Source organism: Triturus cristatus, chromosome 4_1 (genome assembly GCF_964204655.1).
Source record: "Triturus cristatus chromosome 4_1, aTriCri1.1, whole genome shotgun sequence".
Classification (NCBI taxonomy): Eukaryota; Metazoa; Chordata; class Amphibia; order Caudata; family Salamandridae; genus Triturus; species Triturus cristatus.
The window spans coordinates 497,837,331-497,909,419 of record NC_140585.1 but is presented as its reverse complement, the minus strand read 5'-3'; the positions used below and the strand labels follow the sequence as shown (position 1 = coordinate 497,909,419).

General features: G+C 43.6%; 1 protein-coding gene across 1 annotated transcript; it reads left to right on the top strand.

Moving 5' to 3' along the window:
* Positions 1 to 15,744: 15,744 nt before the first annotated feature.
* Positions 15,745 to 69,254, top strand: KCNJ8 (potassium inwardly rectifying channel subfamily J member 8). Its single transcript, XM_085652726.1, has 3 exons — positions 15,745 to 16,034; positions 18,530 to 18,966; positions 67,711 to 69,254. The coding sequence occupies exons 2-3, from the start codon at positions 18,611 to 18,613 to the stop codon at positions 68,609 to 68,611; spliced, it is 1,257 nt and encodes a 418-aa protein (XP_085508852.1). The 5' UTR covers positions 15,745 to 16,034; positions 18,530 to 18,610; the 3' UTR covers positions 68,612 to 69,254.
* Positions 69,255 to 72,089: the final 2,835 nt, after the last annotated feature.

Below are 72,089 nucleotides of genomic sequence, written 5' to 3'. Positions count from 1 at the left end.
AATGAAGTAGCACCTTCTGAGTAATTGTCACCAAGAGAAACTACATACAATCTGATACACCCAGTTCCACTTTCTTCTCAAGAATTGGGGAAGAAGGCAGACCACTGAGTCAAGACAAGGGTGGTGGGGGAGAACAAAAGAAAGATGCTAAAAAGCCCCCCCAAGGGAAAGAGGGTAACCCTAAAAATAACAGAGAGTCTTCTATAGGCCCCCAAAAGCCTGCTCAGGATGGTGGGCTGAGATTTGCTAATTGACAGTTTAGGGGCAATCTAATATCTAAGTACCTTTGATCTCACATCAGGGTACTGGCAGATAGGTCTGACCCCAGGAGCAGAAGAAAATTCTGTGTTCTTTAATCCAAATGGGCACTTCCTGCTCACTTTGATGCCCTAAGAATTGAAGAATGCCCGTGCTGGGCTGGAATCATATAGCGCAGTGTGGTAATGTGTTTCCTTCATGCTTCTGTAATGGAAGGCAATGAGCTCATGGAGCTAGTGTTCCGACTGTTGTGTTATGGTTCTGAACATATCAGTTGCTCCTGAGCCCCTTCTTGGATGGATGTCAACCTGCAATAAACTACATGTTTCCAGTAGCCCAGGCGTGATTCATCATTACAAGATTGGCGACGAGGATGGGATTGTTTAACCTAAAGAAGAACAAGAAGGGGCCAATTGTCGAAGCGGTATAATTTTCTAATCTAGATGATATTGCTGTCTATAGCTCCACCTGGCAGGATCACCTAATCCACCTTGGAAATGTCCCTTAGGTTCTGATAAATGCAGGTTTCACTATCAAGGCAAGCAAGTGTCAGATAAGGCAGGGAAAGGATGTGTACTTGGGCCACCTGGTAGGTGCAGGTCAAGTTCAGCCAATCCAACCCAAGATCCAGACAATTCTGGACTGGTAACCTCCAAAAACCCAGACCCAAGTCTGGACATTTCTTGGCATTAACTGAGAATTACATAAGGTTTGTGAAGGATTATGGGTCCATGGTGACCCCTCGCACAGAACTTACCTCCATCCAACAAGATGCTGAAAGTAGTGAACTGGACTGTTTTTTGACACTCTGAACGATGTAATGTGCTCTGCCCCACACCTAAAATCTCCAGATTACTCCAAGCAGTTCCTTGTATAGACAGATACCTCTTAGCATGGAAAGTTGCAGTCCCAGCCCAAACAAATGATGAGGGGCATGACCATATGTTGCTTTCATAAGCAGGAGACTACTCCACAGTGATCAGCGTTGGAGTGCATAGAGAGGGAAGCCTTTGCTGTGGTTTGGGCCCTGACGAAGTTGAGGCCAAACCTGTTTGGCACTCATTTCCTAGTTCAGACAGACCACATGCCTCCCAGGTGGTTACAACAGATTAAAGGTGAAAATCCCAAACTGCTAAGGTGGTCCATAGCCCTACAGGGAATGGACTTTACAGTGGAACACAGACAGGGGACTGCTCATTCCAATGCAGATGGCTTCTCTTGGTTCTTCCACTTGGAAGATGAAGACTCTCCAAGGCAAGGTTAGTTTCATCCTCTTTAGTTGGGTGAGAGGTAATGTAGGAAAGCGCCTCTTATGACATGGTTAGACACCACTTTTTGCCTTGTATTTGATGTAGTTACAATTGAAGTGCACAGGGCCCCTGCCAACCAGGTCCCCTGTGCCAGTGCTTCTTCCCTGAAACATATTCCCAATTGGTATTTCTACCCCCTGTAAGTCCCTAGTAAGTGGTGCCCTGGGTACCTGGAAGCTGAAGAGGGTCCCTTTGACCCCCTCACTAGGACCGTGCCACTGCCCTTGCAGCTTGCATGCCCTTGTGAGGTGAAAAATGACAAAGTCGACATGGCGAAACACGTGTCCAGGGATGGCTAATGCGACACATACTTATTTCTTACACTTCGTAGCATAGGCGTACTCGCCGTCGCTACTACATCGCCCATAGTTCCATGGGGCAACTTGCTGGTATGACGAGCAGTGTGCGGCCATTTATACCTAATTCATTACGGCTCTCTTGAGCTACCGGACTGACGAGTCTTTGACCGGCACCTGCGCGCCTTGAAAGGTACTTTACCTATTTTTAATTGCAGGCAGTCTACACGGCACCCCTCTACACTTACCTACTCCCTGCTGACGAGAGGCAACTACCTCGAAACACGTGTCCAGGGATGGCTAATGCGACACATACTTATTTCTTACACTTCGTAGCATAGGCGTACTCGCCGTCGCTACTACATCGCCCATAGTTCCATGGGGCAACTTGCTGGTATGACGAGCAGTGTGCGGCCATTTATACCTAATTCATTACGGCTCTCTTGAGCTACCGGACTGACGAGTCTTTGACCGGCACCTGCGCGCCTTGAAAGGTACTTTACCTATTTTGAATTGCAGGCAGTCTACACGGCACCCCTCTACACTTACCTACTCCCTGCTGACGAGAGGCAACTACCTCGAAACACGTGTCCAGGGATGGCTAATGCGACACATACTTATTTCTTACACTTCGTAGCATAGGCGTACTCGCCGTCGCTACTACATCGCCCATAGTTCCATGGGGCAACTTGCTGGTATGACGAGCAGTGTGCGGCCATTTATACCTAATTCATTACGGCTCTCTTGAGCTACCGGACTGACGAGTCTTTGACCGGCACCTGCGCGCCTTGAAAGGTACTTTACCTATTTTTAATTGCAGGCAGTCTACACGGCACCCCTCTACACTTACCTACTCCCTGCTGACGAGAGGCAACTACCTCGAAACACGTGTCCAGGGATGGCTAATGCGACACATACTTATTTCTTACACTTCGTAGCATAGGCGTACTCGCCGTCGCTACTACATCGCCCATAGTTCCATGGGGCAACTTGCTGGTATGACGAGCAGTGTGCGGCCATTTATACCTATGGCACCCCTGGGTGCCATGCCAGCCAGCACTACCTGTAGGTATAGGTTAGTCACCTCCCTAGCAGGCCTCACAGCCCTAAGGAAGGGTGCCCGATACCACGGGGAAGGGTATTTCTGCATGAGTAGATAGGCCCCTAAAATACTTAAGCCAATTCCTAAATATTGTAAGTGCCAAAGAAGCCATACGGAGTACATGGGCTGGAAACTCGAGAACTCGAGTTCCCCAGCACCATGATGGCTTCACTGAAACCAGGAGTATTTGGTACCAAATATCTTCTTGTAATAAATCCACACTGATCCCTGTGTAAGATTTATTAAAACATCTACTCAGAGGGAAACTCAGAGGTGCCCCCTGAAAACCTACCAACCCTGGTGTGGGCACTGACTGGCTTTAGGCAGCCTGCCACACACCGACATGTTTTGAGAACCCTGGGTGGAGAGCCTCTGCTTTATGGGACCAGAAACAATGCACGTCCTAGGCAGGGGTGCCACAACTCCTCCCCCAGGATGGGCCAGTGCTCGAAGGGGAAGCTTCAAATGTCTACTGTCTTTTTAATGTGACCCCCAGCCTCTGCTGCTAACAGCAGATAGCAGCCCACGGTTTAAAACCCACTTTGGGCCGGAATACCGGTGGCAAAACTCAGAAAGGTGAGCCCACCTTTGCCAACTCCATCCCTTGAGTGGAAGAGGTGAAGTTAAGCACACTTTTCTTGAAGATGAGGGGACTCCTCCAATCAGGAATAGGTCTATGCCCTCTCCCACTGGAGGGCAGCATAACAGTTGGTGTAGTCACCCCAGGTAAGGTGCCCATTGGCCCTATCTACTACTCCCCTAAAACTCCCCCTAAATTTAGTATTTAGGTGGCTCCCCCAGACCTAGAAACTAGATTCCTGCAACCTCTGAAGAAGAAGGACAAAGGAGACGCCATGCAGCAAAGCCTGAAGATGACAACTGACTTGGCCCCAGCCCTACCGACCTGTCTCCAGCTTTAAAGACTCTGTAAAGAACACGACACCTGTCCTGTGGCCAGTGACTTCCAGAATCCTGAGGCAGCCTGCCTGCTCTTCAACAAAGACCAGATCTCCTGAGGACAGAGACCCTGTCCAGAACAATCCAACCCCAAAGGCTCTGTATTCAGCTGGAATGGCAACTCGTGCCCACTCTGCACCTGATGCTCACAGTCCGAGTCTGAGGGGCTCACCTGTCCAGTGAAGTCTTCCCAGCGATCCTGACCTTAAATCAAGCATTGACTCACCTCTCCTGATCTCCATGACGATGCCTGCAGCCTGAATCCAGAAGCTCCCCTTACCTCAGGTAAGAAGACTCCGATGTCTAAAGGCACCCCTGCACCCAAAGCCCTTGCGTGTTGATGAGCTGAATAGACGGTGCCCCTACAACCCCCTATATCTCTAATTATTTCTGCTGTCACTGGTCTCTTTCCTGCAACCTCTGGTGCAACGCATGAAGCCTGTGTGTTGAAAGCAGAAACTGCATTGAAAAGCTTTGGGCACCTGAACTGGGGGGACTGCTATATCAAGCATCCCACCAGTTCTGGTGTCTGGCAACACCGCTCCAGTTGGGAGGGTGCAAGGGTCCAGAGAAAAGGGTGAGGGGGGACGCAGTCCCCAGTCGCAGCACCAGTAGGTCAGAGTTTGCCAGCTCTGCGGTCAGAGCACCGCAGGACCGACACTAGTGAGGCCACTTTTGGCCTGGGGGATCTTCATGCTCTATCAGGTGGACAAGAGACTGGAGACCTGCACCAGGCAGACTCTTCCACATCTCATGAGGAGTGTGTTTCCCTTGGAGTGGGTTGGTGTACTCCCCCGGAGGTCCTGATTTGCCAGGTGCAGGTCCAGCCTAAGGGAACAGAACCTGGGTTGGAGGACAAGGTTCATGGTGTCCTCCCTGACCTAGAGGAAGGGTCGACTGCTAGCAGTGCCCTACCGGGTTGTCGTCAAGGGGTACCGCTCCAGGTGGGTGGGTGAAGGGCTCCAGGAGGGGGTAAAGGGAGAGGGAAAGCTCCCCCCTGACACTTGTCCAGCCTAAGGGTACAGACCCTAAGCTGGCATCCCAGTTGCAGGAAAGCAACCCAGAACTGGTAGAAGAATTGTGTGGGACACCTGCCACAGGTGCCCTAACAATTCTGGAGTCTGGGGGTATCACTCCAGGTGGGAGGGAACAGAGCCCCAGGGAGGAGGGCAGGGTGTGATAGAGCCCACCCCCGTCTCCTGTACAGTCTCAAGGTACAGACAGCCGTGGCCCGTGGAGGGAGTTCCTTGGGGCGGAAAGGCGGGGCGATTGAGGGGCATGGTGGGGGGTACTAAACACCAGAATATGGATAATTGGAGGTAAATAAACAATTAAATAAATAAAACTAATATCGTAACGCGCGCTGCATCGCATTTTGCGATGCAGGGCGTGCAACGAAATTCGTTTTATTTATTTAATTGTTTACTTACCTCCAATTATCCATATTCCGTTTTTTAGTACACCCCACCCTGCCCCTCCCCCGCCCCGCCTTTCCACCCCACGGAACTCCCTCCACGGGCCGCGGCTGGGTACAGACCATGGGCTGATGGGCCAATTTCAGGATGCCATACCTGATCTGGCAGGAGGGAGAGTGGACAAAAGGTACCAGGCACCTGGGGCTACCGCCCCCCACTCTCTGAAGCCACAGTGGTTAGAGTACCATGAGAGGCATCAGACCTGGCTCTCGTCACTGACAGCTGTCAGTGGCCACTGTGGCTGGCTGTCCTGGTGGACAGAGATGCCTGTGGGGGGCGCAGGAGTCACACCCCAGGGGTGGACTGGGCCAAACTACTGTGTTATCCAGGTGGGTATGGTCTGCTTGCTAAGACATATCTGTGAACAAAGTAAGTTTAGGCGCTGCACAGATGGGGTCGACAGGTGTGGAGAAGCTTTCCCAATGGATCAGCTTAGTGGGCCCTGAGAGTATGGATAGAGGGATACAACTGGGTTCAGGAAGGCGTAGAACTGGAATAGTCCCCTGCTGTTGTGGGCCAGGTGCCATGTTCTATCGCCCCAAGCAGCGAAGCCCATTTATGTATTGGATGGTCTACCCTGGCTTTAGGCTGGAAGGGGGTTGTGTTGGACTTGGCCATTTTTGCAGGGTTATTCCCAAATTTTTGCTTCTTCCTCCTATTTTTTCCTGACCTGTTTTTGTTGGGTATAGGACTCTGGGCACTCTACCACTGCTGATCAGTGTTAAAGTGCATATGCTTTCTGGGTAAATTATGTTTCTAGATTGGTGTTTCCATGATTGGCATATTTGATTTACTGGTAAGTCCCTAGTAAAGTGCACTGAGTGTGTCAGGGCCTGTAAATCAAATGGTACTAGTACGCCTGCAGCACTTATTGTGCCACTTACATGAGTAGCCCTGAAAAGTTATCTCAGACCTGCCACTGCAGTGTCTGCATGCAGTTTTAAACTGCCATGTCGACCTTGCAAGTGCACCCACTTGCCAGGCCCTATCCTTCCCTTTTGTACATGTAAGGCAGCCCTATGGCAGGCCCAAGGTACCCTCATGGGTAGGGTGCAATGTATGTGAATGGTAGGACACACTGGTGTGTGTGACATGTCCTGATAGTGAAATACTGTCAATTTATTTTTTTCCTATTGAAAGGCTATCTGCCTCATAGGATAGAATGAAAGCTACTTTGTTACATCTTACAAGTATAACATCCCATTTGGACAAAATAGAGAAATACAATTTAATAATACATCTTTAAGTAAGGATGGTTTTAAATTGTGTGGTTAAAAATGCCACTTTTAGAAAATATGAAATGGTAAAGTGGGACAACCCAATATACCCTTGCAGGCTTTGGCAATTGTAGGAGTATCAGGTAAAGTGTGCCAACAAGGGATTTTAATCAAGAAAACTTGATTTTTCGCCTATTATTTTTTAAGCGATAATTTGATAGTTCACTGTTATCAAAATCATGTACCAACAATCAAATGAATTAGTTAAATCATGCAATAAATGCAAAAAAGATTAAAACAACAAAACAAACATGGGTATATCTTATAATCAGTTTATGAATATATTTTAAATTGTAAATCCAATTTAGCAGGGTACAATCAAAGATGAAGTTACTTCAATGCATACACATGAAAAAGGTATGATACAGTTTAACCTATACTTCATGGATAAAAACATCCATTCCTTATTCACTCGGAGAAGTTATAGATATCCTAATAGATAAGACAGTCACTTAGAAAACATCAATTATTGAGGAAATGGACAGTACAGTCGACGTTTCGGTCTTCTGTGATGTAAATCCCTCAGACCATCTTCAGGACAAAAGAAACTGCATATAGCCATGACCCATTTGATAAACAAGCCAGTCTTCGCAAACTTTAGTAACAATGAAGCGAATTTCGAGAACACTCACTGGTGCTCCTTTCCTCACTCTGTTATATTGGTTGACAGAGGAATGTTTTAGTTTTCGTATGACGTATGAATTAATCTTCCTATTTAATATTTGTATCAGCCAATATTTCAATCTGGCGAAAAGAAAAACGGGCAACAGTCCCCCGAGACGATACTTTTAGAAAGTAGGCATTTTCTTATTAAAGCATTCTGTGTACCTCTGCCTGTTTGTGAATTGACTGTCTGGTTCTGGAGTGACAGGGGTTGGGGATGTGCATTCACTGTAGACAGCCACTAGGGGGGGTTGATGTGTGCCTGGCCCTTTCTGGATGAATCAGAGCTGAGATGAATAGACCTTGGATGCCTTTAGAGTAGTGGGAAGAGGTTTCCTTGCATCTGAATAGGGCCTGTCTCCCTTGCACAATGCTGTCTCCACACCCTGTGGTCATACTGCACTAGGGAGGACAGAACTGGTTTGGCCTGGGCTCAGACACCCTTGCACAAAGAGAACAGAGACAAAATGGGGTATAATTAGTGGACCTTAATCCCCAGAAGTTTAGATCAATTCTGGACTCAAGAGGAACCATTGCCAATGAGAAGAGCTGGAGAGCCGTGAGAAGGAGTACTGCCCCTTTGCTGTGTGCTGTGTGGGGGTAGCTGTTTCTGCGAAGGAAAGGACAAAGACTGGAACTTTCCTGTGAACCTGCTTGAAGAAGAATCTCCACGGGCATGAGTGTGCTGGTCTCCTGTTCTGAATTCTCTGGGACACAAAGATTTCACCCCCAGCTCCCCTGAACTCTATTGCTGGGAGTTATGACCTGCTAGGATGAGCCTATTCCAGTTTTGGGCCTCTGGAGGTTGTTCCTGCTGATGGGAGCTGGAAGAAACCTAAGAGAAGTAAGAAAACTTGTCTCTGACGCCATCTTCGACGCCGCTGTGATGCCGCGGCCTGCACCGAGACCATGGTCACCGCTCATGAAGTGAACGATGCACTGCAGGGCCTGCACTGCAGCCCCGACGAGCTGCGATGCCTGGTGATGCCTGCATTTATCTGCATTTAACTATGACAGCGCTCGCACCGACTCCTTCAACGCCAGCACCTGCATCCTGTTAGCGTGGCGCTGATAACCACCAAGGGTAACTCCACGAACTCTGTGGCTTGCATCGTCACATGAACCGACGCCTCACCGCCAATGCAACTGACTTCCCCTGTCTTAGACTCGAGATGTCACTTCCGATCGGCTACGACACCTCGCCTCCCCCGTGGCAGCCAGGGAGCTGGCCTGAACCTCGGCACCGACGCATCACCTCCACGACTCTGTGCATTATCATAGACTTCGTTTCCAAGGTACTGTTTGCTTGTGGATGGATCAGTGTGACTCTGTGCCCACTGCCGTACTCCTCGTTGTCGGTGCCGTACTTTGGATTTATTGCTGTCACTACTTCGCAAGGTGGAGCTATTAGTTTTCTACAAGCTTTATTTTGGCAGTGACTGTTTTAAAGTCTTATTACCTGTATGTTGGATTTTTGTCATTTTAGTCTTGTTGAGTTTAGATGAAGATGCTTTATTTTCCTAAACTGTTATGGTGTCCATTTGTGGTGTTATCACTGTATTACTTTGTGTTTTGAGTAGAAATACTTTACACATTGCCTTTGGGATAAGCCTGTCTGCTCGTGCCAAGCTACCAAGGGGGTGAGCAGGGTTTATCTAGAGTGTTTATCCCCTTTACCCTAACAAGAAGCAAGGGTTCCTACTTGGAAAAGGGAATCTACCTCTGCCAGCTAGAGACCCCCATTTCTAACAATCTCCTTCTTGAGTCTTGTATCCGTTATTGATCAATGTTGTGCAATAAATGTCTTACAATCCTCTGTGTTAGGCATAAGGCTGCTTGTCCACACTACCACTAATAGAGCACTTTGGGTTTTAGATAGAGCCCTGTACACTTTGGGGGAACCCCTGAACTCTGTGCACAGTATAACCACCTAGTAGCATACAATATGCAGAGCCAGCTTCCTATATGCGGTAAGTCAGCCTATTTACAGTTGCTACACAACTGAGTAGGTAGTTGTTATGCTACTTTCATTTTCCCCAGAATCTATCACACTAATGAGCTAGATTTTCCTCTTGACCCCTACATTAAATGAAGAAAGAGAGATTTTAAGCAGGTCCTTAGTGATATATTCTGATCACTCATACCATCAATAAGAGTCACTTTAAACGCTGTTAAGATTGGAAAGTTATCAACTTTAGCAGATTGGTTTGCAACTAATGCTGCTGGAGCTTTAACAGTTACAGGTAAATAATTGCTTGCTATGAGAGCAATGATCATGTAGAACCCCTTGGGTAAGATTTACTGCTTAAGAAAGAAGGTGGAGAATGCAAGGTCATTCATGTGAGCACACATCACGAAAATAAATAACAGCTTTATAGTTATATTACTAGCATTACAAATATTTTGCATGAACAAACTGAAACTGAATTAGAATAGACAGAAACTGAATTAGAACAGACAGGTGCCTGGGAAGAAATAGGCTCTGTGTTTGGGTTTATTGGGAGAGGCTTTGCTAACATTGGAGAGTGGAATGGTAGTGAAGGTGAAGGAATACTGAAACTGCTTGTAAATCCTCTTTTGATACTACTAATCGGCAGTGAACGTGTGTTTCTCTTCATAAAATTATGCAAAGGAATTTCATCAAGCGATGGGATTGACTATGGGTATAAGAAACTGTTAGCAATGAGAGGAAGAAAAGAAAGATGATATATAGGTCAAAGAGATGCAAAGCGATCTCTATGATACCTTAAAGGATCTGATGAGAATCTTATGAAAATAACCTAAAGTTGAAGAATGCTGTACTGCAATAAAGATGTAGAATCATGACTTAGAAATCATTGGGGGGGTGTGAGTGCTGTTCTTCCTTCCATTAGGCTTAAAATGTATTAGAGACAGAGATTACGCTAACATAAACTGTGTTTACACTGTCCTGCATCTTGAAATGATGTTGCAGTACACCACATAATAACAAGTGCTGTTGTTCCTTGTTCTAATGAAAGAATTATGAGCGTTACACTAATAAATGTTGATCATTCCCATAGACTTCTCACCACGCTATACCTAATCAAGGACATCAGAATTGTCTCGGACTAGTGCTTGCACAATGTAACAGCTGTAATGCTTGACTAGACTGTGATAACGACTGAATTCAATAATATAGTATTATGAGATGATCTTTGTTTGAAAGTGGATTATTAGTAGTAGCAAAGGTATATATGCCACTGGCAATAAGGCCGCTAACACAATATAGGGTTCAGAATAGGTCTCAGAAAATTATTGCTATGCTCAACCCTTGGTAGCTTGGCTGCGAGCAGACAGGCTTAACTTCAAAGACAGGTATGTAAAGCATTTAAAAACCCCAATTCAGCATATGATTAAGAGACAATGCACAATAGAAATCCACCACCAATTTATAAAAAAAGGAAATATTTTTATCTTTAAAATGACACCAAAATGACAAAAATCCAATGTAGGGAACCGGAGATATGAATTTTCAAGGATTTAACATTATCTAGCACATAGAAACCTATTGCGCCTTATCGGGACATCTGGTAGCGATAGACCGGGTCAAAGTCAAAGTTTCAAGCTGACCGCGATGGAGGCCTGGGCGGCTACCCCTCGCGGGAGTTCTTGGTCAAAGTTGTTACCTTCTGACTTAGAAACTTTTCTGGAGCTTTTCTTCCCGGGGTCTCTCGAGGCTCTCAGCCAGTCCGGGTTCGGTGAGGGCTCGCCAGATTGCCTTGCAATGAGCTCCCGGTCATACTTATGATAGTCCGACATCCGGAGCATTCCAGCGGGACAAACCAAGGATCAAGGCCAACATGCAGTTAAAGGCAGGCGTCTTGGCTTTCGTAGTTGCTCCCGGTCACCTTTTCTTCATTCTGACTTAGAAACATTTACAGAGCTTTTTCTCGCGGAATCCCTCAATGTCCTTCACCAGGCCAGATTAAGTGAGGGTTCGCCGGCCTCGGATTTTGACTTCTCCTGGTCGAACTCTGAAAGCAGGACCTACGGAGCTTTTCAGCAGGACAAACCTGGACGGCAGGCCGACTCGCGGTTGAAGGTAGGCGGCTTGGCTGACCAGGTTGAGTCGGGCCACTTATGGAGTTTTTTTTCAAAGTTGATCCAAAATTCTTCAAACTTCTGAAACTTCTTCCTGAAGTTCCCCAAAGGGTCCCAAGGTGTCTCAAACTCACCCCAGGGGTCTAGAATCTCCAAGATGGTCCTTGAAAGTTGAGGACTTCAGTTCCCACAATCCACTTGGACAAAGCCCCTACAAATCCACTGGTAGTTCTCTAGGTTCAGGATTCTTGGTGGTGATGTTCCACGTGAGCTCTGCAACATGTAGCTTGCAGGGAGTCCACTCTTTAGTCCTTTTACAGCAAGGTAATCGACAGGCCGTAGTTTCAGATGGTGCAGAAGGTGTAATCTTCAGAGTGCAGGCCTTAGGAAATGCACATCAAACTTCTCAGCATGGCCCATCTTGCTTTCCTAGGTTTCAAGCCGCAGATCTGAGAGGCTCTGTCCTCTCAGATACTTATTACAAGTTCTCTGGATAAAGCTAGAAGTCAGTCCAGTTCAATGGGGTGTAGGGTACCACCCCAAGGTCTGACCACTTCCTGCAGAGTGTGGCACTATTTTGTCCCAGAGTGCACCAATTCTTCCAAATACCTAATGGTTGATTTTCCAGCAGGGAGAGAAGAGCTGGCTAAGCACACCCCTATGATGGCTAATATCCATAGTCTCTCCCCCTTGCATCTGCTCATTCCTTTCTTAAGCCTAGCATCAGGCTTGGTTCAAAAGAGTAGAGTTGTAAACAACAGTGGTGTCTTCCCCTTCCCTTGAAGTCCACTGTTTACGTCTCCTCCACCTGAACTGGCATGCCGGTGTAACCGAAGACTACCCTCCAAGCAGAGCTGGTCAACCCCCGGAGGCTCCTTATCAGCTCTTTAAAGAAACATGTCTAATCCACTTATCTCTGACCAATCAGGACAGACCACTGGAAAGCTGAATCTGGGTTTACAAACATGAATGTCTTATAACGTCTTGTCTGTACATTTAGGAGAAATTCAACAATATCATTTTGGTGGAGTTATTAATAGCAATCTGGGAAGTCTTTGAATTGTGTTTTTAGCCTTCTCCTATCAAGAGTTAGCAGTTAATAACTTCTTGCCATGTTAACTTATGTGGAATGGGATTTGCAATGGGGAAAATGACTTGGGCCATTTTTATAGCCCCAGGGCTTATACAAACATAGTTTATAAGTACTCTGCATATATCTGCAGGACCCCCACCCCTGGATCACTTAGGGAGTTCTGTATATGTTAAAATATTGCAGATCCTCTCTCCACAGTGCTCCTAGCATCAAAGTCAATTTTTGGCAGCACTTTATCACAATGTGGGTAGTGAAATGTGCAATTTCACTTAACCCAGGGCATATAAAACTCATTTTAGAAGAGTCCTCCTTATAAATACCTGACCCCCCATCCCTGGGACACCTAGGAGAGACCCTGGAGGTGCCTAATATGCCCAAACATTGTAGGTTATCCATTTTAAGTGCCCTAAACACCAAAGTCGAGTTCGGCACAATTTGCTTTTTTAAAGCAGTCCTGCAGCACAGAGCCACTTTTAAACTGACCTCAGGCTTCAGTAGTGCACACAAGCAAGTGCAGAAAGGGCTACTGTTCTCTAAACTGCTGTGTCCTATAATATACAAGAGATTTAAAGTAGTTTCAATCCCCCTTCCCTATTATGTACTAGGACCTTAGCCAATCACATGGGTACCCCAACTCATAGTGTACCCTAGTGTATGTAGGTATTTTCACTGTATTCTAAGTGTCTCTTTCAGCATAGCACTGGCCCTGGGCCTGGTTAGGCAGAGCCCAGGAACAGTCAGAGTCAGTTACCACCAGTACCAGTCAGCAAAAAGTTGGGGGGTGTCCAGGGCACAGGAAGACTTTCCATCAATCTTCAAATGTTTTCTGTAGTAAATTGTTTCTTTTTGCTAGCTCCTCCTTAGTGCATATCGTGAGAAGCATGTACATGTGTAGTAAGGTGTGAAAACCTTTGGCTAAGCCCCTATAAAAGGACTTGCTTTACTCTTCAATTTGGAGCCCCTAATTACTACTCCTACAAGGCGAATCTATTCTGGAATTTCTGTAAAATTGTACTGAATTCTCTGTACTTATGATGTGCATGCTTTGCACCTAAACTTATTGATGGCTTAATTCATGTGTTTTGTATAATAATCTATTATATAAACCTTTAAACCTTTGACCCAAGACTGCCATTCTTACTGAGAATATTACAGTTCTGAACATTGATTTTGCACTCAAATGCTCAAGTGAATTAGAGAAGAGTCCAGTCAAGAAGCACTGAAGACCATATCGGGACTACACAAATCCCGGTCCTAGCTGTTGGCGTGCTCTTGGTAAGCTTATGAAAGACTGGTTTATGTGCTGACACTTATGTTGTTCCAATCCTAAACCATTTTAACTCTGCTAAAAAAGAGGGAGATCCACATGGCCACAGCCGGACGGGTAACTGAATGCAGCCCTGGCAACAGTTCGATCGTCAGGAGGGGAGGTGGGGGAGGGGAAAGGGTAGTGGGGGTGCGTGTGGGTAGCACCACTCCCTCTGCCGCTTTTGTTACAGGTGGCCGATATTGCAGCACTGCCCCCCTGTAACCAAACCGTCCCCCAGGGGTCCAAAACCGGACCCCCACCCTTCCGGCCCACCGGGAAAACGGCCGGTGCCCGCTATGGCCAGTCCGTCTCTGCACGAGGCTGCCTGGTCAGTTGTTCATCTGTACTTGGAGCTGGTTAATCAATTGATGAAAGATCTGAACTACTATCCCCTCATACTTCTGTGTCTTTATTTGCACTTTATATACCACATGTGAAGAGAACATAAAATATGGGATTACATTATACATGTTAAACATTTGATAGTTGCATCTCCATTTCTTACATGATTTTCAGTTTTTTTAGTGTAGAAGGTTTGCACATGGAGGTTGGCAACTGTGCATATTTGAAGTGAAAGGGTCCTGAGGTGCGGTGTGACACTGCAGCTGTCTGTGTGCAAGGACGCAATGAAGCTCAGTTGAATCCCAGCAAGACGAACTTACTGTTACACACTTCTGAGGTCAGTAAATGTAGTACAGTTTAATTAGGTAATAATACAATCTGTTATTTCCAGTGCGTACAAAGTGCACACATGTAATGTGAAGAGCTTTATAAAACGTGATTAAACAGCCCTGCCCTTGGTTATCAGATTTTGAAAATCCTGGTATTTTAAGCAGGGCAAACGCAGGTGAGCAACAGATGCGCTACTTCAAACAGTCAAGGGTCTCTTTAAACGTCTACGCTCACCCTTGAAATGCCCTTTTCTAAAAGTGACCAAGCTCTTCACTGAAACGCACCCACCGCTCTTTGCCAGGCTGCGCCTCACTGTGAGCTGCTTGTCTCCCTTGGAACATGATGCCATAACCTGGTCTGCCCTGGCACGGGCTGGAAGGCAAGCCTTTGCCTTAAAAGGCACCTTCTGCTTCAAGTCGACTGCTTCCCGCACAGAGAGAGAAAACGACTGCCCTGTAGACCCCTATCGTACCCTAACATACTCTCCCCGACTACGGTGTGCTGACACCCCGGGACTCTCGGGGGCTGCCCCCTGTTGCAGGATACGGGAACAACACCCTAGTGTCTTTACGCGTTATCTTGAACCATGGGATGTCTTCCAGAATCCAGGGCCAGCTGAGGTGAGCACGTCATGCCAATCCGCCAAGCGAGTCCCAGCGACATCACCATGCTGAGTTTAAATCAGACATAAGCAATAAATGAAACGAGCCACTAAACAATACATAGTTTTCGTAAATGTACTGGCATCTACGCATTTTTGTTGTGTTTATCCAGTCAGAGACCTGATAGGCAGTTTTCATTATGTAATCGCACACACTGCATGTAAACGCAGAATGTAAACTTGAGAGACACGTAGAGATGACGCACACTGCTTAAAACTTTCCTTTGTGTGAACATATGATTGCTAGTGTCAGAACGAAATGTCCAAAATAGCGAACTCATGCACTGTGATTCATACACAGAAAATATCGTGAGACACATACGTGATGCAACGCAGTTTTTTTCTCCTCGTTTGTACTGTGTTGTCCGAGCACAGTCCGTCTCTCTCTGGGACATCCATCATCACAGATTTATGCATCAGAGATAAAAAACGGGAATATCCTCCCTCTTGCGTCACTGTTTTGAGACTCAAGAAAAAGGCGACGCAGGATATTTCCCACACTGTAAGCATGAAAGTGTGAACCATCCCAGCACGGAACTTGCACTTGGCACCGTGGAAGCCCCCGCCTGGAAAGCAGCACGTCCCAAAACAGCAGTGCCGGACCCGAGCAGAGCGCGCGACTCCTCTCCTCGTGCAGAGAGCAGAAATGACCCATCTGTGAGCTTTCGGCGGCACCGCCCCGCTCCTGGACACACTAGCGAGGAAAAGAGCACATTATTTACAAGTGCCATGAGGAAGACTGAAGAATATATTCGCAAGATTTTATGGTTTTCATAAAAAAAACGGAAAAGCAATCTGGTATTTTATTCTCCAGGACACGCTCATTAAATTGGGTTTCCTTTACCGGTACCTGGAGGGCAGACACGAAACATCAAGCGGACACTGGTTCGGCTAGCCCTGTAAGTTTTGACTTTGTTGCTACTTAAGAAAACCCGACTCCCTGTGTGTGAGGGACAGGCAGGCTGTTTGAATGGTAACCTCTGATACTTTCCCGCTTTTTCGGAGAGCCTGCGTTTCTGAGAGTTTCTGGCAATGGTTCCTTGTGAGCCATCATTTCTGATTGCGCCGCTGTTGTTGTCCTCGTGCAGGTGTTTAAAGGGACTGCCGGATTAACATAACATGCGAATGTTCTCAATGTGCAGTGTCCAATCACTTTCTGCTTTGACATAAAATATGGTTTGATTTGTAACGTGATTTCAAAAATATACTTATTTAAGTTGGGCAGTTTCATCCAAGATAAAAAATGAATATCACAATATACTGCATACATATATTTATATACAAGCCTGATTTTAGCACACTTATCTTGAACACACTGTTTTCTTTAAAGCTAATTTAACAATCGGCTGATTGGACCTAGAATGTTTAGGATTTGTTTACTATTTTTGCAGAAGTTAATAAAACAATGGGCAGCGGTCGGTGAGGGTCAGTGGATTTAAGTGAATCCCTGGATACAGCGCTTACTACATCATTAGAGATATACTGCATCTGTCACCCAATTTGAAAAACCAATAGTCTTTACCAAAAATGTTTTTTCCTGTCTTAAATGGTCAAAATATTATACTGATAGTGAATGTGCTGCAATAATTAGCATTTTGCTGCATAATTTAGATATCCTTTCTGCATAATTTGGTCTTTCATGCGACATATTCCTGCTAGCCCTGACAGTGTTAAAGCTATGCAGAGGGTGTGGGGGAGTCATTATGATGATGAAATCCGTATTTCACCAGCAACTGTAAAATACTTCTCAGATTTCACAGTTCTCTGTGAAATATGAGTTTTTATACCACTGTATTTTGTGCAACAACAGCACCAAAACTTAGTATAAGAGTGTGTGTGATTTTCCATATTTCTTGTTTTACTGTGCTACATATATCGGGTTTTCGCTAATAGTTAAATGTGAACAGCTGGTACCAAAATACCAGGGCCATAGTTGAAATACGCAGCTGACCACCACCACTTCACTGCACATCCCAGAAGGACTAATGTGAGATTACCTGTTTTAGGGTCAACCGTCAAGTCTAATAGACAGAAAAGAAGGTTCTCTCTGAAAAATGCAATACATATTGATGAGAAGTGCATTCTGAAGATAAAATAAATAGATTAAAAAGCCACCTTTCTGTGAATTAAACAGATAACCACAATGTTCCTTCGTTAACATACAATGGGAGGTGTCACACAGTTTTTTAACACATTGTTAAAATTTACAAGATTCTTAAATTCAAATTGGTCCCTTTAAAACAGTTACTTAGTATTTAATTTAACATGTATGTTTAAGGTATTTTGCTACACAAGGCTTGCCACCTCTAAGCAGGTTCGCAGTGTTGAATCCACTATGGACTCCCAGGCAGGGTTTGGTCCATTGAGTGGTGCAGTGGATGGCGCGACCCTACTAAGTGACGCCACTCGCCACAAGTCACTTAGCCTAACCGCCAGGATGATACAGGGTTATTCCATACAAAGGGCCCGACCTCCGATTGGGGAGAAGCATTCATGTGCTCAATGTTTGTCAATATCTCTCAATAATCTGTGAAGCATAGAAATGTTGTCTCAGTGTATAACTTTTTCAACAACAGAGAGAACTGTGCAAACACTGTTCCTCTCAATCGCAGATAAGGCAGGGTGCATGCCTTTGCAGATCAGAGTTGAGCAAGTCACATTGTGCAATACGTGAAGTCCAGTAAACTGTGTCTAAGCACGTGCCTGCCTGGACACTGTTGCCCATGAACAGTGGAGAAAAGAGAGCTCTGAAAACTTCACGACCATCGTCACTCTGGCAGAATCACTTCATGCTCATTCACTTCTTGGCCTTTCTGACACGGCTGGAAGTTAAAGTCTCAGAAAACTGCAACACTAGTAGTGGTCTGGTAATTAGGAGCCACACCCACTAGAGGGCAACCTAAGCGATACCAAGAGCACTAAGGGGCAGATTTACAAGCCCCTTGCGCCACTTTTGCGTCACTTTTAACATGGGAAAAGTGACGCAGTAGTGGCGCAAGGGGCTTGTAAATATGCCCCTAAATGTGTAGTAAAAAGTAAGACGAAATGACGAAACATGTTTTGGGACAGCAATAGACAACTATTGGGATAGAAGAAAGGTGACAGCTGAACCGATATAGCCTGATTGCCAAATGATGACGATCCCTACTGAAAATTAGGGTTATACAAAAAAGCCCGAAGAAGTGCTAACATTTCAAAATTGGGATTATACTGCCTCGGGTGCACCCGATGGCTCTGTCCTGCAAGCATATGTGCATTGCATAGGGGCGGTTAACTGATTGTGTTGTCATATATTTATGTGCGGCAAAATATAACAAGCTTGAACTATGTATTCTTATTTAACCAAACATCACTATTTTTCTTTTTCACGAAAAACAATGAAATCTGATTTCAGAGAGGAGAGGGGCAGGGGAGAAAGAAGCTCATTTAATCCTCGTCCCCAGGACTGCCCCTAGATTATGGTGGCAGGAGGAGGATGCTTGCCCGGAAGAGCATCATCCCAGATGAGTATGTGCTTGCTCGAATTGCCGCAGAGAACCTACGAAAGCCCCGCGTCCATGACCGACCCAACAAAGCCCGCTTCATTAAAAAGAATGGCGCATGCAATGTGTCGCACAAGAACATCCGGGAGCAGGGGCGGTTTCTTCAAGATGTCTTCACAACCCTCGTGGACCTAAAATGGCGCCACACGCTGGTCATCTTTACCATGTCCTTCCTGTGCAGCTGGCTTCTCTTCGCAATGATGTGGTGGCTCGTGGCCTTCGCCCATGGAGACTTGGATATGATTGAGCGGAATACAGGGATTCTGGAGCCATGCGTCACAAGCGTAAGGTAAATTATTTTGGAGACTGCTCTATATGTCTAGTCCAAGAACATCTTAACAGCAGTTTAAAATTGTCTGTTTCAGAGCTTTGCATTGAATGACATGGTGCACTTTGATGTAGCCTTCATTTAGATTATCTGAAGCATGTTGTGAAACACAACACTAAAACCGCTGCTCATTAAATGCAACCATACAGTATGTTATCTTTTTTCATTTAACCATTTTATTCAATCTAAGAAATGTTTGGCACAGCATTGATATTGTTCTCTTGTATTTAGGTCATATAAGCTATGACATGTTCACTGCAGTTCATTGTTTGCTTCAAATGGTGATTATCTGATGTTTGTTAGTAGTTGGGCCAAAGTGATGAGGCATAAGAATAAAACACTTTACAGGAATGCAACTTCATTTATATGCAGTACAGGAGTGTGGCGTTAGAATGTTGCCTGGGATTTTAAAACTGCGAAAATGCTGTTCTTGAGATGGAAAGTCAAGTATTAGAATCATGTATACATAAAAAATACATTTTATGTACTTCATTATTTCTCAAAGTAAATGTGATAAACCACTTGGCTGCAACCAGGTGTTTGAATATTAGACAAATGAATTATTTCAAATATATAATTTTAGAATGCATTGAAACAGATAGTGAAGTAATGCCGGATTGATGTTTGATTAAGAACTTGAGGCCTGATTAGGTCTTTGGCGGTGTGAGAGCGGTCCGCCACGCCAGTGCCCCACTCCTACACCGCAAAAGTCATCCACTGCCTGCCCGCCTGATTATGAGTCATTTCATGGTCTGGCGGGCAGAGGAAGGGAGGTCCTGCGGCATTTCTGAGGTTTTGAACTGCGGTGCCGATGGAGCACCAATGCAAATTCCAACACGGCATGGTCTTTGCAGTGCATGCAGTGCAGGAACTGGGATGCATGCACGCGGTGGAGGCACACCAAGTGGCCCCCTGCATGTACACCCAGGCCCTGAGGCAACAGTTTCCTCACCGCAAGCATTTTCATGGTGTGAGCACCAACTTGAGATTGCTGGTGGTACGGAAACTCGTAATATGCTTGGCGGTGTCATAGGGGCACCACCAAACATATTTCAGCCTCAGACCATGGATGCCTGGCGGTTGAGGGTGTCCTATGGTGGTCCGACCGCCGTAGTAGTAATACAGCGGTAGGAATGCTGGTGCGGCGTTCCCTGAACGCCACCACACCTTCACCGTGGGTTTGGCGATCAGCCAAACTCGTAATTAGGCCCTTGACCTTCTCTCCTGGTAGGTTCCCTCACATATAAATATGTTGTCTCTTTCTATGTAGGACCCATGTAAAAACAAGCATTGGTAAATGCATTAGGTTTCATCCACTGGATTAATAATCAGAGGTGTGGAAGCAGTGGACGAGTGCTGGGAGAACAGTGTGAGTGCGTTTTGTGCAGGGTGGATGGTGCATTAATGAAGACTGATAAGTGTCTGAGTGCAGGGTGAAAGTGCCTTAATGCATGGTGATTGATGTGTGTTCAGTACAGAATGTGAATTGGGCGAGGGTACCGGGTGAGAGCTGTTACCATGTACAAGGTAAGAGGTGTACGAGTATAGGGGGAGCAGTATGTCAATAGTAAAAGTGCAGGATGAGCCGTTTGAGTTCAAGATGAGAGGTGTGGGTCGAGGGTGAGAGGAATTTGAGTGCTGGGTGAGAGGTATCTCAATAGTGTATTAGTGCAGAGTCAGCACTGTGCTATGGTGGGTGAGTAGTATCTGAGGGCCAGTGCAATAGGGTGACTGTGCAGAGTAAATGGTGGGTGAGTGTGCAGGGTGAGTGGTGTCAGAGAAGGTTTAGGCAGCTACCCTGGGCAGCATCTGTTCACCGGCTCCATTTAAATCCTAAAGGGACAGTCCCCGTCAACAAATAGACTGTCTGCTCCTCTCAAAAATGGCGGCTCTCTATGACACAGGGGAGTCTCCACTCCTATTCAGATCTCGGCAATAAAAAGTGCAAGTGCCAAATTTTAAAAACAGCCTACCCCAACATGCAAAGCTGCACCCCAACACAAGTGAGGGCACAAAGTAAAAAACAAGCGATAAGCGACCTATAAATACAACGCAGACGCTCTAAACTCAGCAGCAGATTCGGTTTTGAGGCTGAGTTCAATGTGAAAAGGTGCTGAGCGCAGTCACATTCAACAATTGCAGAGTGCGATCAAATTCAGCAATACAAAAATTCAGGATTACAACTTTAAAAGAAGTTTAAAATTGGTATATGCATTACTAATTAGGCAGGAAAACCTGTTCGGCATCCATGTGCTGGCTCGGCTGAAATCCTGAAGGGACATCCCCCACAAACAACTAGAGTGCTGCTTCTCTCAAAATGGCTGCTCTCTATGGCACAGGGGAGTCTCCACTCTTATTCAGATGCTGGCACTGAAAAGTGCAAGTGCCAAATGTTAAAAGCAGCCCCCCACAAACAAAACTGCCCCTCAACACAAGTAAGGGCAAAAAGTAAAGAAGACGGAAAAGCAAATGGAAGCAAACCTTTATTAAAAAAAAGTGAATGGTAATTGTATTTCAGCTACGGGAAACTGATAAGAGAAGCAGACTAGGAACAAGCATTGGTAAAAGGAGGAAAATATGCTACAGCCAATAGAAATGGAGGAAAAGTATGTGGCACACACGAACCAATGAAAAGCCAGGAAAGAGAGGAGGCAGGATGGAATCCCTTTTTAAGTTTATATTAAAAAATGTAGATTTCACAAGCACAGTGCAAGTACTGTGCAAGCGAAACCTAACCATGTCTTAAGTTATCAGTAGATGGATGTAGGGTGGACACCTTCTAGAATGGGTTACCACTTCCAATAAAAGCTGTGTTGTACTTGTAATGGGTTTTGTTCAGTACAAAAATGTTGTTGGAGTGAATTATTCCCATTCAGACAACTTGAAAAGTTCACAAGAGGGTTCACAACCATGCCTCACTTACGTGCTCTCTAAGCAATTGCTGTGTGGTGGACTTCTTGACTAAATTCTGCACCTGAGAGTGTTATCTAGCCCTTATGCAATTAGCATAACCAACATATAATTACATTATATGAATGTATTTTTTATTCCTACCACTGTATCTGCTATACTATATATATAACAAGAGCTGCCTCCATACCTTAAAGTGGAATATAACTAGTTTTTAATATTAATGGTCAGTAATTCAAGCAATATTTAGAACACAACATGCAAGAAGTCACGTTAGGGGCTTCAGTCATTTGGAAAATTCTACTCTTACCAGAGACCTTACCTTTAGGTGACTTAGGCAATTATTCACGTTTCTGAATATTATTTGCTGGTTTCATACATTGCCTTTTGTACGAAACCATACTCAAGCAGCAACCACAAATCTTGTCAGGTCGAAACACAAGTAAATCCCCAAATTAACTTGTGATTAACCCACTGATAGCATGGCACAAAAGCAATTAAGCTTAACTTAGATGCAAAGTGTCAAGTACTTATGCAGCATACAAATGGAAATAAAGTGAAAAACACAAAACAAGAAAAATCCCACACCAGTTAAAAAAAAAATAGAATCAAATGCAATAACTTCTTTGGCACCAAAACAAACAAAAATCCAATCAGTAGAACCAGGGGTATGCAATTTTAAAGATTTTCAAAAAGATAATGCCTAAAAGCAAAAAGTGCCAAATGTGGTTATCCGGTCACGCCAGATCTGGACAATGTCACAAGTTCAGGCCGACAGTGATGGAGCGCTAGCCGGATACAGGGACCAAGTTAGGCCCGTTGAAAAAAGTACCTTAAATCCTGGTTGTGGCACGTTGCTAGATACATCGTTGAGGATGCACTGTGCAGTGGGGATTCAGGTCCTGCATCGAGGATACGTTGTGCAGAGGCAGTTATGAGGAGCTACGGGGCTGAGATGAGAGATTCTGCATTGAGAATGCATCAGCAACGGTGGTTCAGATGCAAGGCTGCAAGGCGATCATTTCTGCTGTGTCGGTTCTGCTTAGACCACTGCTGGGCTGGCAGGGCACCTTCAGGTCTACCTCCAAGGGTCTGGGACTTGAGTGGCACTACTTTGGGGGGCAAGACTCACATCCAACAGAGTCCAGGTGCTGGGCTCAAGTTAGTTGAAGCCCTTTATGTCCCTGAGGCTATGATTAGGGGGCAACCTACCAGCCCTTGGTGTCACTTTGTTGGTCCTGGGTTTAAGATGCAGGTCCAGTCCTTCTCACAAAAGTTAGCAGGATAGCAGTTCTTCTTGCAACAGGTGAGCACATCAGTCCTTTTTCTGAGTCTCCCACAGGACCAGATGTGTACTGAAGAGTTGGGTATAAGGGTCCAAAATTTATACTTAGTTTTGAAGTAGGAGAAATATCTAGAGGGTTCCACTCTCAGCGATGTGTGGAATTTCCTGCCTCCCTGCCATGACCTCAGCTTGTATGAGAGCAAAATAGACTGGTGTGAAGCCCTTTGTGAGAGTGCTGAGGCAGGGAATTTGTGAGATGCAAGTGTGGTAGGTGACAGCTTCTTACCCTCATCAAGTCAGAGGTGCTCATCCTGTCCACACCTATTCCCCCTTGGTCTTACTACCTGGGAGCAATACATAAAGACCAACTGCCAGTTACACCTAGTCATGTGACCCGGGATCAGGCTGCAGACACCAAATGGCCGTCAAAAGAAAATGCAAAACTTTCTTAAAGTGCCATTTTCAGAATTGTGATTTAAAAATTAAACTTTACCTTTAAAGAGGGTTTAAATTACAATTTTTTAAAGACCAAACTCAAAATTCCTACCTGTTCCCAACTGAATGTTATCACTTATCAACTGTAATAAAGAGGGAAAATGGATATAACAGTTTGTTACTACCGGGACATCTAAAACTTAAAAGTACATGTCCGATTTACAAATACACTGCACCCTGCCCTATGGGCTGTTTAGGGCCTACCCTAGGGGTGACTTATATGTATTAAAATGGAAGAATAAAGCCTGGCAAAAAGGTTTATCTTGCCATGTTGAAATGGCATTTCAAACTGCACATACGGGCTGCAATGGCAGGCCTGAGATATGTTTAAAGGCTTATTAAGTGGGTGGCACAATGAGTGATGCAGGTCCTCTAGTAGCACTTAACTAACAGGCACTGGTTACAGGTTGTACCACTTTAATAGGGAGTTACAAGTAAATTAAATGTGCCAATTAAGTGTAAGCCAATTTTACCATGTTTAAAAGAGAGAGCGCAAGCTTTCTAGCATTGGCTAGCAGTGGTAAAATGTACAGAGTTATGCCCCCGCTTGGGGCAGTTCTGGGGATCCATTGAAGTGGAGCTAATGGAGGCATTGGTCTGGGAGGTTCCTCAAGACCCACGTCACTCCTTGCTGGGGATCACTGATGGGCTGGATGGGTCCAGGAATAATAAGCTGTTTTTCAACATAGCTATGATGGTGGCGAAGCGGGAAATTGCGGCGGCATGGGTAAGCCCTGATCCACCTACCCTGGAGAGGTGGCGAAGATGGGTGGACTGGTGTACGACCCAAGAAAAAGCTATGTACAAAGCTAAGGAGTGAGTCAAGAAATATTGTAAAGTGTGGGGGAAATGGTTGGGGAATGTGGAGGGCCCTGATTAATCTGATTCAAGTTTCGCCTAGGTAATTTTAAGGGGATCGCGATTGGGGGGTACAGTGCTTGTGTGAATGAACTTATACCTGTGATTTCTGTGTATTGGCTGAATTGTTTACATGTTTTTAAAATCAATAAAAATGTGCTTATAAAAAAAATGTACAGAGTCCTAAAGCCTACAAAAACAAATTAAGCAAAAACAGAAAATGGCAAAAATTCTGGGAAAAGACCACCATAAGGCTGACAGATCTAACAGCCTTACATATAATACTGTCTCTGGGGACTGAACTACAAATTCGATGTTACTAGACATACCTTCCATTCACTCCATGGAGATGTCTTCGATGTCACAAGATGCCTTTACCCAAGTGGAAATATAAGAATTGCGGTGTGTGGATCAGAATTCCTATATCACAACCCTGTTCACTGCCTCTGCTCAGAGGTTCCTTAATTATCCTCTCAGCTCCATTTAAACATAAGGGGAATCAAAGCTGTCTTAAGTGGTTTAAAACCTTTGAGAGCTGAACCACTTATACCTTATAGGGTATAACAAGTTAACACACTCTTTTGCATGGCACCTTTAGGATCGAAAAAATCTAAAGCTTTCAGCTAAACATACATTGATCATTAGCTGTAAAACAAGTCTCAGTCATTCAGTATATTGTCCTCGATAAGGAATAATATTTTAGTGTGGTTAGTATGCCTGGAACTCACCAGCATAGTAGATCACATTGCCTAGCAACATTAACTTTGTTAAGACATTACAGCAAAAAGGAATATGCTCAATATTCTATGCACATTGCAATGCATATGTAATTTGGATCAGATTAAAATGTTTATCCTATTTCCTTTTGCAGTTTAAGGAATGCCCTAGCTTCAGAATGTCTTTACAATGTTACAAAGTATATGAAATGTGGGTCAGATGAAGAGAAAATTGGAGGAAACACAAAAATCCAATTTGTTAGGTCTAGCCTGAGGCAGCATATGTACTGTCATTTGCAAAACCTTTTCCTTACTTACAGGGTGCTTAGAGCCACTCACTGTTTACCATTGGTTTGCTACATCATCATTCCCATTTACTTCCTCTTCTTTGGTCAGAAGGTGCCAGCTAGACTTCTTCTTTTTATGTTTTGTCCTACCCGTAGAATGGCCAAAGCTCTGTTTCCTTGTTCGGTGTCCACCCACTGCTTTTGCTTTCAGAGCTACTGTTTTCTTCTTGTGGAAGCAGTCCCTAAAAGTGCATCTGTTAACTTTGTCCTTCATGTTACTCATCTCCTTCTGCCCTTGTCCCACTGTCCTTTGTGTTGCTTGCCCCACCCACATTCCTCCCACTGTCCATTGTGTTGTTTGCCCTCCTACTCTCCTCCCTCTGTCCATTGTGTTCCTTATCCCCTCCAGACCTCCTACTGCTGTTCCTCATGTTGCTTTCCCCTACCTACCCGCCTCCCACTGTGCACGTTGACCCCACCCCACCTCCTCCTCCTGCATTCTGTTTCTTTCCCCATCCTCCCACCCACCACCTGTGTTGTGATAATTGCCCCATTCCCCACTCCCTTCCAGTGTTGTGTTGCTTGCCCTGTAACCCGCCTGCATTGTGTTGCTTGTCCCAACCCTCCTGCATGGTGTTGTTTGCCCCACCCCTCCTATGTTGAGTTGCTTGCTCTGTTTCCCTCCTGCATTGTGTTGCTTGCCCCATTCCTCATGCGTTGTATTGTTTGCCCCACCACTCCTGCCTGAAAAATAATCATTACGATGTAGCCAGCACTGTCCATGTCATAGCACTTTTTTCTAACTTTCAGCTATGCTGACCAGTAGTCGCACTGCAGCACAACATGTCTAAAATACACTGACAAAGCCAATAGCATAGGCGCGACATGTTGGCTTTGCCAGTGCTTATTTGTTTTGATATGAATGGCCTGCTTAATAAAGTGGAGCTTACTGAAGCACAAACTAACGTAAATCAGATGATCTTCTAGACATCATGCAATTAAGGTATGGTCCGACTTGTGTAGAAAAGGTTTCCAAAGACTGATAAGGCCAATTGCCTGCTGCAAGCATTGTAAATAACCTTCTAGAAATGCTGTCTGGGTAAGTTTTCCCTCATCTCACCATTTTGGTAATACACTGACACCAAGAGCCCGATTATGATGTCGGTCGGAGTTGCCTCTGTCCGACATCATTGCAGATTCAGGACCGACGAACCTCCGGTCGGCCGTCCCAACTGCATAATTACGATGCGACTGCACATGGTGCGGTCACATACTCCCACTTTCCTATGGGAGCTTGGGCTACGGCCGTAAATTAGACATAGCACAAGCTCCCAAAGATAAGTGGGAGTTTGTGCAAATGCCTGCACCATCAGGCAGGTACCTCACCATGCCTGCCACACTGTGCAGGGATTTACAACCGGAGGCCACAGGGAGAAGGGGGCCCTGCTAGGGGCCCCCAAAGTTGCTTTCCGCCAGGCGTTCCATGTCAGTAAGTCCAGCATGGAAAGCCTGTCTGGAACAGACATTTTAATACCGACCGCGGAAACGCCGTTCTTAGGGATTACAGTGGGGCCTCTGGCTGGCTGGCTGACGGGTTCCTTGATCCCATCAGAATCCAGCCAAAATGACCGTTTGGTTTCACCATCAACCTCCTGCATTGTAATGTGACAGTTGGAAGTGAAACCTGCAATGTGACTCGGAAAGCCTCCGACCTGTGGTTGGAAGCTTTCTGTGTCACATTGTAATCAGGCCCCAAATGTGTAGTCTTCAACCACTCCCAGAAATATTTAACTCAAACTTTATTGGAATTGTTTACATTAGAAATGTATGCATTGTTGTTTTTTTTTTTTACTAGAATGCCATTTTACCATATAGCGAAACGAGAAAATAATGTTGTGTAGAGCACTTGAACGAGACAAATCAGGGGAGAACACCTTATTCCCAACTTTAAATTTGAGAATGATAAGCTCTGTGGCTCAGCAAGTCGAAGGGCTACATATTGCTAAATTTCAATAGCGTTATTTCATCAAAACACAGGGGTGGTACTGGATTAGATCACAAAAGATGACATCACATGAACGTTTACTCTATTTGAGCACAGAGGAAGTGGATACATGATCCTGCAATAAATGTGTACAAAAAATATTTCTTACCAGACATATTAAAACATTTTAAAGACCCACATATTAAGTAAAGACAGAGCGCAGCTGTAACCTTCTGTAACCTTCAACTGGCACCACTTAGACCCATACATTTAGAAGGACTCTCTAACAGCAGTTGCCCATTGGCATTATAAAAGTATAGTTTTCACATGAAGATTTCAGCTGATGAAAGCAGCAGAAATAACTCTGTGTGCAATTCCATGAAAAATATGCAGTAACTGGCATGGAAACACCGATTCCTGCATGCTTTCCATCTTCACATGAAAATATCAGCTGCTGAATACAGCTGAAATATTTGTGTGGAACTTCAGGGGAAATTAGGAATTATCCTAGGTACGCATCAGACCCAGAATTGCTCATTGGCTCAGCAATTCATCATTTTTCAGCGGACCCTGTGGGTCCAAATCATAATTGACCAGATTTCCCCTGCCCCTGGAGTTACTGGTACTCTCAGTATCTGTAACTCTTGGGATGGAGGAAAACTGTGCCACTTGTAGTCCCGCCTTAGCAAGTCACAGACGGCCAGGTCATCAGTTGCTCGTTGCTGCGGGGAAAGTAGGAGAGGGTTGATGCCCCCCAAACTCCTGCATCTTCCCAGCCACTGGTGCTAGACACACAGGCCACAGCTCATCTCAAGGTTCAGACTCAAAAGAATTCAACCAAGTGTTTTTCAAATTTGTCCCTGGTTACTCGTGCTACATTTTACATCATGGTTTAGCTACACTGGGCTTCATCTGCAAGAAAATGGCGCTTCGCGGCGCCGCAAGCCATTTGGCTGCGCTATGCTGCATCATTTTCAGAGCACAGGTATGCATCACTCTGCACTGGCGCAGAATTGGCTACCACTTGGCAGAGCAGGCAAGGGTGCCTGCTCTGCAGGGATGATTGCTTGATTTGAGTGACCTTCTCGCACAAAAAACAATCATTAATGGCTTTCCCTCTTTTTAACTATGCCTAAGAAAGCAGCAAGCCTAAAAAGAGGTAAAAACAAGGAGAAATAAAAGTTACTTTTTACATGGTGACTTTACTTGGCCTTGTGTAAATACGGGCACTCCCCTTGCTCAATGGGATTGTAAATAAACCCCACTGTCTTTAAGGATATAATGTCACCATTGGTTTGAGAATAGTATCCAAGGATGACCTTCTATCAGTGGCATAGCTATGGGGGGGCGGTCTGCCCCAGGCGGCACTATTTGGGGAGCGGCCGCGCGGCAATAGGTGGCCCGTTGCAGCGGCCTTTATAATGTTTTTTGTGTTCAAAATATTTATTGAAATTTTATAATGAACATCAACAACATAGACATACAAAAATTATCAAATTCATTCCAATAGAAAAGAAATTGGTCATATTCTTATAAACTTAAAAGGAGGGGGGGAAGGGAAACACCTAGTAACAAATTATTGAGTAAGCAATAAATAGAGCTACTATGACATATTAGTTGGTATAAAAATCTTAAAAAGCATTACAATACATAAACATACCCCTAAGATGCAAAATAGAGATCAACAGGACTCCAAAAAGAGTGATAGGAAATAGGATTATGATTAACCCCAGACAAAGATAATTGAGCACCTCGTCTTGTAAAGATAACCCAAGACCACCAAGCATGAACTGATAACTTAGAAACATCTTTCCAACAAAAGGTAATAGATTTTAATGCAGCAGAAATCAAAAAATCAAAAAGCCTACATTCAACAGAACTTAGAGATTGTGATAATGTAACTGATTTGCAAATTAACATTTTATATGATAAGTCTTCATGTATATGCAACACTTTCTTAATAAAATCCCAAACTTCTGTCCAGAATTTTGCAATTAAAGGGCAATCAAAAAGCATATGTCGTAACGAACCAGGATGCAATTTACAGTGCCAACAAGTGTCAGATTGAAGGAGTTTAGCCTGGAATAAACGTTTTGGAGTCCATAAAGAATTAAATAATATATAGGAATTGGTTTGATAAAGTGAGACAGGTAACCAACCAGAAATACTTCTAATCCATATAATTTCCCATGAATCATTAGACAATGTAAGTGAAAGTTCATTATTCCAGAAGGTTGCAATCATCGTTATGTTACTTCCTAACGTATTAGATAATTTTTTATATAAAATGGAAACACCATTAGCTTTCAGCGATATAGTTTGGATGTACACGGATAGATCAGCTGTAACACTAGTCGGAATAGCTTGTGGAAAGGAATCTAAAATTGAATTAACTAAATATTCATATTTAGTACGATCAGATTGGGTTAAACCAAACCTTGATTGTAGATCCTCAAACGTTATAAAGGTTTTGGTGGAATAAATGTCTTTAAGATAAAAAATACCCGCTTTGATCCACGAAGACCAAAATCTAATGTTCCTATTTAGTTTAATGATATTGCTATACCATAATGATAATTCAACAGTGTTATGCATGGGGTATAGAAAAATAGAATCTAAATCATTAAAAACCAATTTAGTGGATTTGAGAACGATAGATTTATGAAAAACTGAGGAGGTGTTGGACATAGTTAACAGCGTTGGTAATGGGAACGGCTTCACCATAGATTTTTCAATTAGGAGCCAAGAGGGTGGATTATGTAAAGGGAAATGACTAAACCATATGGCACTTTGTTTTAAAATAAAAGCTTTATGATACAGAAAAAAATCTGGGATACCAAATCCAGCATTACATTTAGACATTTTTAATTTTTTATAACTAATGCGAGGTGATTTGTTATTCCAAAGAAATTTGGAGAGAAGTTTATCAATATCTTTATAAAATTTTAATGGGAACTGAGAGGGAATCATGGAAAGAGTATAAAATATTTTTGGAGCAATATTCATTTTAATAGATTCTAGTCTACCCCACCATGAAAGATGTAGCAAAGCCCATTTAGACGTTTTATCTTTAATATAATCTAAGACAAACTTACAGTTTAAAGTCATTGTAGATTTTATAGATGAGGAAAATAAAATACCAAGATATTTTAATTTAGTCTTTTGCCAAACAATTTCATTCATAGGTATCATGTCAGGAGTACAATAAATGTTTAAAGGGAAAAATTCAGTTTTATTAGTGTTTAATTTATAGCCAGACACCATAGAATATTTTGTTATAATCTCTAATAAAGAAGGAAATGAGGATAAGGGGTCACTAATACATAAAAGTACATCATCAGCATACGCTAAAGTTTTAATAATAATCTCATTAATAATAATTCCTTTAATGTTATCACATTTTCTTATAGATGTAAGAAAAGGTTCAATGCCAATTAAAAACAATAGCGGGGAAAGGGGACATCCTTGTCTAGTTCCTCTAAAAAGGGAAAATTGATTTGAAATTTGGCCATTAATAAATAGACGAGCAGTAGGAGCACAACATAGAGCTGAAATCATACGAATAAAATTATCTCCAAAGTTAAAAGATGATAAAGCATGGAATAAAAATTGCCAATGCAATTTATCAAAGGCTTTTTCAGCATCCAAAGCCATAATTCCTGAAGGAGTAGTTAACGTAAAACCTTGTTCAATGACATGTAATAACGTTCTTGTATTATTTGCAGAGTGTCTATTCTTCATAAAACCAGATTGATCCGAATGTATAATAGAGTCTAGTACAGGGGATAATCGTGTGGCTAATATTTTGGCATATAATTTACAGTCTTGATTAATTAAAGAGATAGGGCGATAATTAGATACAAGGGTGGGGTCTTTATCAGGTTTGGGAAGAACGATAATTAAAGCTTCAGTAAAAGATCCTGAAGTAATTCCCGTAGAGCCAAACATTGTGAATAGTTGAAATAATAAGGGTAAAAGAAGGGATTGAAACTCTTTATAAAACTCCGCTGGGATACCATCAGGACCCGGAGATTTATTCTTTTTAAGAGATTTTATAGCGGTCAAAATTTCCTCCTTAGTAATTGGAGAGTCAAGCCCCATTTTATCTAATGGAGAAATTTTAGGTAAACCACATGAGGATAAAAAAGAATCAACTAAAGATTCATTATGAAAATCAGGTTTGTCATATAACTTAGAGTAAAAATCCAAAAATTCATTCACAATATCTTTATGAAGTAAAGCAATTTTACCATTGGATCCATGAATAGAAGTAATTTGAGTTTTATCCTTTTTGATACGTAAGTAATTTGCTAACAATCTTCCAGATCTGTTTGCATTAAAACTAAATTTAGCTTTGGCCTTAGAAATCTGAACACCAGCTCTATTACTAAGAATTGTATTGAATTCATATCGAAGCTTTTGCAACTTACTTCTATATTGAGGGTCATTAGACGAAATAAAAAGTCGTTCATATTCCGCTATTTGCTTTTCTAGTTTTTTAATATTTGCATTAAAGGTTTTATTTTCGTGAGCCATAATAGAAATAGTTACCCCTCTAATATAAGCTTTAAAAGCATCCCATCTATTAACCAAAGAAGTAGTACCTTCAGGGTTAAATTGAAAAAAATCATGAATGGCAGAGAGGAGCTTTGGTTTATTAAGTTCATTGAGAGCTATACCAGAATTCATTCTCCATCTAGGCTGGTTAGTAAAGGTTGGATTTAAATTTAGAATACAAGAAACCATAGGGTGGTCAGAGACATCAATGTTGCCAATCTTGGGGTTACTAACACAGTTGATCAGCTGTTTCGAAACTAATATATAATCGATCCTAGAATGAGAATTATGTGGGTTAGAAAAAAAAGTAAAACATTTTTCTGTAGGAAAGTGTAACCGCCAAATATCTACTAACTTAGTGGTTTGAAGAAATAATTTAAAAGCAAAATAAACCTTAGGGGGGTGGAATTTAGTACGAGATATTCTATCTAATAACGGATCAGATATGACATTAAAGTCACCTGCAACAATTAAAGGTACATTACCAATTTTAACCACCTCTGTTGAAAGAGTAGCCCAAAAAACAGGGTCATCTGCAGTAGGGCCATAAACATTTAATAAAAAGAAGATAGAATCATGAACTTTAACCTTAACAATTAAATATCTCCCATCCTTATCTGTAATTTTGCTCAAAACTTGGCAATGAGCTTTTTTCGCACAAAATATAGCTACACCATTTTTCTTGCCAATAGCAGGAGAAGAAACAATATTATCAACCCATTTTTTCTTCATATAGTTTAAAATTTTATCATCTACATGAGTTTCTTGCAAAAAACAAAAATCAGCTTTGCAACTACCTAAATAATCCAAAATTTTTGTACGTTTCACAGGATGGCGTAAACCTTTAACATTCAGTGACACTACTTTAATATTAGCCATGACAAAATAAAAAGAGAAAAGGGTTAGAAAGAAGAAGGTCAGAAAAGGACACAACTGTTAAGAAGAAAGTAGCTCCAAAACACACAAAAGGGAATGGAAGAAATAAAACATAGCAAAAAAGACAAACAAAACACATAAATATGAAGATTGGGACGCACACACGCTCTACAAGCATGGCCAGAAACCGCTGGAGCCCAGAATATTATGAGTTATATAAATCTGTCAAAGAAGATCATACATGAAAAAATCAAGTGATAGGACCCTGAGTGTCCATAGATTGCTGTACTTGTTGATCCAGAAATTGTCGAAGATCTTCAGGACGTTGAAAGGATTTTGAAAAATTATCTTTCCAAATGCGCATAGTTGAAGGGTCAAAAAGGCCATATTGGTATCCAAGGCTTCTCAATCTTGGGCGAAGATCAGTAAAACCCTTACGTATTGCAACAGTTTCCTTGGCAAAATCTTGATGAATAAGGATTTTGTGCCCATTGACCAACAATGAAGGAATTGCTCTAGCTACTTTTCTGATCAGAACCAAATGATGGTGACGGAGAACTTTAAATATCATTTGTCTAGGCTTGCTATGTTGAGGATTGCGACGTGAAGGAATTCTATGAGCCTTATCGATTTCAAATTTTTCTGGAAATTTGACATTTAAAAGACCCGGAAGTAAGTTCTCTAAGTATAGTCGACAGTTAGATCCCTCAACCTCTTCTGGTAAATTAAATATGCGAAGATTGTATTGTCTATTGCGATTTTCCATGTCCAGAAGTTGTGAGCACAGAGGTGATATTTTCGCCACAAGTGGAGTAAAAGCATCGACTTTAACTTTATTGTCTTGTATTTTAATTGAGTTGTCTGAGATTTTCATCGACAAACTCGCCATTTCCTTTCGTACATTTTTTATTTCAGTCGCAATAGTTTCTGTACTAGCACGAAGAGCCTGAATTTCCTCCAAAATTAAAGAAAGCGAGGGTTCAGATGACTCCACCACCTTTGATTTTATTGGGGGTGGTGAACTCTGCTGTTTTCTTTTATTTTTGTTATCCATTTTTGAGAAAAGATAATATAATTTGATAAAAAATGAGTAGATTATGAGTAAAAAAAACGAAAAGGAGCAAAGTAATCCCTCAAAATACTGGTGCAGCAGCTAAACTGGACTAGGGGTGTGGCTAGGCCCAAGCCAGGCCCTTTCCTGAAGTATGCTCCGCCTCCCTGACAGACTAACCAGGCAGTCCTTCAATGCAGAGCTCGGAGCAGGAACCAGGGAGCCAGAAGCACGACTTCCCACGATGAAAACGAGCTGAAACCACTTCACAATGCTGGTAAGCCTGTAATTAGCGCAGCGACCTCCTTTAGAGCAAAATTTTGACAGACTTTCGGCGTTTATTTAAAAAAAACGGGCGAAAACGCGGAGGAGCTCACCGAGTGGCGGCCATCTTGATTCGCGCGCTCGCGCGTCTCCGCCTTTATAATGTTTTGGGGGACACTCACTGACACTACTGTCAGTCACAGTAGTGTGTCAGTGTCCCCAAATAAATTATAAAGGCTGCCGCAATGGGCCACCTATGGCCGCACGGCCCCGTTTGAAAGTGCACCAAGCAAGCGGGAAAGCGCACCTGACCTGCTTGTCAGTTGTAACTGCGCACGCAGTGCTGTGCTGCCAATTACCGCCGCGACCGTAGTGCTTGCAGTGGAATGTTGTTGGTCCGTCCCAGCCAGGGCCGTCAATCTTGTGAAGCGCGCGAGTGCTACCCAATGACAGCCCTGGGTATCCTTTTGGCCAGTCCTCCATCTGGGTGGCAGTGCTGGGCGATTTGCTGGCTAGTGGCTGTTGCATAAACTAACCCCTGCAGTGCCATAGAGACAATGGAGTGAGGTAAGAGTAAGACTGAGCTCAAAAAGTTAAAGTTGCAGCTAAACGTTTTCAGAGGGGTTGCTGCTGATTCCGGAGCCTCTAGGATAGAGGCCCTCAAAGCCTCTTGAGCAGAACTGTGACTGAGGATACTTGAGTTTATCTTCTGTTTAGGACAAGGCCCTTCGTTCACAGCCGCACAAACGGGGCAGGTGCAGTGCAGGCAGTGGTCGCAGTGGGCGGGATCGGAAGGGCACGGCGCGCCCCTACTTCTTTTATTAAAAAGATTCCGTTCCCCTACTTTTTCTTTTCAAAACTGTGTCCCAGGACGGCAGAAATAGGAAAGGCATTTAGATAAGGCTCGGCCTGCTTTCGTGGACGTTCGGGAACGGGCAGAGAAGGAATAGGACTCGGACAATGTCCTCTTCTTTTATGTGCTGGCAGCTGCTCCCCCCTTCCTATTATTCCCTCTCTTTATGTCTTGCTCCTCACTTACTGAAAACCGTGACTTGAAGAAACGGTTCACAACCTCTCTTTCCTTCTTTCATTTAGTTGCCTCCCTGTTGAAATGGATCCAAAAAAGAAAAACACTCTTGCGGGAAATGCCCTTTTTCTGACATTTTTCTATTCCAAAGTGCAGCGGGATGGAGAGAAATGTACCATTCCTGGAGGTACTGCAATACCTGATTGATGGATGGATTGGAAAACAAAATGTGTACCATGGCTCTGTGTTTATGGATGTGATCTTCTTAAACCATACTGCTTACATTTTGTAAGGATATAAGCAATGGACATTGACTCTGTTCCCATCAGGGCCCTGTAGTCATGTCCTTAACTTTTCAGGTAAAACCACTCGCTGATTTCTGAATAGTGAGTGAGAGATCGTTAAGGTAACCATGTTGTTTCTGCTTACATTTCACATGCTTTACTTAATCTTGCATTCCCTATGAGTGCTTGCTTTTATTTTTTTGTTTTAGGCAGCATATTACTCTTATCAAGTGCATAATTTGAACTGAGCCACATCCCAGTGTTTATAGCGGGCACAATTAGGTTGTAGCTGAAGGCAGTGAGAGTTTCTCTTTGTGGGGCAGTATGGTGTTCAGTGGGGGAGAGGATGTGACACTATGGCCAGAGCTGTCGAATTTAGAACTGGGGAACCGGGTTCAGCCTTCATAACCAGTCCACCAGACCACTCTACTGAGGGAGCATATTCCCATGCTAGACCTTAGAAGGCTTGATGTCTTACCACAAGCAGGTGTACCCTAGTGTTGTCAATTGTGGGTTAACATTGAAGGCCTGTCCACCACAATCCATACTGAAGTTCATCTCCAGTCTTGCGGGCAGGCAAACGAAGCAGTACACCCTAGAGTAACAGTGATCAAGTCACTGTGACTCTGTCACTGAGGTCACATGAACCTTGAGCAGGTTAGGGCGGTGCAAATGGTGTGACCGCACTGGGTACCTATTTCAGGTGGGTGCGTAGGGTTTGCAAGTATATTATGGTTTAAAAAAAACTTGCTGCCTCCTTCCTGGCCTCCAGCAATTTTCAGAAACAATAAAAATGTCATGATAGCTTCGGTGATTAATGTTCTTCCTAGAGAGAGATCAGAGTTTTGTCCAGTGGAAGGGTTAACTCCTCGAAAGGTAGCACAGAGGGTTAATATGCCTGCTGCAAAGAAAATGTACCATGCAGATCACAAAGTGCACTGCTTTAATGGGGGGACCATGATGAATGGTCATTTAATGTCCGCTGTAGATGATGGATCCCTGAACAGTGTCATGTATGTGCATGTTTGGGGATTACCAGGTAATTGTTCACACAGCTCTCTGATGGATGTTACATGCAGTTTTTCTGAGTCCCCAGATAGATCATGCAGTCTGTGTATTCTCTTTTGTACTGCCAGTCACCGGTGTATTCAACTGTGTAGCTTTGGACCGTGTCATGTATGTGCATGTAACTTGCATGATCGAGGTAACTATTAGTGGCGATACTATGTGTCTCTCGGACCTCTTTTAAGTGCTCGCCGTCCTTTTTCCCCAGCACCCCCCCTAGGGGCGGCCATCTAAGGGATAGCCCCGGGCGCCACAAACTCTAGCTACGCCTCTGCCTTCTATGTCTCATGTGTTCACCAACTATCTCTGTCTCTTGTTTTTCACTTTCTTTCTCCTTGTCTCTCGCTGTTTTATCCCCCCTCTCCTTCTCTCTCTCTTCTTCGTCCTAGTCTCCCTTTCCTCTGCCGCCTTTCCCCTCCCCTCTAGACTCGAGGTCTTTAACCTCACTCCCTACGCCTCATTCACACATTTCTTTCGTATAACAATGCCAAGCTGCCAGGGGATTTAGAGGTCTCAGCAGACAGCGAGTTTCTGCCAAAGAATGCACGAACACCAGAACTCCCAAACAATCTTAGTACCGAAGAGCTATTTTGGGCACTGATGTATTTGGCTCATAAAGAGCGGAAAAAGACATTTCTCAGAAAGTAGAAACAAACAGGTAACACTCCTCACAGCATCTCAAAGTAAAATATGTATTTTTGTCCAAGGAGACTTTATAGCACGATGAACACTTGTCATTACATTTAAAACCCTCCTTTCTTCCACAAGGCTTAAGCCTGTCAGTGGAATAAGAGAACAGGATCAGGAATAGGGAGTCTGCTTGGTGGTCCTAGTGCGAGCGGTAAGTTGGTGAGGACTGGAAGTGTATGTGTGCGTTTTGGTTTTCAAAATTACTGTTCATAATTTCATTTTAAGAGTGCTACCTAAAATATTGTCTATATATTTCGAATATAAATTTGCATTAATTTAACAAATTAAGTTTAATGGTTTCAGCTAAAAAAATTCATGCAAATAAGACATACCACAAAGTATAGTTAATTGGTTACATTAAAACTGCATACTCAGGGGGAGTTTATTCGGTCAAGAGTGTATTAGGGTGTAGGAGTCACCTGTAGTCAATCGAGCAATTGCTTTAAAAAATAAGTTTAAATTGAATAATTATAAACATTTAAAAATGTAGATGTTGAAAAGGTTCACAGCTAGTTAAGGTTGAAGCCAGAAAAATATAGGAGTCTACCAACATCAAAATGGCATCTGAGTCCGTCCGATAGCATAATGACATTGCCTGTGTTTCTTGAAGAATGGATGGAGAAACTGTCTTTTTGACGGCTGGAATTTAGCGCAGAACGTGGAACATTAGTTGGGGTGATTGTATTCCACCACAAGTTATAATGTCACTATTCTTGTTTGGTCCGCTAATGGTTTCAGAAATTTAAACTGGAGTTCAACATCCGGTAGCTATGGCACATAGCAGACAGGCTTAATTTAAGAAAATGTGTGAAGCATTTATAAGTACCAAATAATTTCTACAGAAAATGACACCAAAAAAACAAAAATCCCAAAATAGGAATGGAGGAAACATTTTTTAAAGATTTTAAATAAAAATAGTGCCAAAAAGTGCAAATGGCCAACTACGGGCAACTGGTCATGCAAGACCCGGACAAGGGTAAGGGTTGAGGCTGACTGCTATAGAGGGCAGATGAGATATGAGGACCAAGTTGGTCCCAGTCCAAGAGTTGCCTTTGGACTTAGAAAGTTTTATGTTGAAAAAGTTGCCGTCAACAGGTGGTTGCGGGACAAGCCGGATCCAGGGGCTTGATAACGGAAGGTTGCTGAAGCGTTGAGTTCCAGAGCTGTCATCAATGAAGGTGGGAAAGTTCAGAGCGGGCAATGTCCAAAATCACTGCCCAAGAAGGCCTCAATATCACTCTGATGTTGCTTGACTTTAGTCCCAGTGATGCCCTCTATGTTCAGACTTAGAAACGTTTCTGGAAGTTGGGTCACCTTCAGTGAGGCAAGCCAGTGAGTGCAGGCTTACTGGTGATCCAACGATGACCATCGCCTATGTCATTCCTCCATGCAAAAGTACCTGCAGTTTGGAGACAGGAGGAGTATGCTCTAACACCAGCGAAATAGCCAGGACCTGGACAGCACCACCTTGAAGTTAGGACTCACTCCAAAATAAGCAGATTACAGGGCATGTCCAGTTGAAACTAGTCAGCTGAGTTCTTTCAAGAAGGTGGACTTCTTTTAGCTTTTGTGTCCCTGTAGCTTAACAGGAGGCCAGCAAACTGACCCTTGGAGTCCACTTCTCAGCCCAAGGTACAAGTGGGAGCAGGTCCAGTCCTTAGGGCTCTTCTCACAGATCTCAACAGAAAGTTCAGTCCTTCGTCTGTCTTTCACTGGGCCAGTTGTTTTCCGAAGAGGGAACTCAAAAGTTGCCTCATTTAGACCTGGTGCTAGATAGTTGCTGGGGAAGTGTCAGAAATTGGGTTATTAGTTGGTAGGGGTGGGGGGAGAGAACCCACCTCAAATAATAATTACAATTCTTGGCAGGGTGACCTCAAAAGTCACTAAATAACCTGTGCTGAACTCTCCGGGAGCTTGACACTAAAGAAGTCTGGCTTAACTTAGAGACAATATGTAAAGTATTTATATAGCTCTCACAAGGTAATAAAGTGAAAACATAACACAACACAAGAAACATCCCACACCAATTTAGTAAAATAGAGACCATTTTAATATATAAAATGATACCAAAGCCAGAAAAATCGAGAAAAATCCAGTAAGTAGAACCAGAGATATGATTTTTAAAAGGTTTCAGTAGAAATAGTGACAAAAAGCACAAAGCGCCAATCATGGTTATCTGGTTGCGTTAGACATGGTCAAAGTCAAAAGTTAGGGCAGGCCGTGATGGAATGGAGGTCAGATACAGGGACCAGGTTTGTCACAGTGGAACGTTTACCTTCTAACTTAATCAAGTTTCATGCAAGAGGCATTTGTTAATGAGGTAGTTGGCGGCCAGGATGCACGTAGAATCTGGAGACGGTGGGTTGCTGATGTCCCATATCTCGATTGGAACTTCACATTGGTAGTTCGCAAAGAGTTAGTCAACGATCAGAATTTCACGTCTGCAGGAAACATAGGGGGTCGATGTCTATGTGAAAAGCTCTACATAACGAAGTCTGGGGTCTGTATCCTGGAAGGTTTTGTAGGCAGTTGGATGCATTTCCCACATTGTCCTTAGTGAATTCCACTCACGTTCTTGAGGAGACTGGGGGCAGTTCTTTTTGACGTGAAGAGCCCAAAACCTCTGGTTTTTCACCTGTACTCCATTTCTTGCAGTTTAAATGTTGGAGGAGTACACTCTAACACCAGTCAACACCAGGTCAAGGACCTGGGGGGGCAATTCTTGGTGGTTAGAATCCACTCAAGCAGAGGCCGGCAGGAGGGTTCAGGCAGGACCAGTTGGTACTGGTCAGCTGGGCAGGTAAAGGGAAACGCCTCTGGAAGCTTGTTGTGTCCCTGTTGCTCAAACATTAGGCAAGCCAACTGATGCCAGGAGACCCTTCTGGGGTCCTGGATTCAAGGAAAGAAGGTCCAGGCTTCTTTCACACTTCAGACAGCAGGGTAGCCCTTCTTCTGCGGTTCAGGAGTGCTGTGATGAGAGGTTCTGAGGGTGCAACTGTTGTACTCAGTGGCAGCCTATGTGGGGGAGACATCCCCTTTGTCTAACCTCAAACTGGTTCTGGTCAGTTTCCTCCTGGGTTTGGCTCTAGTGTGTCTAGGGAATCAAAGGGCAGGCAGGCCCAGGTGTGGACTGCAGTTGCCAGTGACCTGGGCAGGCACCAAGAAGGGAATGGGTACATCCCTCAGGGCACACTTTGAAGTTCGGAAAGGGGCTGGGTACAATACACCAGACCATCATGCTCAGGAGAGGAACACCCTTCCTCAAAAGCAAGGCTCTTTTGTGCCATGTCTGGGATGAATGCACTTCACACCACAGGAGAGCCATTAACAGTCATGTGATCTTGGACACTGTCAGAAAGGCACATTTGGTTTCGGCAAAAAATTGCCAAATTCCAATAAGTGGCATTTTCAGAGTAGTGATTTAAAACTTGACTTTATATTTAAAGAACATTTTAAATTACGGCTCAAAGGAGTGGAACACATAATTTTTTAGGTGTTTCCAAACTGAAGTTATCACTTACTAACTGTTATAAGGCAGTGTTTTTTAACCTTTTGACTTCTGTCGACCCCCTCGTAATCATTACTTGAACCCCAGCATTCCCTCTAAGCTATTACTGAAATCCAGGTACTCCGGCATAAAGAGTTTTGATGATTTGGACCACTAAACAACATACAAACTATGAAGTACTTAATTTAATTCACAAACAAATATAAAAAAATCCAAATTCTAATTTTATGGGGAATGTTGGAGCTTTTCTAAATTCAATTAAGGCAACCTATCAGCCATACTATATTCTGTTTGATGCACTTGTACTCTCCCACGAATCATTCTGAGGATACCACCTTCCTTTGTCCCTTCCAATATCCAATTTTTTCACATTTACAGAATACTGTGCACCCTACTAGACTTTAGTGCCTACCTGAAGGGCAGGTTCAGCAAAAGAATAGAGCAGTGAAGGGAAACATCAGGAGCAATACTGCTCAAAAGATGATTGTTTCCAACAGGGTGACTCCTGAATCCTCCTAGACCATTAGGGAAAACATCCCCAGGGATAACCCTACCCATCTTTAAAGTTTTTCCTGTGTGCTCTACTGCAAACAATCCCAGAGTGCTTCCCTACCTCAATCCAACATGGCAGAATATTTCTTCCATTGTGCAGAGCTCCTGTGGTCACTCAAAACCAGTCTTGGGAGCAGCTACTCTCCCTCTGGGATTGGGGCCATGCTGTCTAGAAGGCCAATAGAGGGTGCAGGCCAGTTGATTGTTATATCTGCCAGTGACAGGGTAGGCATCCTTTTAAGATATGCAAAGGGCTGGGTAGAGCCCTCTTGCCATCATGTCAAGGTAATGCAACGGTTCACCACACCAAAGGCCTTTGTCTCAGCTCTTAGGAGACACTTAACATCTCACCATGAAACTGTTCAGTTCCTGGGTAACAGTTGAAAGATCAAGGAAATGGGCTTCTAGAGGCTTTTAGCATGTCAAATAGGGACATTTTAAAAATATCCTTTGAAAAATATTTAAAACACATCTGGCTTTACCAATATATTGGGTTTGTAATACATATTTTACAAGTCTAAGAATTAACTTTGTAGCTGCTGCCTAAGTGGAGATAACATTATTTAATTTTTATATTAACTCACAATGCTTTCCTATGGAACAACTAACCCTGCTACAGTGAAAATTGAAAAAATTCAAAAGGAAGGAGGATCAAGGCTAAATATCCTGCACCAGTCCAAATACCCTATCTAGGCAAAGTCTATCGCTTCGTTGATTGGTGCAAAGGGACCTGAAACATGACCTCCAAATGTCCCCAAAAAGTGGCACGGATGCCACTTAAACAAATTAAGCAGAGGGTGGTCCAGCACTCAAGCATGTACATTTTGTATAGATGGATCTTATTTATGATCCACAAATGCAAACAAGCATTTGCAATGCAATAGGTCTCGCATTCACGCGAGTTTAAGCTATTGGCATTGTAAATGAAACTGCCTTTTATTTAAGTTTTAAAAAAGAAAACAAAAATAAAAGGCATTGTTATTTGTAATGTGAGTAGCTCAAACTTGCGTAAATGCGAGACCTATTGCATTGCAAATGCTTGTTCTGCAAATGTAGAGGGGAGTATTACGTGTTGTCAAGTAGAGTGGAAATATGCAGAGTGAAATTATGATGTGTGGGGTGAAATTATGTGGCATGAAAGTATGTTGAGTGGCTTGGAACTGTGTGGCATGGAGCTGAATTGAGATGTGGAATTCTTTGGCGTGGTGTGGCATAGACTGCAATTGTATGGAAATGAATTATGTTACCTGGAGTTAAATTATGTGGCATGGTGTGGAATTAAGGGATGTGGTGTGCAATTAGTTGGCATGGCGTGGAGTAGGATTATATGGTGTGGTGTGGAATTGTGTGGCGTGGAATTGTGTGGCATGGAATTGTGTTGAGAGGAATGGAAGTATGTGTCATGGAATGGAGTGGAAATATGTGGCATGGAATGAAATTATGTGGTGGACTTGAATTATGTGCCGCTAAGTGGAATAATGTTATTGAGTGGATTCATTAATAGTGGAGTGGAATTATGTGGCATGGAATTACGTTCCATGGAGTGTAAATATGTGGTATGGCATGGAATTAATTGGTGTGGATTTGTGTGGTGTGGCCTAGAATTGTGTGGTGTTGAGGGAAATTGTGAGACATGGAATTGTGTGGCGTGGTATGCAATTGTGTGACATGGAGTGCAATTCTGCGGAGAGGAAGTATGGGGGTGGAGTGGAATTATGTGATGTGGTGTGGAATTATGGGGTGTGGTATGGAATTATGGGGTGTGGTATGGAATTATGTGGCATGCAATTGTGTGCCATGGAATGGAATTATGTGGTGTGGATTTATGAGAAGTGGAGAGCACTTTATGTGGCATGGAATTATGTTGAGTGGAATTATTTTGCATTCACTGAGATAGACATGTTACTGTGTGGCGTGAACTACAATTATGTGACGTGGTGTGCAATTGTGTGGAGAGGAATTCAGTGCCGTGAAGTGGAATTATGTGACATGGTGTGAAATCAAGTGGTGTGGCATAGAATTAGGTGGCAAGGAGTGGAATTATGCTCCATGGAGTAGAATTATGAGATGTGACATGGAATGGTCTGGCATGGAATAGTCTGGTGTGGAATTGTGTGGTGTGAAATTATGTTGGTTTGGGGAGATTACATTTAGGTGGTACAGGGTGGTACAATGTGGAATTATGTGGTATGGAGTGGAATTATGTCTCATGGAGTGGAATTATGTAGCATGATGTGGAGTCGTGATGTTGCATGGAGTGAAATTATGTGGGATGGAGTTGAATTGTGTGGCATGGAATTGTGGGGTGTTGACTAGTGGAATTATGTGGTGTAGAGTAGAATTAGGTGGCGTGAAATTATGTGGAGAAGAATTGTGTTGCATGGAATTGTTTGGCATGGTATTGTGCGGCATTGAGAGGATTGGAATTATGCGACATGGAGTGGAATTATGTGGCTTGGATTGGAAATATGAGGGTGGAGTGCACTTAGGTGGCATGGAGTTGAATTGTGTGGTTCAGAATTGTGTTGCATGGAGTGTAATTGTGTTGACTGGAGTGGAATTGTGCAACGTGGAATTGTGTGGTGTGAAATGCAATTGTGTGATGTGGAGTGCAATTGGGTGACATGGAGTGTCACTGAGTGGAGTGGAAATCATATAGCATGGAGTGGAATTATGTGACATGGTAATGAATTGTGTGGTGTTGAGTGGAATTACGTGCCGTGGAATTATGTGGCATGGAGCCGAATGATGTTGATTTGAATTGTGTGGCATGGCATTACATGCCATGGATTGGCTTTAAGTGGCGCAGAATTTTTTGGCATGGAATTGTGTGGTGTGAAATTGTATGGCATGCAATTGTGTGCCATGGAGTGAAATTTTGAGACATGGAATTGTGAGGAGTGCCACTGTGTGACATGGAGTGCAATTGTGTGGAGTGGGATTAAGTGATGTGGAGTGGAATTATGTGACGTGGTGTGGAATTATGTGGTGTGGAGTGAAAGTGTGTGGCATATAGTAGAATTATGTGGCATGGATTTATGTGATGTGCAATTGTGTCACATGGCAAGGAATTGAGTTGAGGGGAAATATGTTGATCTGAATTATGTGGCACGAAAGGGAAGAGGCATTATGTGACAGTGGAATTATGTTGTAGGGAGTGAAATTATGTGGCATGATGTGGAATTATGTTGTGCACTGAAGTGGAATTATGTGGTATGGAGTAGAATTATGTGGCATGGAATTGTGTGAGTGGAAATTTGTGGCATGAGTGGAATTATGAGATGTGGAATTGTGTTGCATGGAACTGCGAGGCCTTGAGTGGTGTGGAATTATGTGGCATGGGGTGAAATGATGTGGTATGGAGTGGATTGAAAATAGGTGGAGTGGAATTATGTGACTTGGAGGGGTAATATATGGCATGAAATTATGTGGTGTGGAGATGAATTACGTTGCGTGGAACTTGGTTGCGTGGGATTCTGTGGTGTGGAGTCGAATTGTGAGACATGGAATTGTGCAGCATGGAGAGCAATTGTGTGGCATGAAGGGCAGATGTGTAACTTGGAGTGCAATTGTGTGATGTGGAATGCCATTGTGTGGAGTGGAGTCATGTAGGGAGGAGTGGAATTATGTTACACTGTGTTGAATTATGTGGTGTTCTGTCAAATTATGTGGCATGATGTGGAGTGGCATTATGTGATGTGGAGTAGAATTATGTGACATAGAATTGTGTAGCATGGCGTGGAATTGTGTTGCATTGAGTGGTGTAAAATTATGTGGCATATAATAAAGCATAATTATGTATAGAGGTCATTTAAGTGCCTGCTGCTTGTTTCCTCTGACAGATGGTCACTTGAGAGCAATGTATCGGATCAATAACGTGTACACAGGACCCGATGTGTTCTCTCTCGGCTCAGAGGGGAAACAGCAATTAAGGAGGATGTCTCTGCCTCCCTTCACGCCCAGGGAGGAGGGAGATGCGAGCAGAGCATCAAAGGGCCGGGTGAGAAGGGAGGGGGGAATGCAAGGGTCAAAGCGGCGAAAGTGAAAGTAATCGAGCAGAGCATCAAAGGACTGGGTGAGAAGGGAGGGGGGAATGCAATTAGCAGAGGAGCAGCTGTGCACGTGCATGTGATCTCGTGCACTCAAGGTTTAGGCCAGCCAAAAGTGTGGCTAGCACTTTGAAAATCCCACATATAAAATGTCTCTTCGAGCCTTTGGCTCGCGTATATTTCGTGGCCTTCGTCTCTAAAAAATAATTAAAATCTGCTTAAATACATCAAGGCAAACTTGACAACAGTAATATGGATCTTGTGTCAACTGCATTTGTCACACAAGGCAGAGCGGTGCCCTTCTGTCACTGGCACGCCTCCTGGCACGCGCGCTACAATCACCGCGCTAAAATGGCGGCGCACCATAAAATCAAAGCGTGCATCTTTTGTGAGCCCGGGCTTCACTCTGACAAATGTTTGCATACGAAATCACTTTGAAGTGAAGATGGAATTGTTGGATCTCTGCTGCCGTGCACATATTTCAAAGATCGCATTGGCCGAATCTATTCTGTGTTCCGTTCTTTGAAAAACCTGCTTAAACTTTAAAACGTTTTACTGTGTGCTACTTATGCATCGCAACAAGTGGAAATTAAATTTAAATAATGTGTCACATGGAAAATGAATAGATTTACACCCGATTGAAGACGTGACAGTGCAAAGCCGGGCAGCATCATTTCATTTGGCTATTTTCCATCAGAAAATTTAGATTTCTTGCTTCAAGGGGCAATGCGATGTTTTTCGCCTTTTAACAGCATTTCAAAACATTCCCGACAAGATACGTCGTTTTTAAAACTAAGCATAGGAATGCGTCACGGAAGAAAAAAAATCCTATTTCAGATGAAAGAAAATTATAGAAAAGCTTTAATAAAAAACGAACATTTCAATGACACTATAACTTGCTTTAAGCGTAAGATGCATATAATGGAGTCATTTAGAAAACCTGGCGTTCCACCATTGATCAGAAACGTCCGTCTATGTTGCTGCTAAAAATGCTGCTGAAAAATCCCACTTTGAAGTTTTACATCATTGCATGCACAAACAATCAGGCCCCTTGAAAGCCTTACAAATCGAGTGGCTGAGAAGATGCGAATGAAATGAAATAGGAGGCTGGCGGTTCCATTTGATGACGTATCATGACGTAGTGTATGTTATATTCAACATTACATATTGGAATGACCGTGAACAAACATTTTTTCTCCGTTTGTTAAGTTTTTCCTACCCACTGCAGGATGTAAACATGTGGCTAGGCCAATTATGTAATGAACTAAGCCCCCTGGAAGGGCGAGTTACCCCAGCCACTGAAATATGCAGGGCGCAGGCCACGACTTCGAAGGGTGCTTGGCAGTGTCCTCCTCGATAGTGTGGCGACTGGGAGCCTCAGCAGACCAGAGGCATGGTTAAAGGGTCTCTTTACTAACATGTTCTTGGGCACCACAGAAGGCCCAAACTTCGGGCTTGATTTGTAAAAAAAAAAGCGAAACAGACGTGCCAGGGCGATTGTCAGGAGGCCACTGTTGCCTGCATTACCCATTGCTCCCACTAGCGCTGCCAATGACTGTACTATCACTACTAGCCATCACACCCATAAAAAGTATGACAGTTTAAACTTTAAATATACATTAAAATGACTAATACATGCCCCTGAAGCTATTCTTATAGTTAGGTTGCGGGTATTAGTGTTTTAAATGCATATTTAATTATTAAACAACAGATGTTGTGCTCCTCAAAAGAAAATACGACAAACAGCGCCACCATGTGTCGCTGTCATAAGAGCCGATGTTAACAATAAAGTGCCAGTGAGGAGCACCGGAGACCACCGGTTTGTATTAAGCACGGCCCCTCCTTCAGTACAGAGTGACGCTCCTGAACCTCTCTCGGCTTCCGTTAACTCTCACTCAACGCATATGTTATTGAACAGTGAAGGATATGGGCTGACTGAGCCCTGCACTGTTCAGGCCGGTAACCTTCAGGTCATGCGAGGGCGTCCATCTGAATAGAGTGCACAGGGCTCGAGTCGGGGTACCACGCGGGTGGACGGCGTCCCCCCACTTATTTTACCAGGTTTTTCCGGGTGGACGCCGTCCCCCCTGCCCAAAAGCTGGACAGCATTTTGTGAGCAGAGAGCCCGGGTGGGAGGGAAGTTTCCCGTAAATTACCAAAGATATGCTAATATTTGTAATTGCAGACTTTAAGAGGCACCGGTGGTGTGTGCAGGCTGGAGTGATTGGGAGGCGGAGCGAGCAGGCGTTGGCGGTTAACGCTTGGAATGTGTGTCCTTCTGTATCTTGTGCACTTTTGAGCACTTCGTTGTGCAACTGGGGCACCCCCTCGGGGGAGTGGGGGGGAGGGGGGGTTGCAAAGGACATCGAGGAACAGACCAGGGGTAGCAGTGCTGTGAAATGCCCCGTCATCTAAAGGCATATGAATACTCATGAGATTCCTGTTGTGACGTCACTTCCGGTGACAGCGTCCCCCCACTTCTTTTTTTAGGACTTGTGCCCTGAGAGTGCATGATTCCACTAAGCTTTTTTACTGAGACACAAGGGAGCTCCTGTCGCTCATAGACCAGAACTGCGCGGAAGCAAATTAGTATCCGAAAGTGCTGTGGGTCCTAAGCATGTCATAAGCACCTGCGCTTTCCATCCTTTATTAACATTATCAATTACTGGCCAAATTAATTTGGTAAAGTTTATATAACACATGCATAAGTAAACTATTCCATACAAAAGTTTTCAGCGAGTTATCGAAAGGACCGCTGCTCAAATAGAAACGGCACGACTGCTGAGAAAGTCAAAGACGACAAGGCAAAACGCCGCAAAGCGCCTTAAGGCACCAAAGATTACACATCTGAAGGGATGAAACAAATGTCTTCTGTCTAAAGTAAAACGTGTGATGATATTAAGATCTGCCAAGCGTAACTTCCAAAGACAGCTTCTGGACCGGTTGCATCCGTCAGATTTGAATAAAATATGAAAAATACGGCGCATCGCGAATAGACTACTGAAAATTAACCTTTTTTAAATAATTATTTCCCATTTTTCTTTGCCTTCACAATACATCTAATGAAAAGAATGTCACATGATGCGATATAGACTCTTCGTTTTCCTGCCTAATTAAGTGTGAAGCGCTCTGCTGTTGCCAGTTACTTTTGAACACTGGGGAACTATCGTCCTAGCAGTTGATAGCACATAGTCTAACGACGAGTAATAATGTGGATTATTTGATAGTGATCTCATAGCCTCATCGATCATTTTTTAATCGCTATCAATAACATGTTACTGTTTCCCAACTGAACGCACTCATCTTATTAACATCTAAAGAATGCAATGCGTAGGGTTCTTGTAAGGATTCCAATTTGTGACTTACACAGAAGCATAACAATCAGTGTGCAGCAGGTGCAGGGGCACCGGGCCCAGGGACCCGCGCGGCCGGTTGCACTTCACTATCGCTTTATTGTATTACCTAACCAGCGGTTGAGGCGGAGTGGGGGCCTCGATGCGTGCACTGGGGCCCATGCCACCCTTGCAACGCCACCGGCCAAGCATGTCTCATTCTCTCTGCCCCCCCTCCCTCCCTTCAAACCCTTAACTCGTTGAGTGCAGATGTGTCCTGCACAGAGGCGCAACTAGAGCCAAATATCGGGGGGGGGGGCTGAGCAAATATTTCGGGGGGGGGGGAGCTGAACTTTAAGCAATAGGCAGAGCGGAGCTGCAGGGGCTCTTGGAAGGGGTGAAACAACAGTGAGGCCTCATTAACATGCAAATGGTCTTCCGGGGAAGCTGTCTCATCCCGGGCTGCCACACACGACGGGGGGAGGGGGGGGGGGGCTGAAGCCCTGCGAGTCCAATGGGTGTTGCGCGCCTGGTCCTGCAATGTGTGTTTGTTTTGATTAAAGCATCGGCACACTCCCACTGTTGTTGGTAAGAAGCACAGCACGCCTACCACGGGTTGTTTTCATCGTGAAACACTAAAGTACAAGGGTTTTTCAGATAGTGCAGGAGAGGGTCAATCATGGAGGGAGGAAGGGAGGCGGCCGCAAATGTGAAAGTGATCGCGATCGCGATCTAACATCAAAGCGCGAAAGTGAAAGAAAACGAGTGCTTTCAGGCTGCCAAATGGTGCACGCGCCCGGCGCACATGCACTGTATTTGGAGGCCTGAAAGCACTCGTTTGCACTTCCAAAACGCGCTTTCTATAGCTCTCGCCAGAGCAGCGCTAAAGCGCTGTCTCAGACGAGACCTAAAAAGCAGATAAGAACTATATCAAGATCTTCCCAAACAAAAATAAGGGAACCACTAATAAGTTTTGATTGTACGTATGAAAGTTCTTTATTCTTTGTTCAATTCTTAAAATTAAAGATCGCCGACACGTTTTGTCCTCATACAGACTTCTTCAGGGCTCTGCTGTACTCGAGAAAGTTACTTGACTTGAAAATTCTTGTGTGTGATCAAATCAAATGGCATAGCAAGACAGTATAAAACGAAAAACGCAAGTGTGTATGTAGATGTCGCTCTTCTTGATCCAAGGTGCTGAACCAGACGATACCTTGGACGCACAGGAGATACATATCCCACATCACTTTTATAATAGAAATTCAAGTAAAATAAGATCCCCTCGGATTTGCCTACATCGTTTACATACAAATTGAATAAAATAGGTAGTCTTTGGTGCTTCCATGCAAGCCAAAACATATCTTGGCCTTTGATTTGATTAAATTGCTGATTTTATTTTTATGTATGCTCTCTTCTTCTCTGCAGGTGTTTTTAATACATATGGCAGCTGTAGTAAATGGAGCTTCTGGCTGTCAGAGTATGCACCCTGTACAAGCAGAAACCACCACTCTAGTGAGGGTAAGCTAGATACACACTAAAAGATAACCTGTGCTCAGCCTCTGGTAGCTTTGCAAAGAGAATACAGGCTTATCTAAAGAAGGGGCGGCTCCTCCGCTGAGGCGGAAGAACACCGCCCCACTGCTCTTTGAGCAGGAAAAATAAAATTATAATAATGTAGTTATTATCATTTGATTTTATACAGGTTTGTGGCTGGGTTAAGTTGGGGTAGGGCTGGAGGCACAGGGAAAGTAGTGGTTTGCACACTCCAAGTGCTGATGATTGCTTGGCCAGCCGCCTTGGTCCAGCCAAACAGTCATGCGTAATTTGCATGTTCTCCAACAGGCTGCACTGCACAGCCTGGTGGGGAGCATGCCCATGCCCCCAGGCCCTATCAGCGCACTTATCCACTGCGCTCAGACCAATCACGACGCTGAGTTGCTAAGTGATTGTCTATGGGGAGCCTAGGTGCTTCCTTCCTCAGGGACTCGCCAGACATTGAAGCGGAGGAGAGACACGTCTGGGGGAAAAAGTACATAGTATATTTTTTTATATATATTGGCCCTGCCCCCTCCCTCACCCCACCCCTCCACCGCATTCCCTGCCAGTCCCTACTAATCTATCAATGTGTAAAGTATTTGTGCTACACACACACAGAGTAACACAATGAAAACACCACAAAAATACTCCAAACTGGTTTAGAAAACTAGATTATATTTTTATGAGTAAAACAGGAACACAATGACAAAAATCGAATAAGTAGAACAGGGGTTATGAATTTTTAAAGAATAAATAAAAAAGTAGTGCTTAGAAGCAAATAGTGCTTAGGGGTTACTTGAGGTTGTGCAGGACCGGGGTAAATCCAAAATTCAAGCTGACCACGATTGAGGGCAGGCCAGCCACAGGGCTCATATAGCTCTCACCAAGGTTGATGGCTTGGTGCATCGGCTCCAGTCCGTGCATGCAATGAAGGCTTCATCGACGAAACCCTCTGCGGTGCAGGTTCCGTGTCACCGTCGAGCCACACCATGAATCATCATTGAGCCACACAGTCCATCGAAACAATGTTGTCAGTCAGCTTATGCGTCGGCATCAAAGGGCAATGCGCCAGTTCCAATCAGCGCAAAGAGGTTACTGTGTCGATTCTGTTGGTTCTGGACAGCAAAGGTCTCCTTTCAGGGGACCAGGACTGGATTGGCACCCCTTGGCAGGGCAGTACTCACAGATGGTAGAGTCCTGGTGCTTTTGCAGATTTTAAGGAAGTCTTTGATGGCCCTGAGACTTCAGAACAGCAAGTCCTTGGAGTCACTCTGGGTTCAAGTGAGATGGCTCCAGTAGGCAGCACAGCAGTACAGCAAAGCAGAAAAATCAGTTATTCTAGAGCTACAGTCAGGTAGAGTGGCAATACTTGAAGCACAACAGTCTACACCTGGCAGAGTTTGTCACAGGTCCAGTAGTGTACTGTCTTGGTAGGGTCAAAGCCCCAGTATTTATACCCAGTAGTGCCTTTGAAGTGGGCGTGTCTTCAAAACTGGCCCTTGAAGTGCACAGAGTTCCCTTTCTTTCCAGCCCTGACTCCAGACTATCAGTAGGGGGCAATCAGCCCTTTGTGTGGGAAACAGGACACTGCCTAGTCAGGTGTGTCAGCTCCCCTGCTCCCTTTCTGCCCAGAAAAAGCTATCATAATGCAGATAAATGCTGATGAGCTCTCTGTCACACCCACCCTTCCTGTGTCTGTGGCTGTATAGAGGGAATGCACAAAGTATAGCTGTCACCCATTCCAGATATGCTTTGGAGATGGGCTGCAAGGCACACAGAGCAATACGAGCAGAGAAATGTCTGCTTTCTAAAAGTAACACAAAAACAAAAGGAGTTGGGGCAATTGAATAGTCAGCATTGCAAGGCTACTGAAAACTCATAAACAGGTGCCAATACCAACTGTACTTTCAAACAATCTTAGTTACTTCCGTGATAACACAATGTAATTATTTTGATCACCATTTATTTTCTTCTTTGGAAACAAAACACTTATTAATGTGTACAAATGATTGTAAACAGAAGCATAACATATAATGAACATACTTTTTTGATATATGTCTCACCCACAAAACAGCATGACAGAACAAAATCAAATCACTTTGACGGATTTAACAAAGACTCATTTTTTACATCAAAAACACAGAACTCACAAATGTACCCGAGTACTGGAATCAACTGCTCTAAAATATATTTTAGACATCCATTCAAGCTCCTACCTAATATGCCAAGAACCAAACAGTGTCAAGCTGGCTACCACCAGGGGTATATCTATTCCATCATTTGATCAATTAATTCCCTGAAAACCAGCAACAAGTCTTCTGAATGCACTTGTTGTTTGTGAAAAACTGTCAGGACCTCAGGACTCCCTGAACACTCGTGTCCATTTTCAATGTGAAACTTCCAGCCACACAAGGGGAATTTTCTTTAGCACTAAATTTCGAAATCCTAACTAGCTCTGCAGTTGATTGGATCAACCGCAGCCAGTTGGCATTCTGAAATTAAGTGATAGTTCCTGCCAAAAATTGCTTCACAGCATTTAAAACATGTGTTTGGTCGAGTGTTGAAGATGGACCTGACGAGAAAATTCTTGGGCTTAAGGTGCCGTATCGCTTCAAATGCAATCCATTTTAAAGTGCATAATTTAATTTCACATGTATGGCTGGAAGGTTCAAATTGAAAGTGGACGCAAGTGTTCAGCAGTTCTGAGGAGAACCCACAAATGCTGGAGAGTTCAAAACAAAGCAGCTAATAATTTACAGGCCCTGGCTATATGGCATACCACTATACAAGGGACTTAAAATGAAATGAAAAATATGCCAAACAGGTGTAACCCAATCATACCATGTTTAGAGAAGAGAGCACATGCACTTTAGCATGGGTTAGCAGTGGTAAAGTGCTTGAAATCCTAAAGCCAACAAAAAGGAAGTCACAAAAATAGGAGGGGAAAGGCAAAACGTTTGGGGTGACCCTTAAGAGAGGGCCATTTTCCAACAGTAACCATTCACATCTATCAACATTGCACAGATCGGTACACCTCCCTTTAGTTTATGCACTATGCTTAAATTGTTATTTTATATGAAAACTAGAGTTTAAATAAATGTGAGGACTACATTTCTGCATCTTTAGAAATATCCAAACATTTTTTGCTTAGTTGGGGATTACACTTACTAGCGTTGAATTACCCTGACCACACTTCCAACGTCTTAAAAGGTATGCCAGGTACTCAAATGTAAGGCCAATTGTTATTTGTGCATATTGTAGCACATCCTAGCCACGTGCATGGCATAATAGTTGTCTTTGCTAAACATTTGTTCATAGATTATAGTTTATCATGCTTGCATTATAATTGCAGTTGCTTTTTCCGTGGCATATGATCCCCATAGGGAATTGTTTTGATGGCCTCTGGGAGGCAGAGTGTCTGCTTCCCTCGAATTGTTCCCACACAGGAAACCTTTTCTTTTTTAAAGACATTCATATCCCCTAATAGGATTGGGCAGCTATTAAAAAGATGTTTTCTACTGTGAAAGTAAATGCAGGCATGGCTGTTTGCTGTTCTTTGAAAGCCTCCATCCCTGCATTTACAGCCAAACACAGTGGAGCTAAAATTGCGACCTTTCAATTTAGTATTCATCGCACAAGTCACTTTGGGACCCCCCTAAATGGAAGGCTTGTAATGCGAAATGTCAATGTGCAAATTGCATGCTCTTGGTTTGCAAGTAAGAATAGCATATCAGACCCAGAATCTACTATTTTGAAATTTGCATGGTCTCACATTTCCATCTTTCGGTCTCCCCTACTCTCTCTAGCACCCTCTGCCATGCTTTATTGTACTTGTAGCAACTATCATGTCTAAACAACACTCATTAGATAGTTTGTGATTTTACACATACTCTGGATGTTATCTCGTTCAATGAATTTCAAGTTTTCTAGGGTGTGGTAGATTTGAGGTGCGATAATAGTTGCCTAGCACCTTGTTCTGGGTTCTTCAAGATTTCGAAATGAGTCATGGGGTCAAGGACTTCGACTTAAAGGCAAGATTGTTTTATATCTTCAATGAGTTGGACTAGTGTATAGAAGAAACATTTGATGTATGATTTAAGACAAGGGTCTGTAGGCTAATTGGTGGCTATTACGTGCCTTGCAAGAAGAAATGGATGGTAAACTATTGGGCTCGATTATGACCTGCGGTAATTTTTTCATCAATAAAATACTTTGGGGCATATTTACAACCTGGCGATAAAAAATTATCGCCGCTTTTGCGGCCGTTTTCGGCCGAAATGCGGCGATAATTTTATCGCCTAATTAGCAAGGCCACGCTAATGCGTGAAACCTTGCTTTAGCATGGGGATTCCTACCGCCCACTTTGCATCTCATTAGAGATGCAAAGTGGGCGTTCCTGACCTAACATGACAGGAGAAATGTCGCTAAGCGACATTTCTCCTGTCATCAAGCCCCACGCTATGAAGCATAGCGTCAGGAAAAGGGTTATCGCTACTTTCCTTACGCCTGCTTCAGGACTGACTTAGCCATGATATCCTATGGAAGGCGGATATCATGGCTAAGTTTGTGAGTCCCTATCATCAAGCTAACGCCACATTGCGTGAGATTATCGCTGGGTTTCCAGTGATAATCCCACGTTAGGCAGTTAGCGTGAGGATTTTTATCGCTGAGGAGATAAGCGTTGCTAATAGCACGCTATCTAGGCGATAAAAATCCACGTTACCCGGCGATAATTATCCTCACGCTAAGAGCGCTGAGCGATAATTATCGCCGGTTGTTGCTGATATGCCCCTTAATTCTCATTAGAATCGTGCCTGAATCAGAAATGACCCAGCTGGCAGCATGCACACCAGTCACACCCACAGGACTGTAGGGAAAACAAGCATTTGCAATGCAATGTGTCTCGCATTTGCCAGAGTTAGAGCTATTGGATATGTGAATGGCAATGGGGCATATCAGCAAGCAGGCGTTAAAAAATTATCGCCGCTTTTGCGTCCGTTTTCGGATGAAAAGCGGTGATATTTTTATCGCCTCATCAGCAAGGTCACGCTATCGCGTGAAACCTTGCCTTATCTCCATTTCCCTTAACGCCCATCTTTGCATTACTAATGAGATGCAGAGTGGGCGTTCCTCCCCAAGATAACGGGAGAAATGTCACTAAGCGACATTTCTCCTATTATTAAGCCTCACGCAAAGCAGCATAGTGACAGGAAAAGTAGCAATAACCTCTGTTATCGCTACTTTCTTACGCCTGCTTTGAAACTGACTTAGCCATGATATCCTATGGAAGGTGGATATCATGGCTAAGTATGTGAGGCCCTATCAGCAAGCTATCGCCAAACTTCGTGGGATTATCGCTGGGTTTCCAGCGATAATCACACGTTTGGCAGTTAGCGCTAGGATTTTTATCGCTTTTCAGATAAGCGTTGCTAATAGCACGCTATCTCAGCGATAAAAATCCACGCTAGCCGGCGATAATTATACTAGCGCTAAGTGCGCTTAGCGATAATTATCGCCGGTTGTTGCTGATATGCCCCAATGTCTTTTATGTATGTGTTTTTGTTTGGAGTGGATGTATGCACTGTGGAGTGGAATTATGTGGGTTAAATTGGAACTGTTAGTTGTGGAATTGTGTGGGTTTGAATTGTGTGGTGTGTAGTGCATTTGTGTAGTGAAATGATGTGGCATGGTGAATTGATAGGGATAAGAGCTCCCCAGAATAGATAGAAACCAAGATGGTGAGGGATAGGTAATTTATGCACGAAGCGGTGAAAGAACTCCAGACAGAGGAGCAGAAAGAGTATGTAAGAAAGAGAGAAAGAAGGGGATGGCAGGTCACAGATGCATAAAGAGGAAGCTCCTGTGGAAACAAGACACCCTAAGAAGAGAAGGAGCGCATGTGTTTGCGGGATGGTAATCTTGAAAATGCTTGGGAAAGAAACTGTGATCAGATAGCTGTGGGAGAGACGGGAAGAGTGTGTGAGAGTGTAAGAGAGAGGTGTGAGAGAGTACGAGAGAGAGAGAGAGAGAGAGAGAGGGATGAGTGGGAGGGGAACCCAGGAAGGTGGAAAAGTGCACAGCATGAGGAGCTATAGGATGGTAGTATGTGTAAGCAGGCAGTATAGAGAGGAGACAGGGAGTATGAGGGAGGGATGAGAGGTGCGCAGTGGAATTGTGAGATAAAAGGGGGTAGTGGTAGTGTGAGGGAGAGAGGTGAGGGGCAGTGAATGTGTGGGGGAGAGATGACAGGGTTGGTGGAAGTGCAACCCTGTCACACTTCCAAGATGGGTTGTTCTTGAATTGTTTGTTGTGGAATATTGTGTTGAGGAATTGTGTGGTGTAGTGTGAAGATGTATAGTGGAAATTTGTGGAATGGTGTGCTGAGGAATTATGTGAATAGTAACTAAATGATACTACCTGTCATGGAAACATGTAGAGTGAGATTGCGTGTGATGGACTCCATTATGTGGAATGGTATTGTGCATTGTGGAGTGCTGCAGGATAGAGAGGAATGGTGCAGGGTAGAGGGAAGTGATGCAGGGTAGAGTGCAGAGGTGTAGAGTGCAGTGGTGTGGTGTGCAGTGATGCAGAATAAATTAGAGTGGCATAGAGGGGAGTGATGCAGAGTATTGTTTTTTAATTGTATTGTAATTGCATTTATATAGCGCTTACTACCCCTGACAAGGCGTTGAAGCGCTTTTTAGGCGAGTAGCATGCTATTCCGGGACCTATAAAAGATTAGTGTTGAATTAGTATAGTGAAATATGAAAGTAATTAAAGTGGTGGATAGGTTAGTCGGTTATTTGGATTCGGAAGGATAGCGTAAGGATAGAAAAGGAAAAAAGGTTTGTTTTTATATAGCGCTTGTTACCCCTGATGGGGTGTTGAAGCACTTTTTTTTTTTTTTTTTTGGGCAGTAGCACGCTACTTCGGAAATCCATAAAGGATTAGTGGTGAATTAGTATGGTGAAATATGAAAGTAATTTGAGTGGTGGATATTAGTCAGTTAGTTGGAGTGAGAAGGATAGGGGAGGGATAGAAGGGGTAGAAAGGTTTGTATTCATATAGCGCTTGTTACCCCAGAAGGGGTGTTGAAGAGCTTTTCTGGCGAGTAGCATGCTACTCTGGAACCCATAAAAGGATTAGTATTGAAAATTAGTATAGTGAAATATGAACTAGTTTGTGTGGTGGATATGTTATTCAGTTATTTGGATAGAGAAGGGTAGCGACAGGATAGAAGAGGGAAAGAGGTTTGTATTTATATAGCGCTTGCTACCCCTGATGGGGTGTGAAGCGCTTTTCTTTTTTTGGGTGAGTAGCGAGTTACTCTGTAACCCATAAGGATTAGTGTTGAATTAATATAGTGAAATATGAAAGTAATTTGAGTGGTGGATATGTTAGTCAGTTATTTGGATTGAGATGGGTTGGGGAGGGGTGGAAAAGATTTGCATTTATATAGCGCTTGTAACCCTGATGGGGTGTTGAAGCGCTTTATTGGCAAGTAGCACACTACTCTGGAACCCATAAAGGATTAGTGTTGAAAATTAGTATAGTGAAATATGAAAGTAGTTTGAGTGGTGGATGTGTTATTCAGTTGGATAGAGAAAGGTAGCGAAGGGATAGAAGAGAGAAAAAGGTTTGCATTTATATAGTTCTTGCTTACCTCTAATGAGGTGTTGAAGCGCTTTTTTGGCAAGTAGCACGCTACTCTGGGACCCATACGGGAATAGTGGCGAATTAGTATAGTGGAATATGAAATTTGAGAAGTGAACATGTTTGTCTGTTATTTTGATTAAAAAGGATAGTGGCGGGATAGGAGAGTGAAGGATTATTATTATTATTTTTTTGGGTCATGTCATTAGGAGGAAGCTTTTGCAATTTGTAAAAAGGGGTTGTGCAGGGGAAGAGTCAGAGGGAAGAGTTTAGAAAGGTTTGCTTTGGGGATCGGTATAGTAAAAGAGGTGTCAGATGATGCAAGATGGGGTAGAGTAAGGGAGAGTCTAGAAAGGGTTATTTTGGGGATTATAGTAGTGGTATGAGTGGTAGTGATATGAGGGAGTGAGTGTAGAGGGTATATTGATAGATGTATAGTGTGAGAAATAGGGAAGTGCATTGGAAAGAGTAGTAGAAAGAAGTTTGAGATGAGTCAGAAAGTTGGGTTAGAAGATGTATTGCGTAGAGTGGCATAGAGTTGAGTGCAGTGGTGAGAGTGCAGTTGTGCAGTGGCACAGAGTTCATAGTAGAGTGGGGTAGAGTGTACTGGCAGAGTAGAGTGGTGCACAGTAGATTAAAGTGGCATATAGTAGAGTGGTGCACAGATTATAGTGGTTTGCAAAGTATAGTGGTGCAGAGTGCACTGGCGCAGAGTGCAGTTGCGCAGAATGCATTGGCATACAGTTCACTGGCATAGAGTGCAGTGGCATGGATTGGTCCAGAGTAGAGTGCAGTGGTGCAGTGAAGAGTGGCGCAGAGCAAAGTGGTGCTGAGTGGCATGGAGTGCATTCAGTGGTGTAGACTGGTACAGAGGAAAGTGACATAGAATGCAATGGTGTAAAGTAGAGTGGCATAGAGTGCAGTAGAGCCCAGTGTTGCAGAGCAGCATATAGTTCGGTGCAGTGGTGCACAGTACATTGGTGTGCAGTGCAGTGATACATAATGCAGTGGCGTAGATCGCAGCGGTGCAGAGTGAAATAGAGTGAAGTACAATAGATTGTTTCGAGGTGGAGTGAAGTGGCATAGAGTGCTGTGGTGCATAGGAGAGTAGTGTGGAGTAGAGTGCACTGGTATAGAGTACAGTGCTGTCGAATAGAGAGGCGTAGAGTAAAGTGGCACAGAGTGGAGTAGTGCCTAGTAGAGTGCAGAGACTCAGTGTGGAGTGGAATGGCATAGTGTGGAATGGTACAGAGTATATTGCAGTAAAACCGTGTGGAGGGGTGTAGTGTGGAGTGGTGAACAGTAGAGTGCAAAGTTGTGGAGTGGTGCAGAGTAAAGTGGAGTTGGGTAAGGTGGAGTAGGCATGGTGTGGTAGCGCACTGCTATTACAGACAACACATCTTCATTTGGAATGACCATTGCATCTGCACTGACATAGAGTTTTACTGATAAAAGTATACAGCACACAAATGATAATGTGTGGAAATGTCATCAACTAATGTAATGATTTGCATTAAAATATTTGTTTCCACTACATTCTGAGTAATCAAAAAACATGCTTCATTCGTGCTTTCCATATTCTGAAATATCTGCACAGTTAATTTACAGACATTTACATTTTGTTTTGTGCTAGAATTTTTTTTAGCATGGTGCAGCATACCCAGAGTAGCCAGCATGATTGTCACATAAATCCCCTCACATTGAAGTCAGAGAAAGAAACACCAAAATCCCAGGAAGACAGACCCTGACATTTGATCTCTGTCTTTGAATGCACAGCAAATGCGACAAGATAAGAACAAGATTTAAAGGCCTGTTTACAGAAATTGTGTAATGATGGAAGAATACAATAAAAAGGGTTTGGGCAAGGAAAGGGACAAACTCAAGTTGGACAGCCTAAAACAAATAAAGCCAGCAAACAGAGACCAAGAAATTGTGAGTTACAAACCACAAAGCCAATGGTCAGCAATGGGTGGAATGCATTTCCGGGGAACCTTTCAGCTGTGCTGTCTGGTAGACTTTGACCCAAAAACAGTCTCCCTTGCATTCCACTGGAGGTCACAGTGAAACAGACAAGAGAAAAATGGTGAGATGATCAATGATGTGCCTTAAAATGTCTAATGCCAATGACTGAAAGTTACGGAGCTAAATAAGGTATTGGCTTCGCTAGTTACATCCAAAGTCCATTGAAGTAAGTTCAGGAGTCTTTAAACCAAAAACAAAAAAAGGAGGCTAGACAACCCATTATCAGCCTACCCTCTTGTCACCTCCATCCACCATGTAGTGCTGACAATGTGAAAGAATCAAGTCATTCTCCAAAAACTCCATTCTAATTGCATATTATCTCAATCTGTTAATAGGTGCAGAGAGATGATGTGCCCTCCACCTCACCAAGCTTACTCTGGTTGTTTTTGGAGCTTTCTTTGTGTCAAACCACTCTTTCTTTGCATTTATCTTGTCACATTATTTACACCTCCACTGCTCCTCAGTAGCAGATGCACCCTTTTCTCACCAGCCAACTTCATCCATCTAGCACTTTCCAAAATGGAAAGCAGCAAGCCATCGACAGAGCTGAAATTTAGAACAACTTCCCATTGACGAACTGTGGCAAAAAGTACCAAATCAATAATAGAAACGCGCTGTTCTTTAACTAAAAAATTGATTCTCTGTATACAAGTCAGACATCACTCAGAGGGATGATTAGCTCATGGATGTGAGGTAGGTGCTTGGTGGAATGGCACCCTGAATGTCTCTGCCGTCGACAAGTGTTCAGGCAAATTGAACAGGATCACCATCACCAAGGACAAGGGCTTGCTGACCAAAGAGAAGATCGAGAGGATGGTGCAGGAGGCAGAGAGATACAAAGCAGATAATGAAGCCTAGGGAGAGAAGGCTGCTGCCAAGAACTCAGTTGAATCCTATGCCCTCAACATTAAAAGCACAGTGGAGGACTACAAACTTAAAGACAAGATCAGCAAAGAAGAAGATCTTGGACAAATGTAACCAGACCGTCTTCTGGCTGGAGAGTACGAGCACCAGCAGAAAGAGCTGGAGAAGGTCTGTAACCCCATAATCTCAAAAATCTACCAGGGTGGGATGCCTGGGGGAATGCCCAATGCCGACTTTGGCAATCAGCCTTCACGTGGTGGTGCCAAGCCTCGTCCTACTATTGAGGAGGTGGATTAATCTAACAGACACCTAAGCATTTTCTTTCACTTTTGAATGACGAGTGAGCATGTTAACTCTCACTTGTTCAGTTTTCTGCCCCCAAATTATGACTTTACAAATGTGATTTCAATAGGAAAATCACTTTGTTTCCAGCTTATGTTGACAACAATATATACATTAGTCCAACACGTTCTGGTTTCTATCACGCTACGACTTAATTTGATGACCGTATCAAATCTCAATTGTTGTGCTTACTACTTTTAGTTAGTTATGTTGAACTCTCTATTTCATATTGGTATTCTACCTTCTGTCCTGTTGGTGAATGGGTTTAGAGAGATGATCTGTCAAATATATTTTTGTTAAGAAAAAGACTACAATAACGCAGCAAGAAATTATAATGTTTTCACTTTTCTTATTTTAGAACCATTTGCTCATGGCATTAAATTACCAAGCTGGGTTAATTGCCAACTAAAGTGTTGGCTGTTTGGGTGGGTTAAATATGGATGGGGATCTGTAGCTGGTGTGGTCTATAGCTGTTTATTCAAGACTGCCTGCTGTTATTAGCCCACGTCATGTTGCAAATGGTTATGCATAGTTTCAAGGAGATATTTATTTTGGGACTGTTTTCTTTGGTGCTACCATTGTTTCATGGTAATTTGTGAGAGGCTACATTAAATGAAATAAAGCCCCATTTAAAATTCTTTGCAATGTTGGGCCAAACAAAAATAACGCTGCAAAACATTGCGTTTTTAATGGTACAGGACATTGCAGTTTCGCTATATGCTGAAAGGGCCACAAGTGTCATCCACTGATTGCAATAATCCCCTCTCCACTTTCCAATCCTGCCTTAGGTGTACACACATTTCCACTGCTCATGCCTGCTTCCATCGTCCAGACCAGGTGGCATTTCTGGCACAACTGCAATGCCAATACTTCTCTTCAAGGCGTAGCACCTATGTTCACCTTCTCTCTGAAAGTGTCCGCATCTCTGCATGGGGTCTGATTCAAGAAGCAGACCTTGCATTTTTGACGGGGCTCTATTTTTGGTGTTCTTGTTCAGTGTGATTTTAAAATTCTGTGTAGATGCACCACACAATACCATTTCGGGAACAAATGTTCCTTGGGAGAGGTGTGGTGCAGCGGCCAGAGTGGCTGACGCCGGAGCGTGGGGCTCACAGTTTGATTTCTGGTGCCAGAAGGCAGCTCAGCTCAGCATCATGTGACCCCGGGCAATAGCTCACTTATCTCCCTGATGCCCCCCAGCGCTTTGAAACCTTTAAGAGGGTGACATGCTTGTGCTTTACAAATAGGAATTAATATTATTATTCTCTGATGTAAGAAGCAACTGACACAATGAGTTGAACATCTACAGTCGATATCCCTGGACATTCTTAAGTTCGGAGATTGGAACTATGACTTTATTTTGCATCAGTATTGGACCATTTACAGCATTAGCTATTGCATTATTAAACACTGTAAAAAACTATTATAAGAATGCTCTTATTCATGTAGTCTGTGCTCCTGTTGCAGGCATCTGGGAATCCTAGATTTTCAGCCAGTGGAGAGCACCAAAATATGTACCACTTGAGTTCCTGAACTGAAAATGTAGAGCACTTCAGCCTAAAACCATGCATGTTTTGAATGAGTAGCCCCAAGGAAAGTATGTTGTGGGGTGTGTTTTATAAAGAATTTAATGACTCTCTAAATTGAGCTCACGTTTCAGAAAAAAAATAACCACTTTTAAAACCAGCATGTTGCTAAATATATACATGCTAAGTGCAGTTTACCACCTTGGGTGTTTTTCTTGCGCCCTGTTTGTAACATTGAGTGAGTTCGTTGATTGTAGACACGCCTATGAGCACCTCCGATGCACAAGTTAGAGCAGTAGGCAGTGTGTAAACATTATAATGACCTGAAGGTTCCTCGAGAAATCAGATCCTGATTCATAGGCTAATCTGCCAGATGTCCTTCCTCAAAGGCCTGCTGGGGGCTAGACAGAGCGTGGAGCTGATGAAGCTGCCACCCTTCGACTGCAGGGCCTGTGGACGCACCACTCAGTGAGCTGTCCCGAAACACAACCAAATGTTGCTGCATTTCTGTTTGGCCACAGCACGATTCAAATGGGCTTTCAAAGAAAACAAATAGCAAAAAGTAATGCAGGGGCCTCTCGGTACTGGAAATAAAAATACCCCTCACTCTGGTGGACTTACAATGGAGTTCAGAGGTACACGTTGTAAGAAACTGGCTCTATATATACTGCACCAAAGTGTGGTGCAGTGTGTATGGAGTCCAAGAGTCCCCAGAGGAAGGCAGAGATTACATTTAGATAGAACCTTACTCTCTAAAGTGGCAGCTTGGTCGAGCAGTAAGGCAGTATCAGAGGACAGTGTTACACATCTGATGTACACACCCAGTCAGCAAATTAATTCACACACTCAAGAACTGAACTCTAGGCCAATTGTTTTTGTATAAAAAATATACTGTTGTTTTATTTCTAGAACCAAGCAAGCCTGGTACAGGTAAGCAAAAAAATACTTTGCAGTAATAAATTACTTGTGTGAAAACAGTTCAAAATTGCTGTAGAAATTATACGGGTTTTGGTTTACAGTTAAGGAAGCAGTTTGCAACACTTAGCAGGTATAAATGGGCTTTTTAAATATTTGCAAGTAAGTAACTTTTAGGATACTTTTTCTAACTCAGTGCTGGATGCCAAGATTCAGCACTGGGACATTTCTTGAAAACAGTTGAAAAAATGCATTTAGGTTATTGTTACGATTTTTAAAGAATATTTCAAGTTTTCAAAACTCCACACTTAGTTGTTTTTTCGAAAGTAAATTATCAATTTTATTTTATGGAAGAAAACAGGTTATCGGTTTGCAGGTAAGTAAACGACTGTGGAAGTTAAGGTTCTGGGGTAAGACTCAGGGGTCCCCCAGGGTCAGTGATGCACTGTTGTCGCACCCTCAGCGGCTCTAGGGAGGACAGGGGGTCTCCGGTTGGTGGCTGCTGGCTAGCAGGCCACACGGCTGTGAGAGCAAAGCTCCTAAGGTTTAGGTCAGGGCAAAGGGGGAAACAAGTAGGCACAAAAAGTGCACCCTCAGCGGCACTGAGGCGGCCGGGTGCAGAGTGCTCTTTCGATATAGGGTGCCCTGTGGTTTGCTATGAAGATCCTCCAGTTTGAAGAAAGGCTGCAGGCTCGGGGATGAAGACCTTTTGGGTGCGACCACCACTTTGAGGGGTACGTTGGGATGTCGTGGGCTGGCTAGGCACCGCTGGCTTGGGAACACAAGGCCGTGGGGTGTCGGGTGCAGGGGTGCCTTTTCACGTTGGATTTTCTTACCTGCTCTGGTCACGGTAGGGGGGTCTTCTGGTTTGATGCTGCAGGTTTCGTCTGGAGGCTTGAAGCAGGTCAGGGATCACCGGATCCCGGGTCCCTCCTCGTGGTGTTGGTTCACTCGAGCTCGGGCCGGGGTCGGAGTGTGCAGAGTGTGCTTGATTCGCGGTACTTGGCTGGCACCAGAAGCTGCAGTTTACACACGTCCGGTGTTCTCGGGAGATAGAGTCCTTGAAGTGAAGGCAGGCAGGTCCTCCGGGGTTTGTGAGGTTGCTGGCTGCAGGATACGCCAGGAGCAGGAGCAGGTTCAAGTGGAGACAGGCCTGTAGGGCAGGGGCCAAGTCAGTGGGCGTCGTCCTCTTGTTAACTCTGCACAGCTCTTCAGTCCTTCTTCTTATCTTCTTTTCTTGTGGTTTCTAATCTGAGGAAGCAAGGTTCAGGGTGCCCCCTAAATACTAAATTTAGGGGCGTTACAGGTAGGTAAAGGGCAGGGACCAATGGGTCCTTTCCCTGGGTGGGTACACCCCCTATTCTGCCACTCTCCTGTGGGAGGGGGGCAGGAGCCTGTCCCTGGCTGGCTGTGTCCCCCCATCCTCAAGATGGCGGGGACTTGAGGGTGTGCTTCACCTCGTCTCCCCCACCTGAGGGGTGGAGCTGGCAGAGGTGGGCACACATCCCTTCCTCACTTTTTGCCGCCGGTTCTCCCGCCCAAAGTGGGGGGTAGAACCAGTGGGGACCAGTTGATGAAAGCAGCAAATGGTCTGGAGAGACTCACAAAGGCGGTATGCCTTTGAAGCCTCCCCTTTGTGAACCGTGCCCATCCTGTGGGAGGAGGCTTGGCACCTCGTCCCAGGATGTGCATTGTTTCAGGCCCTCGAGAGCAGCAGGCTCTCGACCCAGGGGTCCAGAAACCTGTCTGGTGGTGGCAGCCTACGCAACCACTCATTCAGGTCACTAGTAGTTGGTCGGATTTCAGGGGGCATCTCTAAGATGCCCTCTGTCGTGCATTTTACATTAAATCCCACACTGTCATCAGTGTGGGTTTAATGTGCTGAGAAGTTTAATACCAAACTTCTCAGTCTTCAGTGTAGCCATTATGGTGTTTTTGAGTTCGTGATGACAAACTCCCAGCACCATATACTCTTAATGGCAACACTGTACTTGCAGGGCCCAGGAATGGACTTGGGCACTGTAGGAGTACACGGCTCATGCACCTGTACCCTCACCATTGGCATAGGGCACACAGCTAGAGGGGTGACTGATTTATGCCAGGGCAGTGGTTTGTGGTCATGGCACACAGGGATGTGTGCCATGTCGACTCTTTGTTTTGTTCTGCACCAAGACACGCAGTCTGCAAAGGCAGTGTGTGAGTGTCAGGGTACAGGGTCTCTAAGGTGGCACAATAAGTGCTGCAGGCCTTAGAGGTCTTCCCTGGTCACAGTGCCCTGGGTACCTGTAGTACCATTTACCAGGGGCTGACCTGTGGCCAGAGATGCCAATTGGGTTCGTTTTGGGGAAAGAACACAGGCCCTGGGAACCTGATTAGGCAGGGACCCAGGGCACACCAAGAAAAAGTGGATCAGTAGTCTGGCAAAAAGTGGGGGGGTACTGTAACAAAACCCCACTTTCTTACACACGTCAACCCTGGAGTTCATGCAGCCCTTGTGCACACCTATTTACCTCAAGGCATCTCCATTTTAAAAGTTTAAAGTAGAACAATTTGCATTTACGCCACATACAACGCGGCCCGGACAGCTTCAGCTTCATGTTTTTTATGAGGCTGATTGATCAGTGCCATGTACTCTGCATCTGCAACCTTCGGTGTGAAGCACACCTCCAAAACAATGCTGCTGCTCATTTATCTCTGTGTCAGTGTTCACTGGAAACCCTCGGGCTGCAGCCTACATTCAGTTCATTTAAGCAAAATCCATGGGGCCGCGGGGACGGTGGGTTCTCTTGTACAGACCACAGCTGGAGCCCCGGACTTCGCTGGTTGTTCCGGTGAATCCCTTCATCACTGTGTGCACAGCGTTGGTCTCTTGGCTCCCTGTTTCAGGTTAAATACAGATTTGCCTTTCGGCACTGAAATCCATCAATAAATACGGTGTCATGTGAGGAGTGGCAACTTTGCGCAAAGTGAAAACTGCACAAATTAAAAAAGACACCCAAGTAGAGACCAAAGACAAAGAGCATGAACAAAAAAATACTGTCCTCAGTCATTGAATGCACAGCAAATGTTTGATAAGAAAAGAGATTTATAGCCCTGTTTGCAGCAGTAAAACACAGTCACTCGCTCTAGTGCTCCAGATTAAAGACAAAAGGAGTTCCTGAAGAGATGCTAAAATGGTTACCAGTGTATTTATTTAGTATTTAGTCCCGCTGTTGGGAGTGGTAAACAAAGCAAGAGGCATGACAACTGCATGCCATGGACAAATGAGGAGAAAGAATAGGAGAGTTACAATGGAGCCAGCAACTGGGAGGCCTCAAGAACAGCTGTAGCCCACAAAGTAGATACAGCATGTCTTAAAGAGACAGAGCAAGCGCTGTCTTGCCGAGACCTAAAAAGTGGATGTAGAGCAGGTCGGCCTGTAGTGAGTGTATGGATATTTTGTAGGTATTCATTTTCTCATCAAATAATTTTGCACATTTGGCTGAAGGAGATGATAAGGAGTATTTTCAGTATTGTTGTTGACTTATCTTGCATAGGGAATGTTTTTGTGACCGCTAATTATGCATCTTTTGGAAACACCTCAACATTTCCTCCAGCTAGTTAGATGCATGATTGCTTTTGGCTGAGATTTGTAATGCTTCTCCTGGTCTCCTGATCAGTCAGGTTCTGAAAAGTATCTCTTCTGTATAGTTTGTTGTTTAATGTTTCTGAAAAGTGTAACTTGACCTTTTTGCAATTAGGTATGCTTTATGATACTACCACCAGAAAAAATAACACTGCTCTGCTCTAATAAAATAGTATAAAACATTTTCACAGGAAAGTGTGACATTTCGAAGTTACTTGAACAAGGTTGTCTACTTTCATTGAAGAAACAGTAAAAAAAATCATAAATTAATTTCCAAAAAGAATGCTAATTATGATTTATTAAAAGGGGCATATCTAAGCGGTACTAATTGTATCATGTTTATTGAAGCCTGTTTCATGAAACATGCTTTGAATATGATTCATTAAGCTTGAAACATGCTTTTAATGTGATTAATTTTGCTTTTTATTTCAGGTCCTTCACCTCCGCTTTTCTTTTTTCCATCGAAGTTCAAGTGACCATTGGCTTTGGAGGGAGAATGATGACTGAGCAGTGTCCTTTCGCCATCACTGTCTTAATTGTGCAGAACATTGTGGGTTTAATCATCAATGCAGTCATGTTGGGCTGCATCTTCATGAAAACAGCACAATCCCACAGACGAGCGGAAACGCTGATTTTCAGCCGGCACGCTGTCATTGCCGTGCGGAATGCCAGGCTTTGTTTTATGTTCCGAGTTGGAGATCTGCGGAAGAGCATGATAATTAGCGCCTCAGTGCGCATTCAGGTGGTTAGGAAAACCACCACACCTGAGGGAGAGGTCATCCCCATTCACCAGGTAGACATCCCTGTGGAGAATCCCATTGAAAGCAACAATATCTTCCTGGTGGCCCCACTGATCATCTGCCATGTCATAGACAAGCGAAGCCCTCTGTATGAGATATCAGCTTCTGACCTCATCAACCAGGACTTAGAAATTATAGTCATACTTGAAGGGGTGGTGGAAACCACAGGTATCACAACTCAAGCAAGAACCTCATACGTTGCAGAGGAAATTCGGTGGGGCCACAGATTTGTGCCAATCGTAACGGAAGAAGAAGAGATATACTCAGTGGACTATTCGAAATTTGGAAACACGGTCAAAGTGGCTGCGCCACGCTGTAGCGCCAGGGAACTGGACGAAAAACCCTCAATACTTATCCAAACCCTGCAAAAGAGTGAACTGTCTCACCAGAACTCACTGAGAAAGCGGAACTCAATGAGGAGGAATAATTCCATGAGGCGTACCAACTCCATGAGGAGGAACAACTCCTCCCTCTTAGTACCCAAGGTGCAATTTATAACACCAGAAGGAAGTCAGAATGCAGACACAGCATAGACCATAAAAAGCAATTTTTGCTCAGAACTACAAACTAAACTTATGAAACTTTTCATGAAACTGAAAAATGCAAAACTGCTAAAAATATTTATTTTCCACATTACTGCAGAGGAAATCCTTGTGAACAGCAATAGGAATTTTGATCACGTTTTCACTAGAGACGATCATATTAATGACGCAGGGAAGTTTATTTCACTGAGATATACTCTGCAATGATGAACATGTTAATGATTTATTAATAAGGAAAGGAAAGCTGCTCAAATTGGATTTGATTGAAAGTCTTTTAGATATGTAAATAGTGTGCATTATTTTGTTTTGTCTTTCACAATTAATGAATGAGTGTCCTCAGTTATGTAACGCTATCAGGACGAAAACTCTGCTAAGTAAACTTTATGGTATAGTCCTTTTTCTATGTGTGAAAAATAATGTTGCCAGAAGTCATGGGAGAAACAGAGAGATTCTGATCTTTTTATGGGCCTTCACCACCTATTCTCACTGCTCAAACATTTCAGATAGTATTTGCAAATCATACCTTATGGATTTGCAGTGAACGTTTAGGAAAGTTGAAGAAATTTGGGAAGTTCTGGAGGGTTGAGCCCTAATGCCAGAGATTCTTAGGTAAAACATTTTTAAATATAATTTGAAAAGAGGAAAGCTGAAAAAAGGTCACACAAAATAAGGCTCATGATGAAGTGTAAGAAAGTTATCAGTAAGGAAAGGAGTTTAGAAGATCTGTGTGTCATAGCTGTGAATGCAGAAATTGGAAATGTGGCCCTTTATAATTTAGAAGTCGATGAAATAATTACTGAAGTTGATAATTGGGGAGTTCATATGATTTCAGGACAGAACTGCACTTCTGTAGGTCTGTGGCAAATGCAACTAAAGCATGCGTGCGGAAGCTCTCCACCCTTCTTAGGTTACTGAAGAAAGTACTCCAGAGGCTTGTAATTGTACACTAAGCATTGGTGTTGGTAGCAGGCACGAGTAGCATAGCTGCCAGTGCCCTGGCTCTGTTGGCATACTTAGGGAAATGTGAATACAAATCTACAATGCGTTTGGGTAAAAAGCAGTGACAGAAGGTGTCAAGAACCTATGGCTTGCTTAGCTGCTATGAAAAGAGCTTGTACATACAGATGCCTGCAATGAGTGCCTACCCTTTTTGAATGACATATTTCTTGTCAAAAAGAAAATGAATGGTTAGTTTTGCTTTCTGTTGGAGATCAACAACCACAGAGGCTGAAAGCAATTAGCCCTACTAGTAAGATATTGTTTCTATTCACTATCCTGAGCCAGGATGTACTCTGATGTTATACCACAGATAATGAATACTGATACCACCAAGCGTGGTATTTGCCAAGTACACTGTTATCACTCCATTTTAAGTTCTGCAGCACCAGACTTTCGAAAATAAAATAATACCCCTCGTTTCCCCCATTTTTATCTACAAAACACAATATGCAATTATGCAATGTATCTTTCCAGCAAAAATGTAACAGCTTTATCTGGAAAACATTGCACGGGTAAAAGTGATATTCTTTGACCTCGTTAGATTTTTTAAAGGAAATGAGAGACAACAGGCAATTTGCACAAAAATGTTGTTTACATAGAGTTTGAAACAGAGCATGTTGTCAAAACGAAATGCAAACCTAGTACAACATGTTTTGCAGTTCTACATATTGGAGATGATGGGCCTGATTACGAGGTCGGCGGTTCTGACCTCGGTCACAAACATGCATTTTAGGATGAAAGCTTACGCGGTGGGCGGAAAAGGCCCGCAGCCCAAGCTTCCATTGTATAATGCATGTTTGGAAACATCCCTGCACCGTGTGGCAGCACACGGTGCAGGGATGTGTGCTCCCACAGCGGAGGGGGAAAGGGGCCCTGCTAGTGGCCCCCAAAAACACTTTCCAACAGCCTTTCCATGTCGGAAAGACTGACATGAAAGGGCTGTCAGAAACTGTTATCACAATCTCGACAGCGGAGCCGAGCCTGGCCCCACCGTCATTAGGGGATTGTGGTGTTTTCCGACGCACCGAGGGGCTCCTTGAGCACATTAGAAGCGCTGCAGACAGTCTCGCCGCCTGATGACTCCACCCGCCTCATCATAATGCGGCAGGCAGACTGCAATGCCATGTGTCGGCTGGACCGCAACTGGCGGGTGGTTGGTTGCAGTCTGCCTGACATCGTAATTTGGGCCCGATGTCTCCAAGGGGTTTCCCCATTCTCAGTCTCTGAGAAAATGCATTCGTACACATGGGCCAATGTTCTGTACAAATAACATTCACTAAAGGATTGCAATCGTCCTGACTCATGTTTGCTTCTCTGTGACGTCAATGCTCTTTGTTAATCACCCCTCTCTTTTCTTTTTTGTTTGTGGTTGCTTATTTTCTCATTTTCCTGTGGATTTCTGCAATAGAGTGTTTGCATCTTTCTTTAACTAGTTATAGTTGAGGTAGAGCCTTATAAAGACATCAGATGAAGAAAACGTCATTGGTGCTCATTGAGGGTAGCGTTTAGTTAAAGTAAAGTAAGAAATGCAACATACATGCCACTAGCATGACTTCTTTAAATGCACATTTTACGGTAATTTGAGTTGCAAGTAGAGCAGAGATCGAATGTGCTGTTCTCATTCCTGAGCTTGGACTTATCTTCTTACCTTACATCACCAGCTATGATTGACAGCTTCTCAGCACACCAGTCTAACGTTCAGCTACCATAAAGGGTACATCTGATAAGAGTGGTTTTGCTAGGTTATAATGACACGTAGTCTCAGAGATGTTTAAAATGCCGTCACCTACTTCATGTCATGCCTTTTGCTCAATAGTAACATGTCTGCCGCCGGAAGGTTATTTGGGAACAAAGGGGCTTTTTTTACCTATGATGACAACCATCTTTGCTTGATTGGGGTGCAACCCTTAATTGCCACTTACATGTGGCCTTTATTTTTATATGCATTAATATATATCTGGGCTTATAACCTGGGAGCAGACCGAGCTAACAATGGAGCCCTGCTCATACAAGTGCTATTTTAGGATTATGTGAGTAGTGAGGTGTCCTTTCCTAGTGTTTTCTCAGGAGGTACAAAAAGGCTGACGTTCTTTTTTGATAGTAGATGCTGTGCTGATGGAAGAGATGCAGTTTATCTCCATTCTGAAATGAAGAAGTGAATGAGTGTAGTCTTATGGGTGGTGGAATGATATTCAGTCATCTTGGGCGTAATTTGAAACCACTTGTTTCTGGGTCTTTACATTTAGGTGCTTCTTGATTTCTAGGCTTGAGATTTCATAGTTTTGAAGATGATACAGACTTGATTGGATACCTTTTGCAGATACCTGAAAGTCATAGGGTCGTGGTTGCATTTTTTGTTTTTCTTTTGAATGGAACCCGGTGGACAGTGGCATTTCCGGAGACTACGGCACTTGCACAGTCTAGGTACAAGCTTGATTCCGGAATTGTCTTTTGGGAAGTATGGTTTTAT

Excerpts from the sequence above, each read along its gene's own strand:
- KCNJ8 (XM_085652726.1), top strand. The coding sequence starts at position 18,611 with ATGCTTGCCCGGAAGAGCATCATCCCAGATGAGTATGTGCTTGCTCGA. Across the intron at positions 18,967-67,710 it reads CCATGCGTCACAAGCGTAAG|GTCCTTCACCTCCGCTTTTC; the intron begins GTAAATTATTTT and ends TTTTTATTTCAG.